Here is a 72,089-nt window from a genome sequence, read left to right as displayed (position 1 = left end):
AATATAATATACATTACTTACATCATACAAAGCAGACAGACTTAATACAAGATTTATATATTAGATCCAGTTAATTAGCTATGTTCCAGCAACTATGCATTTTTGATGCTGGACTTTCACGCATACCACCATGCTCAACAACGAGTCTACAGAACCGTAACTTTTGTTGGCAAATAGAAACAAATGTAAATAAGGAAACAAAGTAGTTTTTGTTGGAGAATCAGAATCAGTGATCAGCAAGTGGGTGCAGTATAGTGTCAGTCATTAATTAAGACGTACTATATGATAAGAATAGGTATATGTTCCTGTTTACAAGAATCCTGCATTGCATAGAAGCCTTGTGCATTTTCCAGACCCATGAAGGAATCTTCTTTGGATTATACAAAGTTTCTACTGTGCTAATATCAAGATACAAGAGTTACGTCCTGGTGAAATGGCTTGTCATGTTCCTCTGATTCTTCTGTTATAATCACATTCGATTTTATTGATTAAGCATAGACTCTGCAGATCAGTTGAACATTATTACGATCAGTTGAACATCATGAAGTTTCTTATGAAGGAAATACTGAGCTAGGCCTGCACAGTTAGTGTGGAAAGACTTCCGACAAATTTAAAAGTGCATCGAAGCTCAAAGGTTGGGCCATTAATCTATAGTGAGATTAGTGAATACCCTCTATTGGATGTAGGTATCAGTAATACTGAAGCATAGCTGCTGAAAGAACCCGCCGTTTGACATGAAACAAGAAAAAGAAATAAATGTGCTCTGTAGAGCTGGCAAGGTACTGTATCGTAATATATGTGAAGACACAATCTTTGCCGGATGAAATAGAAATCAGAAAGTAATATGCAGAAAGGCACTTCACAACTCTAAAGAAAAGACTGGAGATTACATCAATAAGATAACCTTATGATCACCTTAAATGATGCAGTCAGGTGTTCTCAACAGAAAGTAATTCCACAGCATCTTGCAGTATCATGGGGGGGGGGACCGCTGACGTACTTTATTAATAACTAGATGGCAGAGAGCACAAGATGAGATAAAGATCTAAATTGTACCCAGAGCAGCACCAGACGATACTAAATCTGAAATTTCTTGAAGATTCTTTAGTCTTAAACAATATAAATTAGAATCAATGAACAGAAAAGACAATGGACACCAGAGAAGTCATTTACTGAACCAGCCATCTGTGGGCACCCTTACAAGAAAGAAAAGAAAAGAAAAAAGATTAAATGTTCTAGCCACCTGCTTCCCTTCCGTGGAAGGTTAAAGAGGAGTAGGATGATCCTCTTATTCATTGTTACCTCTCAAAATTAGATAACAAACATCAGTGACATTCATGTTTGCGCAGGTATTGTTATTGTACATCTTCTAAAGTTAAGTGATGCTATTCACTCTTAAAAATAAGAAAAAGGAAGGTACTAATATTTGAGCCTAATGTTCCTTTAGGAGTTCTGAGTTACCTGAATCCCACGGACTTTGCCTTACTTTCCATAAGGATTAGGGCATCGCTGCCACCTGCTCTTCCTATTTTCATGTGTTCGTAAACCTCTTTACTTAGGATATTCCAAACTGTAAAATTAGGTGATTTTTCCAGTTTAGACTTGGTTGACTTGACAGTGGTGGATGGGGAAAGAAATGGTACAGCCCATTCATTTCTAAGCACAGGTTTGGATGAATTACACAAAATAATAATTTACATATCTATGTTAAAGGATCAATTAACAGACATATCAGGGATCCACAAAACACTTTGGACATAGGAAAAAAAACGGAAATTTTTTACTCACCGTAAATTCCTTTTTCCTTAATACAGTGGCAGTACGAGTGGGTAATGTCCTTTCCGTAGGGACAAGCTGAATCTAAAGAAATAAAAACAATTAAATGCCCCGGAGCCCCTCCTCCTTACCCATAAAGCCGGGGCCGACCGGAGGAAGCCAGTAAGTAACAAGACAGACACAAAATTGCTTGCCAAAAATAATTTATTCTATCATAAGAAGGGAGGGAAACCAGTACTGCCACTGTATTAAGGAAAAAGGAATTTACGGTGAGTAAAAAATTTCCGTTTTTCCTGGCATACAGTGGCAGTACGAGTGGGATGTAGCAAGATCCCAGAACTGGGGGGGCACATATCAGGAGACCACCGCCTGGAGCACCTTACGCCCAAAATCCGCCGCAGAGGAGGAGAAGATGTCTAGCCGATAATGGTGAATGAAGGTGGAGAATGAGGACCAGGTAGCAGCCTTACAAATGTCCTCAGGCGAAGCTGCAGCCTTTTCTGCCCAGGAGGCCGCCATGGCCCTTGTGGAATGGGCCCTAATGAGCCATTGTAGAGTGAGACCAGAGGAGTGGTAGGCCATACGGATGGCGTCCACCAGCCATCTGGAAATAGAAGATTTGGAGGCCGCTCTACCGGCAGACCGCCCAAAAAAATTGACAAAAAGATGGTCTGAGGAATGGATGGAGGAGGTCCGAGCAATATAAATCTCCAAAGCCCTTTTGACGTCTAACGTGTGCCAAACCAATTCCTCAGGAGAGGAAGGACACGGAAAAAAAGTAGGAAGAACCAAGGGCTGACTAATACTGGTCCTGGAAATGACTTTAGGGAGAAACGAAGGTTTAACATGTAGAACAACTTTATCATCATGAAAAACTGTGAACTCCGGAGAGGAAGACAGAGCCTGGATCTCCCCAACTCTCCTAGCCGAGGTAATAGCCACAAGAAAAACCGTTTTCAGCGAGAGAAGCTTCATGGATACTTCCTCCAGAGGTTCGAAGGGCGCTGAACATAAAGCCCGAAGCACAACGGAAAGATCCCATGATGGAAACAAAGACCTCCTAGGAGGACGTCGAATAGTGGCGGCCTTAAAGAAGCGCCGAATAAGAATGTGAGAGGCCAGATCAGAAAGAAAAAAATGACTAAGGGCCGAGATTTGCCCTTTAAGGGTCGAGACACTAAGGCCCAAAGACAGACCCTCCTGTAAAAAACGAATGACGGAGTTGATGGACGGAGGAAAAATCGTAAGGTGCCTGGTGGAGCACCACAGGAGGAACTTGGTCCACACCCGGAAATAAATCCTGGACGTTGAACTTCTGACCGATGTCAACAAAAAGTCTGAGATGTCGTCGTCCAAACCTTGGTTACTCAATATCAGCCTTGCAACAGCCAGGCTGGCAGACGGAACACCTGAAGAAGTTCCGGGCGAAGGTTGACGTTCTCCAGAAGCTGTGGTGAAATTGGCAGCTCCCAATAGGTGATGGTCAACTGCTTGAGGAGGACAAACCAACTCCTGTTGGGCCAGTACGGAAGGATGGCCAAGACCCTGGCCTTGTCGTAGCGAACTTTTAGAAGGACGCGAGGAATCAAAGCCACTGGCGGGAAGATGTAGGCCAACCGGAAATTCCAAACCATGGAAAGACCGTCCAGAAAATGAGGCAAATCCCATCTGTTGAGGGACGCGAACACCGGGACCTTGTGGTTTTTTCGAGTCGCCATCAAATCCACATCCGGGAGACCGAAGCGTGCCACCAAAGTGGAGAAGGTTTGTGGGGTCAAGGACCATTCTGTCTGTGACCATTTTGCCCTGCTTAAATCGTCCGCGATTAAATTGTAGCGGCCTCTGATATGGGTTGCTGAAATATCCGTCAAATGAAGTTGGGACCACTCCATAATTACTGCACACAGGATCTGAAGACTCCGTGTCCGCGTTCCACCTTGTTTGTTGAGATATGCGACGGCCGTTGCGTTGTCTGATTGGATTTTTACCGCCTGACCCTCTATGAAGGGCCTGAAGGCCAGGAGAGCCTGAAGAACTGCCTTTAGCTCTTGGAAATTTGACGAGCGGACAGCATCTACTGGAGCCCAATCTCCCCTTCGAAAAAGGGAACCCAAATGGGCTCCCCATCCTCGGCCGGAGGCATCTGTGGTGATAATTATCCAATTTCTGGGTCGGAAAGAAAGCCCTCTGCCGAGATGGGACGACTGTTTCCACCAATTCAATTGGGAGAGGACCTGGGCACTTATTGCGAAGGAAGTGTCTAGATCTTCTTCTTGCTTGGACCAGTTTGAGAGAATCTGCCACTGCAAGGGAGAAGCTGACACCTTGCCCAAGGTACCGCCGGGATGGCAGCGGTTAGCAGACCCAGGACGCTCATAGCCTTCCTGACAGAGCAAGTTGGACCTCTTTGCAGTGTTGAGATCTCTTGTTTTATCTTGAGCCGCTTGGAACGCGGGAGATAAACGCAAAGGGACATTGAGTCCACCAAAAACCCTAAGAAAAGAGTCCTGGAAGCAGGAATGAGGCAAGATTTTTGCTTGTTTATTAACCAGCCGTGTTGTTCCAGGAACTTCATAGTTGTGGAAAGGTCTAATAAAAGCTTCTCCAGGGAGGACGCCATGATCAGCCAATCGTCCAGGTAAGGAATGATCGAAATATTCTGTTCTCTGAGGTGAGCTGTCAAAGGACAAAGGATCTTTGTGAAAACCCTTGGGGCTGATGCCAGACCGAATGGAAGGGCCTTGAATTGAAAATGATGCACCCTCTGATTGACCCGCAAGGCAAACCTCAGAAACTTCCTGGACGCCTCGGCTATCGGGACATGAAGATATGCGTCTTTCAGGTCTAAGGTGACCATAAAATCTCCCTCCTTTAGCACCTGTGTGACTGAGGTGATACTCTCCATCCGAAAATGCTGGTAGGGGATACAGCGGTTTACAGACTTTAGGTCCAGAACCGGACGCAGGGAGCCATCCGGCTTCGGCACTAGAAACAACCGGGAATAGACTCCTTTGAATTTTTGGTGAACAGGAACCTTTTCTATAACTCCCTTTCCCAAAAGCTTCATGCTTTCTGAAAAAAAACATCAAATTCTTTTTTACCAAGGGGTAAGACGAAATCAGGAACTGGTGGACCGGGGGATGAAAAAACTCTATCCTGTAACCCTCCGAAACAATCCGACGAATCCACGGATTTTGGGTGGTCTGCTCCCAGGAGAGTCTGAAGTGCCGAAGGCGACCCCCTACTTTGTCAGAATTTTCTTTTGTCCTGCCTTTTCGGCCGGTCTTGGAATTTCTTATCTCCAAAGGGCCCACGAAAATTCTGAGATCTAGTGGATTGGAAAAAGGGCCTCGGGTTCCTATATGGATATCTGCGGTTCCACCTTGGTCTTCTATCCTGAGGTAAGGCTCTTTTCGTATCCGAAATCTGCTTAATAAGATCTTCCAAAGGAGCACCAAACAACTTCTTACTCTCTAAAGGTAAGTCACAGAGCGCAGATTTAGAAGCGGAATCAGCCGTCCAGGACCGTAACCACAGGGCTCTGCGAGATACCGAAGACAAAGCCATGTTCTTGGCTGATAGCTTAAGGGATTCCTGAGCCGAATCCACAAAAAAACTGTTAGAAAGCTTTAAGTTCTTAAACAGCCTATTAATCTCAGAATCAGAATCATCCGCAAGACGATCTTGCAACACTTGAAGCCAAATGTGCTGGGCCCTAGCCACTGCTGCACCGGACACCGCCACTTTACATTGGGCTCCTGCCGCCTGGAAAATACGCCTGCATGAAGTCTCTGCCCTCCTGTCCATAGGGTCTTTGAGCCCAGACACCTCACCAATAGGGAGAGTAGTCTTTTTGGAGAGTTGTGCCACTTGTACGTCCACTTTGGGGGGATCCTCCCAGGAATATTCCCCTTGAAGCCTTAACAGCTGCTTAAATTGCTTTGAAATAAAAGCTCGCTTTCCAGGGTGCTTCCATTCCCTGGCAATAAGGTCATCCACCTTAGGAAGTACAGGAAAACCTTTAACTCTTCCTACATCATCTTCTAGGAGCATACGAGTCACCTCTTTGGTGAACTTGCGGAGGTCATGGGAGAGAAAAACCATTTCATCCTCCGAACTATCACTTGATGATGAATTAGAGGACCTGGAAATCTCACCCGAGGAAAGGTCTGATTGAGAGAAAGATCTCGATCTTTTGCGCTTGTGTGTAGAACCAATCTTGACTTTCTCCTGAGTTTGAGCTGCCGAGAATTGAAATGCCTCAAATGTCTGAGCCAAATTTTCCTGAAACCACCCAAGGAAAGATTGCAGGTCTTTACGCTTCTCAGAAGCAAGCTGTTCAGCAGAGCAGGCGTTGCACAATTTTTTTCTGCAGCCATCAGGCAGTGGAGTAGAACACTCAGAACATGTTAAATGTTTAGCTTTGGAAGTGGCTTTTTTGGGAGCGGAAGCAGGTCTTTTATCCTTATCCGGATTCTCTGATGGGACCGGACTAGAGATCTGATAAAAAGAAAAAAAGCGTATTAAAAGAAAAAAAAATTTTTTTTTGTTTTTTTTTTAGGAGGGAAGAGGATAGGAAAAAGCCAAGATAAAGAAATATCTTACCTTAACCACCTCTGAACCGTGGGGGGGGCTGGTGACACGGCTGCACTGTACTGACGAAAGCTCCAGCAGTCAGACAGGCAAAGCGCTTATCTGCAATTTTTAAAATTGCCGCCCTCCGGAAGATCCGACTCGCGCATGCTCAGTAGCGCGATCGGATCTTCAGTGGAACGCAACGACACCCGGGCGTGCGTTCCACCAGACTGCGCATGCTCCCACTTCCTAGTACACAAAAGGAAGACAAAAATACATCCTCCGTAACGCGAACCGCTACGGAGGGAAGACCTCTCTCTGTTCACCACCCGGGGAGCAATCGGAGGCTCACGAAACCCCCAGGCAGCAACCCGTGCGCCTCACCAGCAACTGAAGATGCCGGACTCCTGTCTGGACCGACGATTCAACCTGTCCGTCCCTGAAAGGGACAAGAAAAGAACTGGCTTCCTCCGGTCGGCCCCGGCTTTATGGGTAAGGAGGAGGGGCTCCGGGGCATTTAATTGTTTTTATTTCTTTAGATTCAGCTTGTCCCTACGGAAAGGACATTACCCACTCGTACTGCCACTGTATGCCAGGAAAAAAACTTTCATAATACGGGGACATGAAGTTGGGGGTTATTAACTAAGAGCTTATTCACTAAACCTGCACTATGCGTTATGAAGGGCCAGTAGGCTACAAGCCAGCTTTGACTGACTCTGCATAACGAGTAGCTAATATGGGGAGATACTTTGAACTTTACATCTCATACTTAACTATACATTATATGGCCTGATCACTCCCTTTTGTGGCCCATTATAATGCATAGTGGTATCAGAGTGTGAGTGTGTGTGTGTGTGTGTATATATATTACACACACACACACACACACACACAATGTCTTGGTATGCCCCCTTCAGCATACCAAGACATTTTGGACAATGCTATGCTTCCAAATTTGTGAGAACAGTTTGGGGAAGACCCTTTTCTATTCCAGCATGACTGTGCCCCAGCGCACAAAGCAAACTCCATAAAGACATGGTTGGGTGATTTTAGTGTGGAAGAACTTGACCGGCCGCACAGAGCGCTGACCACAACCACATTAAACACCTTTGGGATGAACTGGAATGGAGTGCCTGAGTGCCTGATTTCACAAATGCGCTACTGTATGAATGGCCAAAAATTCCCAGAGACCCTCCACAATTATGTGGAAAGCCTTCCCAGAAGAGTGGAAGCTGTTATAGCAGCAAGGGGGGCTTCAGATTACTGCCTATGTATTTAGAATACAATGTCATCAAAGTCCCTGTTGGTTTAATGGTTTGGTGTCCCAATACTTTTGTCCATAAAGTGTATTTATAATGTATTGCTATGTTTTCTTCTCGAAGGTATGAATAGAAAAGGTCATGGTTCTAACATTAAAGGCGGAAATAAAATCTCTTTTCAAAAAAAAGACTTAAGTATTATTAGGGATCTTACATCAAAAGGCTGATGGGGCCTACTCTCGTAATAACTATCTGCTGCGTCTTAAATCTTCCTTTGTAGCTTATGACTTTGTTCTTAAGACTTAGCTCCTCTATAATACACTGATAATCCCTACTGACTCTTCTTTCACTTGAGGAGGATATACATTATTTTTCCGGTTGCCAAGGCAACTCTATTATCAGACAGTTATTACCTGTAGTTTTAAGCAACTTGTGTATCGACCCAGAAGCATTATTGAACCAATGTATTTTGTTTTTGATGGGGGGAAAAAAAGAAAGTTATTAAAATAATATTCCTTTCCTGTACGCACAGCTCACATAGGAAATATCTGTGTATCCATTCATTTCATAGTGAAAAATGTGCAGTTTTTTTTTAAGACCCTAACATTATTTCATTAAAGCCTGAAGGTCAGTGCTTTGTTTTCAAATTGAAGAAATGTCATATTTATGTATATTTACAGTAGATATTTTACGTATGACATTGCATTTACAGAGCAGCAAGTTTTCTGTAGCATTACTGCTATAGGAGAGAAGACAACATTAACATAGTTATTACCTAAACCTGACAAGAAGCAAAATAAAAAATAACGGAATCGCATTCGAAGATCTGATGTAACAGAAGAGGGCCCTGATTTTGCAAGCTTCCAGGGAGAGAAAATGAATTCAATAAAATAATTACACTTACCCATGTTGTAGAAAGTTACTGTTTTTTGCTCGAATATAAGACTAGGTTTTTTCAGAAAAAAAAATTATCTGAAAAACAACCTCGTCTTATAATCAAGGTCGCCTTTTTTCAGACCTCAGATCTGTCCTCTGATACAGAACGTCAGCCCATCTGCTGAATCAGCACTTCTGCAGCCTACTATAGCCCCCCGGACACATTATACGCATTCTAAGACTTGCAAGACCCTGAACTGCAAGCCAATACGTGCAGATGATCAGTTTGTTATTGTAATGTAAAGTTGTTGTAATGATTAAACAATGTTTTTACATAGTTCGTAAGGTTGAAAAAAGACCTAAGACCATCAAGTTCAACCCTTCTACCTAACCTTCCTATTCTTGATCCAAAAGAGGGCAAAAAAACCCTAATTAGGCTACTTTGAATTCTGCCATCAGGGGGAACAGATTCCTTCTTAACTCCAAGAGGCAATCGGATTTCTCCTTGGATTAAGAAGCTCTAAAATATTAATGTTATTCTATTTATATCCCTGTATGTCATGCCTTTCTAAGAAAATATCGAGGCCCCTTTTGAAGGTATCTAATGTATTGGATAACACCACCTCCCGTGGAAGTGAATTCCATACCTTTATTGTCCTCACTGTAGAGAATCCCTTCCTTTGTCATCTATGAAACCTGCGCTCTTCCAGTCTCAGAGGGTGACCTCTTGTTCTTTGTATATTTCTGTTACAGGTCACTGAAGGCCACTGAAGAGCTCTTTATATTGGCCCTATTTATGGCAAAAAGTTATTTTGATTCCCCCCCCCCCCCCGCCATAGAGTTGTCAGGCCTTTTTTTTTTCTTTCAATAAGAAGCAAAGTTTTGGGGTAGTCTAATAATCAATTTCGTCTTATAATTAAGCAAATAAGGAATTGTGCAAACAGGGAAAATAAAAAATGTCGGTGCGCTAAGCTAGTCACAGGCTCAAATAATACAAATGTATAACACGAGGCCTACTAAACAGGCGTAAGCATGCTGCAAAACCAGTGAATTGGCTGTACAATGTATACAAAAAACAAAAACTGTCTGCGCTTCTCACCCTAATAAAGTTGGCAACAAATATATAAACATAATATAAATGAGAGGTTTTGGTTATATGAATTGGCCAAAGCATAATTAAGCTCACCCGCCAGGTCAAGGCACACTCTCAATAGGGTGAGAACCTACGCTCACCTCCTACATAGTGGGCACACAAAGCAGTTTATACTGCTACCAAAACCTTATTAATGTGTTGGGGGGGTGCAATTAAACCTCCTCCCTATTAACCCCTGGACAGCAAGCTGCAACCAGACTGATGAGGAGCCAACAACCTCAAATATGTGCAAACAGGAAAAAGAAAAAATGTTGGTGCGCTAAGCTAGTCACAGGCTCAAATAATAGAAATGTATAATACGAGGCCTACTAAACAGCGTGAGCATGCAGCAAATACAGTGTGTTGGCTATACAATGTATACAAAAACCAAAAACTGTCTGCGCTTCTTACCCTAATAAAGTTGGCAACAAACATATAAACATAATATAAATTTATATTATGTTTATATATTTGTTGCCAACTTTATTAGGGTAAGAAGCGCAGACAGTTTTTGTTTTTTAAATAAGGAATTGTGCCTGTCTATGTCATACTGTGAAAGTATGGTCATAAGAAAGCATAGTCTATTAACCATAAACTCTCAGTGGCCATTTAAAAAGGTCCACTTTTATCCCCTGTATTAAACAAAATTGTTGTTAGCTAATGCAGGTTTAACCCCTTCGTGACAAAGGCTGATTCTATTTTTTGTACCCTTCGTGACAATGGCTGTTTTATCGTTTCTGCGGTGTTTGTGTTTAGCTGTAATTTTCTCTTAACCCATTTACTAAACCCACACAAGTTATATATTGTTTTTTTCAGGACAAGAAGGGCTTTCTTCAGACACCATAATTTTTTATATATGATGTAATTTTCTATAATAAAAAATGACGAAAAATTGAAAAAAAATCACTTTTATTTGAAAAATCTTTTATTCATCATAAAAATCTACTGAAAAAACCTGCTAAATAGATTCTACTATTTGTCCCGAGTTTAGAAATACCCAATGTTTTTATGTTTTTTTGCTTTCTTCTACACGTTATGGGGCAATAAGTACAAGTAGCGTTTTGCTATTTCAAAACCATTTTTCTCTGAATCTGGTAATACTGTCTCCATGTGGTATTTGGGGCATCTTTGAAGCCAGCAAATTAAATTTACCCCACCAAACCATATATTTTTGAAAACTAGACACCCCAGGGTATTTTAGATGCTGATAGTTTAACCCTTTCCATGCACTAATCCTACCACCAACCCTTGTCAAAGTTTGTGATAGTAATTGTTTTTGCTGTTTTTTAAACATACTTTGTATTTCAGGTGTAAAATTACAGCTCCTGGTATGTTGTTGCTGTCACACAACACCCCGATATGTGTTCAGCAACATCTCCTGAGTACATTGATACCCCACATGCATGGGTTTGTCAGATTGTTTGGGGGCAAAAGGGCCAAATTTGGAACATGCCTCCTCAGCCGTATACCGCTGCATGGCAACAATTGCAGCAAAAATAGTGGGGAAGGAAAGGGTTAATGGCTCTAATAAAAAAAATTAAAAAAACCCTAAAAAAAAGTAAAAAAAAAAAAAAAAATGTAAAAAATTTTTTTTTAAAAAAAGAACCCCAAAAACAATTGCCACTATGCAAGATCACTGTTTATGCAGTGATCAATGGCAATGAAGGGGTTAATATTAAATGGGTGGCTCTTATAAGAGCCTTTGGATCAATATATATATATATTATTGAGAATACCTGAAAACACACTGATCTGTCTCTCTCCCTCACTAGAAGCAAGTGAAGGAGGGAGGCAGATCCAATACTGATCAAAGGCAATGTTTAGAAAACATTGCCTTTGATTTAGCAAATCATGATCACTCTTATGAGTGATCTGACCACTAGGGGTGTTATTCACTGGATGTCCATGACATCCAGCAACACCCCCCCCCGATGATGACAGCAGGCTCCGCCCCCGGCTTGATGGGCGCCGCCATCTTGAAACACCGCGTGTGTTTTGAAGACGCCGGTACCGGGAAGGTAAGTTAAGCATTTAGGAAGCGATCGCGGGTCGCTTCCTTTGCTAAACAGGTGTTGCAAAGATGCCTCGATACTGAGGCATCTTAGCAACACCAGCTAAGCAAAGGAAGCGACTCGCGATCGCTTCCTAAACCCGTTTTTCGGCGGCGGGCGCCGCCATGTTTGAAAGACATGCAGTCTTTCAAACATGTTTTTTTATTCGCTCCTAGGAGCGATCGGGGGGGGCCTGGAATGTTTTTTTTGGTGTTGCTCATTGCCCCGATGTCGAGGCATTAGAGCAACACCGTTTGAGTGAAAAAAATCGATCACGGATCGATTTTTTCACCCGTTTAAAGACGTGCCGGTCCTGGCACGTCAATTGTCATAATCGTCACGATTTTCGGTGACGTGCCCGGACCGGCAATTGTCATCAAGGGGTTAAAAAGCTAATTCACGGTTAGAAAACCCTTTTGCAATTATGGTATAATAACTGAAATGATCACCACCGCAATGATAAAAATAATGATGATTACATATATTCTCCTAGCAGCAACCCGTAGAAGTAAACCTTCTGTATGAAGAAAATAAGCAAAAACCACTAGTGATGCCATACAGGGATCAGCAAACAACGAAGCAGCCAGAAGAAAGTCCTCTATGTGTTTCACTGGGTCCTGCCTAGCTTCTTCAGGAGGAAATAAGGTTTTATATTGCACTTGTTCAATGTCCTTGTCTTTCTCTCAATATAAAACCTTTTTCCACGATGCAGATGATGTATGTGAGAGCGAGTGAGAGACAAGAAAACGCAACAATAAATTAGTCTTCATAGTTTTTGGTCTATTTGTTTAAGTCGATTAAATACATATTGGATTATGCCTCACACAAATGGGAAAACTTCCTTCTAGACCCCAAATTGAGAATGTTAGTTCTTAAGCTGCACCTTAACATCTCACAGCAACACACACTAACACCATACATTCAGCCACCTGCATGCTAATACAAACACACTAACACTATATGCTGATATACACTTATGCTAATGCCTCACACTAAAACTCCATACATTCTCACACACACTGACTCTAACATGTTACATATGCACACACTACTCCCAACCCCTCCCCCATTACACATGCAGCTCAAGGAGACCTGACTTTATTCCAGCTCAGAGGACCCAAACAAGCTGCATTGTAACCGAGAACATAAATCTATTGTCTTATAAGAACTACATGCCATGTTTAGAATCATGTGACATTATTTATTCCTCTGTCACACTGTAGCTAAATATATTGATTTAAAGATCAGACTTGGTTTTAGATCTTTTCTTTATTTTTCGTCACAATATCACCAAACACAATTAGTTTTTTTTATTCCATAGTTCATTTTATATATTTGAATTGTATCTTTTTGTGTCTATATTTGGGTTCCCCCAGTGATATTCCTCCTTAAAGAAGCTCTCCATATATTTATATAAACATTCTTTTATGGTCTAAGCCCTAAGGACCATTATCTTTTTTTGAACATTTCATTTTTAAAGTTTAATTTGGCTACTAATCATTCACATTTATAAAGAGCCTAACTAGATAAACTTTACAAAGGAGGCATAGATTGGAGATATTATACGACAGCTGATTTGACCATGAAAATGTTGCAGAATCTTTTTTTGGAAAGTTGTTCTTGTTTTAGGGAAATTTCTAAACTATATATATATATATTCATTTGTTGGTTCATAATTAGATGTAATACTAAACATGAGTTGTTTTATGGCTGCTCCATTGGGTCACTGAAATGGTATAAAGGCACTACGGCTCTATCACCGAAAGCAGTTTTAGGACCCCTTCGTATTCCTGATAATTTTTTCCATAATGTCCCATTGTTCTTTTGTAACCTGGAAAAGAAGAAGTAACATGTACACCATTATAATTATGTATATATATATATATATATATATATATATATTTAATATATTAGCATTTAGACCCTTTTTTTAATTCTTTCCTTTCACCCTCCTCTCTTTCTAAACTTTGCCATCCCACCCTTTCACTCCTCTCCTCTTTTCCCCTCCATTTTCTCCCTTTCTTCCCTATCTCCTCTTTTCTCTCTCTCCTTTTCTTCCCCTCTTGCTTCTCTGTCCTCTTCTATTTCTCCTATTTCTTCTGTCCCTCATCATCTTGCTATTGCTCTTTGTGCCCATTCTCTTACCCCTCTTTGCCTTGTCTCTTTTTTCTCTGTCTATTTCCACCTCATTTCTCCTCTCTTTCCTCCCCTGCCCACTGCATTCAGCAGTCCCAACTCATCCACCCCTATGCACGGTGTCAATAAACCTCCTCCTGTACCCCAACACACCCGTTGTTCATAGTATGAATAAGAGGGTTGTAGAGCAGAAGGCTTACAAATAGGGTGTGCACAGGGTGGTTAAGGGGCAGGAGTACCCCTCTCCCACGCACACAATTGTGAATGAGATACCTCCTGCAAGTGAGTTGGAGTGAGAGAGGCTGCTCATTCACACCGTGTGCATGTGAGGGATGTTTAAGGCTGCACAATAATGGTGTGTGCTGTGTACCAATGTAGGTAGTAGACATACTCCCTGCCCCTCCAAACATATAGTATAGAGTAGCAGCCTCCTGCTCCTAAACCAAACCACCCCACACATCATAAATCGGCAGCCTCCGACACACCAATCTGCCTCCACTTGTCCTTCCAAAACACCAGCTCACTGCAACAATTGCAGATCATGCTGGGCTTAACATTAAGGTGCAATCAGACTGCAGTAACCAGCAAAAAAGTATAAAAAAAATTTTTTTTATTCAAGACAGCAAATCATCCAACATCAAAGTTCTCTGTAAACCAGACCTTTATCATTTATATATATATATATATATACACACACACACACACGTATAAAATCTCTCAAGAACAAAGGGCACTTCAAGTTTAATGCATGTTATACATTTCTGCAGATTGCCCCCAGATGCTTTTGTCCCTTTTCGCCGCTATTTCCTGTGCAGTAGTGTTTGTCAGTAGACATCTCCGTCTGCACCTGATATATTTACTACTGAAGCATCTACACCAGGCAACTACTTTATTTATTAATTTGTGAAAAATGTATAATATCCATGCTGAAACCACTTAGGCCTAATCACTGCCACAAGAGTGGCAAGTTACTCCCTCTTTTCCCCCATCCTTTTGTTACAATTACCCATACTATCCCTCTAGATTGTAAGCCGTCGAGTGGGGTCCTCAAAAGCCCACCATTCCTGACTGGAACTTTGTATAAAGTACCATAAGGCTAGATGGCAAGCATACGGGGAGTGTTCTCATCTCCTGATGTGCCTGTATGTATTAATGTGTTAATGGCCCCACTTACGTTGTACAACGCTGCGTAATTTGTTGGGGCTTGGGAAGAAATATTTTATTATCTTTTGCATGGATATATTATCAAATTCTTTGGTATTTTGTGTACGCATTTAACTAGGACGCCATCTTAAAATATGCATGTTATCGGTAAAAAAAGTTACACTAAAGTGGTGGGTTTTTTGGATGAAGTGATTTAGAAGCCCAGCCTCCTGAGCCAATGGAGAAGCCTTTTGTAGAATAATTTCTCTTTTCTTTGTAAAATAAGCTCTTACATTTAAAAGAAAAAGTCATTGGGCTTCCTGACTACCACACAACACAGCAAATCCAATAGTTCCCTTTGGAAATAATGCATAAAATGATATATATATATACACACACACACATATACTTTACAAATCCAGTGATACATTACCTTTTGCAAGCTATTAAACTCTCCTGCCATAAACACATATTCTCCACCATCCATTCTAATGATCTGTAAAACATTGGGCATTACTTCAGTCAAAGGATTAATCACATTTCAGTTGTACTATTTAGAAGGACATGCATATAAACCTCTAAACAACTGTAACATTTCATGAAAAGCATTTGTACAGTTTAAAAAATAAAAATGTGCCAACATGACAGGTTAGAAACATGAACCTTTCTTCCAAAGCATTCAGCAGATTTAAAAAAAATAAAATATATATATATATATATATATATATATATATATATATATATATATATATATATATATAATAATTCTTATGCATTCATTTATAAACTATTTTATGAACTATTTTGGGTAAACTAGGGATCTAAAAACATTAAATAAAATCAATTTTAATTTCATGTTTCACCTGGAAGAACGTGTAAAATTGTAGGAGGGACACTTATGTGAGGTACTGTACAGGTATTACCATAGGCACACAACATTCTAAATATTATTTTTTATGCTCTGTGTCATAATGCCAATGCTTCTTAAACAAAGTCCTAAACAAAAACATACTTAAGGGTAATTAACTTGTAGGAAACACTTACTGCCCCGGAGACCCAGCTTGCGTAGTCACTGCAGAGATAGGTCGCAAGATTTGCGATTTCCTCCGGTGTTCCAAAGCGTCCACACGGTAGCCTCTTCAAAATCAGTGACTCGAACGCTCCAGTTGGATCCAGCCGACTGAAAGCACCCTAGTTTTAAGAAGCGTTTCTGAAGTTGAATAAAACCAACAATTTCACTTTTCTGCTTTTCATAAGCATCCCTATTAAAAGGACGTACCTTAGTTTTTATTGGACCGGGCTGTATTACGTTAAATCTCATACCATATCTTCCCCACTCTGCAGCTAGGGACCTAAAACAATAGATTAATGCTTTACAGATCATAAAACCTTTATGTAAATTTAAAACTGCAAAATGTGGTAATTTACTACTGGGTAAAAACGTTTGCACCATTGATATACCGCATTTGCTCTGAGAAAAAAAACCTTGTCTTATAATTGAGCAAATACAGTAGTTTTTTTTTTATATTAAGCATGTGCAATGCATATTGTTTCTATTGTTTTACATGTTCCCTGACACTGGCTTTTTTACTGTTTGCCATCATGAAATCTGCAGACATTGGTGTTTGTTCCAGGGAAGAGAGCCTGGGAAACGCTCAGACTATATAACATATTCAGTGCACGTTTCTGACCCACACTGCAGCCGACAATAATGTTTCATTAATAGTATTGAATCTCATGAGTTTGATTTTCAATCTTTGCTCATGTGGTTCTTTTGATGAGCACTGGATAAACCGTGGACCCAACAACGCTGTGATTCTGAAGAGAACAAGTACAGGAAATCCATCGGAATTTTACTGAAAGGGTAATATTTTGGGAGACTAAATCATCTTTTTCTGGTCACTCTGGAAATCTTTAATGATTCTGGGCTTATTGTCAAGTGTTGTAGAGAGAATTAGTGAAGATAACCAATTTTAAAGCTTTAGTTTTATCCAATGACTATCACATTTTTACAAACTCACTTGCATAGAGCTTCTACTCCTGCCTTAGCAGAGGCACTGGGAACAACAAAGCCAGACCCGCTCTCCGCATAAATTGTTGTTATGGCCAGAAATGCTGCTCCTAGAATTAAATACACAACAACAAATGTAACGGAATGATTTGCACACTCGCAAACAATAGCCGATAATGACACGGAATGATCTCGAAAAATAGGATTTGTTAGAAACAAACTTTTAACCTCACATTGCAACGGTGCCAACATCTCTACTCGTCCATAGAAAAAAAAATAAAAAAAAAACTATAAAAAAAAAAAATATATCAAAAGGAAAACCCCAACGTTAACGAAATGAAATGTGAAGCTTCATTTAATTCTAGTTTTGGAACATTAGCTGATCGCCTTCGGGATCTGTTCACCAGAGCCGGGCAAACTATTAAAAATGCATCAACTGGAGTTACTGCAACAAAATCGCCCTTCGGCCTGCTTTTAACCCTTGAAATGTCTCGATTCACGTAATGTTTCCTGAATGTCACTGCGCTCGTGAAATATGTGTAAACAGAAACTCAGATGTGGATAAAAAGGTTTTCCCCAGGAAAAAAAAAAAAGTTTCCCTATTTTAGAGATGGGCAAGACTTTCCACTCAAATCTACTCTTCGCTTAACAGTAGTTTTATCATGAAGTTAAAAATCGACTTAATATAACAGCCTCAATATGCAAATAAAATCAGGCCTTCATAGACCTAATCAGTAAATCTGGGATCTAAAGATCACTTAAGAAAAACCAAAGTAACATAAATTACAATAAATTCTGTTTCATGTCCTTTTGGTCCAGACGAAGTTCTCCAATTCGGAAAAAAATGCCTCCCCACCTTCGCCGATCACTTCTTTGTCCTTGTCTTCTTTTCTGTAGCTCCGCTTCACCTCCTTCCTCTGTCTTCATCCGCTTCTCCCCGGTATCAGCTCCGGTATCCAGGTACTTCAGAAAAAGGGGAAGACACGGTGCGCACTAGAGGAACAGCCTCTCCTCTATTCTTTCAAACAAGGGAGAGGACACATGCGGACGCTCTGCCTTTTGCTGAAGTACCTGGATATCTCCGTTAACCAGGCCAAAAAAATGGAAATGCCTCCGTACACATCCTATTACACGACTACTCCAAGAGGCCTAGTTAACAAAGCTGATATCGGAGAGAAGCGAACAAAAGAACAAGAGGAGGGAAGAGAAAATATGGAACTGCTAAAAAGGAGACAGACGTGGAAGCGGTCGCAGAGAAGGTAAGGAGACACAGAGCGCGAGAGACTGAAAAAGCAACGTAACCTAAATATTTTGAACTCTCTGCCTCGTTTTTTTCGTGGAGAGTCCTTCCTCATTTTTGAATATTCGTACTAATCAACGAAGTTGGCAAAATTAAATTTTGTACAAATTCGAATGCACAAGTCAATATTTTACAGTATTCTAAACATACATTCACAGAGTACTTTAAATATGCATTCTTCTGCTGTCAGGGACATTAGACAGTCCACTAAATTAAAATCAGTATTGTACCAACTAGCTAGGATATGGTTAAAAAGTTGACATGTATTATAAAAACGTAACGTGTGGCCTGCTATACCTAGCCATTGGTCGCAGTTACGTCATTATGAGGCTGCCAGGGTTGCCTCTTTATCCCCTGTCCAGCAGTGATATATATATATATATATATATATATATATATATACATATATACTGTATTTGCTCGATTATAAGACGACCCCCCGAAATCTGAATATTAACTTAGGGGAAAAAAAAGAAAAAGCCTGAATATAAGACGACCCTAAAGGAAAAAAGTTTTACCAGTAAATGTTAATTCATGTAAACTATTTTTTTAAATAAAAGCTTATTTTTTTTTTAAATGATTGAGAAAAATATTTTTTTTGTTTTTATTTCCTTGTATTTTCCAACCTGTCCCCCACTTACGCACATCGGCCCCCAGGCTTGCCACACCAATATGGCACTGTGGCCCATGATATGCCTTTTGACCCCCTATGTGCCACTCTGCCTCCAGAAATGCCTTATACCCCTATATCCCATTCTGGCATTTAGGGGGTTAAAATATATATTATGGGGCAGAGTGGCATATAGGGAGGTATAAGGCATTCCAGGAGGCAGAGTGCTCTATTAAATGCCCCCTTAACGCCACTCTGCCTCCTGAAATGCCTTATACCTCCCTATATGCCACTCTGCCCCATAATATGCCTTTTAACCCCCTAAGTGCCAGAGTGGCATATAGGGGTATAAGGCATTCCAGAAATGCCCTATGCCCCCATTTAACACACACACACACTTACCGGTGCTTCCAATTTCCTGCTGTATTGCCGGGGCAGCGGGTTGACGTCTCCTTCCGCTGCAGCCGGAAGGAGGTGGAGTTGGCAGCGGGGGTTTGTCTGCGTCCGTCGTGCATACCTTCCCCGGCTGTCAGAGATCAGAGTTTCCCGCACCGGTGCGGGAAACTCTGATCTCTGACAGTCGGGGAAGGTATGCGCGACGGATGCAGACAACCCCCGCTGCTAGCCACACCTCCTTCCGGCTGCAGCGGACGTTGTCTACGCGGATTGCACCGGTAAGTGTGTGTGGGGGGGTGTTAAATGGGGGGGGCAGGAGGATCCAGGTCCCCTGCAGTGGTGCGGGGGATCTGGATCTTAGTCTCATAATCAGACCTCTATTTGAGGTCTGATTAGAAGACGACCCCGATTAGAAGACGAGGGGTATTTTTCAGAGCATTTGCTCTGAAAAAAACCTCGTCTTATAATCGAGCAAATACGGTATATATATATAGACATATATATATATATATATATATATATATATATATATATATGTGTGTTCTCACTATAGCTACTTTCCTGCTCTATTCACTGCCAAGTCACGTTTTTTGGGCGACAGATCTGCTTTAAGATACAAACTTTAATTTTACATGAAGTGCTTGGGCATCTTTTGCACCGGCTGTTTTGTATTCCAGAAATTACATTATTAATGATTCAATACTTAAACAAAAAAGTTACCAAAACATTTTTAATTAAACCATATTAGCCTAAAGGATAGCTAATGAAACTTTAATACTGTGAATTTAAAAACTATGAAAAGTGACTCAACTAATGAAAATTGTTGAGCAAGATTGATTCACGATCAACCCTTTCACACGATCTGGGGTTATCCAAAAACACTTGAGATTGACTTTATGTTATATATGATATAACAATATCATTTCATAAAGGGGGTTAAATAACCAAACTGCAAGTTTGTTTAAGCTCAGTAAGTTCGGTTTTCATTATGAGGTACTATACGCAGGAACACAGTCCAACCTGGCCCCGCATAATACTTAGTCAACACAGTGTGGTGACATTTATGAAATCTTACCAAGAGAAACCATGCCAAGGCCAACTTGACTTTCCTGGGGAAGAAAGCCTCAACATCAGTTCTTTATAATGCATTAAGTTGGTGAGATGAAAGGTTTCAACTTATGGGTTAGTGAATTGTATATAGTGAGTTCTGATTGTAGCCTTAAGTCTTATGTCACTAAATACAAATACTATTTTGAGCAGGGCTAGATATGCACGGCCACACATTACATAACATGTCCACCAGCAGCTCACTGGGCATTTGCCAGTCTGGGCCGGATTATGAGCTCGTGTTGGAATCAATAAGGACCTGGTAAGGTGATAGATGCCATCTAGACACATTGGCAACAGCAAATTGTTAATAAAAAAAACCCTAAGTCTGTCCACCAGGCAAGTGTACCAACAACATGCACAGGTCACAAGTTTAGCCCTGAGCTTAGCTTTTACAGTGAAATTCATTGCAACAAAGAGGGGGGGGGGAATATGTACTGTGATGCTACATCAATGATTAATTCCATTTAAAATGTATGCCAATTTCAAGCGATATATCAAAGAGAAACATTGATGCCACTATCCAAAAATAAGATACAATAAACAATAACTGTTTCAGCTTTTTGGTCTTTGACACTAGAAAAAGCTGAAAGTCAAGAGGGAATCGTAAGGAAATCAGCGGTGTTTGGTCTAGAAGTCTGTGCAGTTGAGCGTTACAGGATAGTTTCTCAGTACGGAAAGGTCAACTCAAAGTCGATATGTGCCTTACCTTTTCCAGCCTTAATTAGTTCCTTCCCGACCTCGAGTGTTACGTAAGCTGTGCCATTAAGAACAATGTCCGTTATGGTTCTCCAGGCATTTGCAGAGAGCCTTTCGGAAGGAGAAATAAAGTTCCCTGCTGCATTGTTTATCACAACCTGACCAAACAGCAAGAAAGGGAATAAATCAAATCTATAAAACAGTCTTGCAGTTAGTATACAGCGTGTCCTGTCAAACAAGAAAAGATATATTGAACGTGGCTATAAAACCACTACTTTCATTTTAAAAAATATGAAGTGTTAAAGGGGACTCCCACTGCTTTTCTTCCTGCATGTGTCATTTTGTATTGTCAGTAGGGTGCTTAGCAATGTGCGCGAAGAAGGTTTTTCTTGCGCGACGCAGAATATCTGGAAAACTTGCATTATGTTCCGAACCAATGTTTCCCGGCGTGATTTACCTGCACTAAATCCATTGTTCATTACAGTTGTATGTCACACTTCATAGTCGAACTACAGACACAAATGGGAAGCACTAGCCTGAACCGATGTCATTCCCGATGCAGCCGAAGCCACAGTATTGTCACAAAAAGAAGCATTTCACTATTTTTGCAGCCATATATCTTGCGTAAAGACGGTTGATGCCATGTGTGGCTTAGCTATTTGCACGATTACATTGCCCGCTTCACGACAGGTGCAAATCTGCAAGAGGCTTCCAGGTCACAAAAAAATTTGCAGGATCGGGGGAAGGCGAGCACTCATGTGAAATATAGAAATAGCAGCTTTATCATGTATTTCTGTGACAGCGTCTTGAAACCTTAATGTTCTCTTTGCAGAACCCATTCCTTTGGATATATAGTTTGTATGTAGTGGCTGGAGAGGCTGGGCTACACAGGTCATGCAAATTAAAGATTTGCAAGGAAAATCATCTGGCGTTCCCTTTCCTTTTGTTGAAATAACTTGGCACTGAAGTACCTTTGAGTTATTTTGTTCAAACACGCTCAATAACAACATGACTGAATTTGGAGCAATATTATCAAACAATACACCTGTTTCTGTAATCTTTAGCCTGAAAACCCAAGAACAAAATAGACATTAACAGCCTTCACACCGCAGTATTACAAAGGCTTTTCCTTTGAAACCATCACCATACCTCGCTTTAGAAGAAGATTTGGGGCAAACAAATTAACCATATTATAAGAATATAAAAAGGTCATATATAATATTATATATTCTTATTTTTTCAGAGGTTGGTTTAATTTCTGAATCCAGCAGCCAAAGGAGCCCTGGAGCTTGTTACTTGCTTTGGGTGAATGACTGTCCAGGCCACAGGACGGACGCCATGAGAGGCATTTATCTTGTCTTCTCCCAATGCCAGCACCCAGTCGGAGCATGGAAAGCAGAGTGATTCTCCCTCTTCACGCATGAACCCCCTTCCGTTCCCTTCCCAATTCTGTCACAATATGGGGTTAATGCATTGTAGCGTGGATACGTTTTGTTGTTTTTTTTCTGTCCGTTCTTTCCTTCAGTGTTGTCACAGCAGCAGATATTTTGCCTCACTGGCCTGGTTGGAAAGAGCTGTAATAAGAATGGAAAGCCCAGATTGGCCTGATGGGTTATCTGAGGCTTTGGTAATATTGGGGTTAATTATGCGCCCACAGCTGTGGCTGGCATGTTGTTAATATGTTTGTGGTATGTTATTGGTGCTGGCGAGATTGATGTTTAATTAAAGCTGTAGCCTCTTCACCCCCACATTGTTGTTGAGTCTTTGTTTGGGGAGGTGGTGGTTGTTGAGTAGAGGTTTTTTTTTTTTCTGTCACTTGGGTTTATGTCAGTTATGGCTTTTTTTGCCAGTAACATGGAAAAAAACATACTTTTTGGTTCATTTTCATGAGGCTTCTCTGCCACAGGTTGGATCATATTCATGCCCGGATAACTTACTTAAAAAAAGAACTGTCAGGGTTTCTTGGAAGTTTCCATATTGGATAAAAGCACAAAACCCATGACCTTGTTGGCTGTCACAAGAGTTGCCTTCTAGGAGGCTAGAAATAGGCCGGCTGGCCAGGATGAATTATAGCCTTTGGGGATTATCCGGTGTCCTTGTTTAATTAACAGACCGTTACTTTTATCCCACATAATGACAGCATAAGCCTAAATTGCAATACAGTCAATTATAGCCATTATGCCACTAGCCTGATAGTATGTTACCAGGTCTTTAAAGAATGCTTTATACATGGTCATAGTTCCATGCTGGATAAAAGGATGAGCCAATTAGTATTTGAAATGCATTTCATACATTGTCATGTTGTTAGCGTGTCTTGTAACGTACAGGGAATCCAGGATCAGATTTTTGATTAGCTCTTTATGCATGTAAATGGGAAGTGTCCATTTGCTTTCATCAGAAATACTAGACGTTAATAAGGAACTGTAAATGTGGCATTAAAGTCACATCTGAGGGTCTGAAGAGTAGGATAATGCATCTGAATTCAATGGCTGCATTTAACTCTTTGGGAGAGAGAAGCAGAACAAAATCTGAAACAACATAAAACAATGGGTACAGCAGTAAACAAATATAGTTCGCTGAGAAAATTATTTTAATTGGCATTTCTCTGCCAGTTATAAGAAAGGAAAGGCATTTCCCTCCCTGCAGAAAGAAGGAAATATTTCAGGAAGACACAAACATTGAGGCATCAGAACTAAAGATTTTGGTACAACAAGGAGTGTACTAGGGAGGCATGGAAAATTATAAAATACATCCACATTTTTATTTTCTGTGTGCATAATAACCGCCAATATCTTAATCCAGGTTATCGCTTTAAACATGAGTATCAACCAGTACCCATATACAGAAAGTCAATAATAGGCTTATGTTTAGACAAATGACCCATTTGCCTGTAATATGCTTTGCTGAGTACCTTTAGGTCCAAACAAACATTGTAACTGAATGGTAACAGTCAACACACCTTAGCAAATAATAAAGATGACTACTGTGGGATGCCATGCTTATTATGATTTTAGAAGGACCCCTACTGCACCTTTAGAGTCATAGATGCCAACAGCAATCTGACAATGTTTCAATGTTTGTAAATAAAAGGTGTGAGAGGATTCCTTCACATCTTCTGCCTGATTTGAGAGATAAGGCAAAGAGAGAGAGAGAGGAAAGAGAAGCTTAGAGGCAGAGGCGATCTTAGAGCTGAGGCTCTGATTGAAGATTGTTGAGCGGTCACCCAAGAAGACTTCACCCACACACCAAATTTACTAAGAATGTATCCTGGTTGATAAAATGGAACCACATGGTTCATTTATGGGTGCATGGTGTGCATGGGTGATTCTTATCCCTAGAGTACAAATTGTAATATTGATGACATTAAAATATTTTGGACGAGCATAATCAACTATAACTTTGCTGATACATTCTTTAATGAACTTAATGGACTCCAGTAAGTATTTAACAAAAGTAGTTAACAAAAGTTAACTGGTAAATGCAGTGTCCTTTAACATGCTAAGCGGAAATATGTAGTTTAATATGTGGAGATAATGTGTGACTGTTTTACTAAACATACTTACATCTGGGTGTCCTGCCACTTTAATTAATTCTGCCACTGCTTTCTTAACAGATTCAGGGTCCCTAACATCACACTGGAGAGGATGAACCTGTAAAAGATGGTATTTCACAAATTAGAGAATATAGCATAGTAATAAGAAATTATTTTCTAAATTCACAACAGGACAACAGAATTTTTTATTTTTTTTTGATGATGTGTATCTCTATTCAAAGCTGATACTTTGAAGTCAGCTTAGTGAATACTAACTTTCTATTTATCTATTCAACTTTACAATCCTTCCTTTCCAGAACACCTAACGTTAATGTGATACAGGACACATCTATATATAGTCCTTCATTAGCTGCCAAGAAAGTCAGTGTCAGGAACCGACCTGCGGGGCACAGAGAGGCTGGGTAGCTTTATTTTTAAAGTAATTAAATAAAATTAGTACCCACTTTTTCTACACTAAAAACACAGTGTTCCTGCTACTGGACTACTTAAAAATGGCCTTAGCAATGTAGTATCCAGAGGAATCGTCAGCAAAATCTGAGCATCATTATTCCCTTAAATGTTACGTCCTCTGTCTGGAAGCCAATGCAATCTCCTGTTATTGTTCACTTGACTTTGCGGTGTAAATGGGGTCTGCACTGCATGTGACACGCGCTACGCTGTACTTAGTACGTCTGATCTTGCAAATGGTTTGTACTGATAATGCTTCTGCTCTTCATCACAATACAATTTGTGTTATTATGCCACTGAAATAAATACAAAAAACAGACTGAAAAGAGCACACGATTATCAAAAATAGAAAAATTACCTTATTTCCTGTTAGAGATGTGATCTCCTCTGCTGTTTGCTTCAAAACATCTAGTTTTCTGAAAGTTCAAAAAGGAAAAGAAATGTTTATAAAGTAACTAAATTATTATTATTTTTTTTTTTTTTGTTTACAGTTTGTAGAGATCGCAGAGAGGGGACACAGCAATGTATGAGATGCGTTGTTGGCTACCGTGGTCCAGTTTGCCAAGTTCAGGCTGGCACTGAAAGGATTAAAACCAAACAATAATAAAAGTGTATTAAAACTGTATGAGAAAGGTTTGGTACATTTCTACTAATGTATATGAAGCCAAAGCAGTTCTTTGTTTAGGGGATACAATGTAGCAGCATGGGAGGTACGCGGACACATCAGAGGAGTCTATAAATCTAAAATGTTTACCTGCTAGATATCACACATTCAGCTCCCAGTCTAGATAAGGCGGTTGTCATCCCCTTTCCGAGACCCGTGCCACCACCTGTGATAAGCGCCACTTTTCCTTTGAACGCATCAGGAGGCAGCATTGCATTCATGAGAGGAGGGAAGAACTTGGCTTGGGCAGGCTCCTTGTTTTCATTTGATAGAACTAGGGTTCCATTGCTGAATACCTATTAAAACCAAACAAAACAACGAACGTAACGCACTACTTTGGGCATACTATAGTTCCCAAATGGAAATAAAACCTAAAACTCCTTAATCATAAGAGCATCTTCCTTGAATTTATTTAAGACAAAGCCCCAAGCAGATAGTGGGTTGTATCCTACAACAATTTTAAACCTCAGATGTTCATTTCAATCTGTATTGTCTAGTTGGCGTTGCGTATTTCAAAAGCGAACCAGCGCTTGGGTTTTAAAATTGCAATAAACTCATTAGAAAAACTAAATGATACAGGAAGACGCATCTTAACAATAGAAAAGGGAAATCAGAAAGTTTACCACCAAAATAATGAGCACATACATCATTTATATAATTTCAATCCGGTTTTGTTTTCTACTCTAAATTTAGGAATTCAGGTTCGTAACAAAGGAGATGAAAACAGCAATAAAATGTATTTCTGACGCACGAAACACAAAAACACATTGAAGCTTTGGGTGTTTAAAGAAAAAGTCACATCCGGTATAAATAACCAGAATTAATTCACTGAAAAAAACATGTATTTTTTGTGGCAGGTTATTTGAAAAAAAATGACCTTCAGTTCCCCATGATTGGTCAGTGAACATTGAAATCTAGCAATCAGTAAGTTGTAACGCTCTTCTTCTCTTTGTGAATTTATGTTATTATAGCACTAGTCTCCTAGATATACAGGACAGATCAGATTTAATAACGTAATGTGGCAGAAAGGTCTGTTCTCACTGACAAGGAAAGAAGAGAGGAGAGATGGGATAAGCCACTCAAAGTATTTCAATGCTTTTTACAAAGCACAAGAGGCAAGTTTATGTCAAAGGAGGAGAAACGTTAGAACACATATGTAACATGTTATGGTGTTTGTATATGTATAAGGTGTGAGAGAATGATGTTAAAGTTAGTGTGTGAGCGTTACTGTATGGCAGCAGAATACGCATTTGTCAGAAACCATGTGTATTCTAACTAGAAACCCCGCATACAGGATACGTTGCACTTATCAGGTGGCGATGGAGGTGACTGAACTCTCTGCATGTTCTGACACACCAGTGGCTCTTCAAGCAATCAAGGACCTTTATAAACCGTTAACGTTTCCGTCTTATGAGTTGGTATCCTGCTTGGACCCATATTCAGTCTCATGACCTCGGCTACCCTGACCTTGTTTGCTATTCTAGTTCTATGCCTAAAAAGAAATCCAAGGCTGCGGCAGATGTCTTGGACCCGAGTCTGAAACACTCCCTGCACAGAGACTTCCGCCTGACCCAGAACCCATAGTCAGGTCAATTAACTAAGTTCTATTATCATGTACTGCTATGGTGTTAGCACGAGTGTGTATGTCAGCAGTGTTAGCAAGTATAGTATTTGAAGTTGTCCTATATATCACTTCTTCATTGATGAAAACACAGAAGACCATTGTCATGATTAACTCAACGTAGTGGATGCATGGAAGGGTAACCCAGCAGAGGTGGTTAGTTTCTTTGTTTAAGCATTCAATGAGTTAATCTGAGGTTGATTTAATGTGTTTCTTTGTGAATGCCCTCTGTATCTGTTCTGGCTAGAGGTGTCATCTTCCCAAAGGACCCCTGTGGTGATTCATGGCCTAACAGATAAGGACCCTGAGTTATAGGAATTCCATTCCTATCTTAAGTGGAGGGGTTTCCATCACCTTTACCCCACCATAACTTATTGGCACATCAAAGATAGGACCCGATTCTTGGGGATGGTGTCATATAATCAGTCATGTGGTCAGAGGGGCGTTTGCTTGCAAAAGTCTGATTTAGGGACAAAGCAGCGACCTCAAAGCAGAACTCCATGATATACTCTGATCGGAACAACATCGTAAGAATCCATCTGGACTTAAGGAGTTCCCACAGGCCTACTTATTGGAGAAACTCGTGAGTGAGGGTCCTGTGTTTAAGTCCTATTGTTTTTAAGAACTGTTTGCTGTTTTACTTTTATTTTGTATGTCTTGTTTTTGTAATTCTGGCACTGTGTAATCTTTGTCTTTTTGTTATTAAAATATTCATAATCCAAGTCTGTCTTTGGGCTCTAGTATCGATATCCACAAACCCTAAGAGAGGATAACACGTTACCATATTGTTATTAAGTTTTACAGGAGATATATATATATATATATATATGTTAGTTGCCCGGGGTGGGTTGATATATATATAGAGATAAAGGTTCTAATTCGGATTTCTCACGAATCCGGTATCAAAATCGTGAGTGGTGGCAGACTACCTGGGGGGATACAGGCAGGATTTGGGGGTGAATTTGGTATAGCTTATGCCTTGTTAAGGGGTCAAGTTAGTAAATCCAGAGGCCTGGTGCTATTAACCCCTTCATGCCCACGCCCTCCACACAGTCACGGCTTGGCAAGTAGTCCTGACCGTGACAACCATGATAAAAATATTGTGTATAAAAGAACTGGGAACAATCTGGTATGTGGCAGCTACCTTTCAATGGAAATATGTAGTTTATGCACTTGCTTCCATATGATGGATAACCAGCTGCCACCATTGTCAGGGTTATTAATAGATTTTGTGACAAAGCAACTAAGCTTAAAGAGACAAATGTTAACCCCAGGACCATGGGAATTGCAAATATTTGCAGCCTACTGATGAGCGCACACATGTTAACAGATTGCTGCAAATACAAGTCAGTTGACAGGTGCTGGTTTGATAACATTTTCATCTCAATAATCTGAACTAGCTTTTTCTTTCATTATATGTAAACATTTTAGAATGAGAAGAATGTGGAAAGATATTAAATATTTGGTGACTTCCCACAAAGTGTAATTTAGTGGTAGCCACGCCCTTGCAGCAGTTCAACTGGTCATGGGCACACTCCCTTACTACAGCATTATGGGAATTGTAGTTCTGGTATGATGTCGGAGTGGTGCACTCACTTTTGAGCCTGCGCTAGCCTCCGGAAAATAAGCACAATTTGATATAAATGACAACATTCTCACTTGAGGAAGATAAAAAATGGATAACCTCTTATACATAAAACATGTATTCCTCAGAAATACACCCAAGGGGTACAAATCAGCATCATGAACGTGGAAAACTACCCAATAAAGCTTCGTTCCCGTGTATGAAAAAATAAAGACTGCCTTAATCTCTGACACGAGACACGGCGCCTCTTACTTATACCGGATTTTATGAGCACACCACGTTTGGGTATCTTGAATATCGACGACAAGGAATTACCGTATTTCCTCGATTATAAGACGAGGTTTTTTTCAGAGCAAATGCTCTGAAAAATACCCCTCGTCTTATAATCGGGGTCGTCTTATAATCAGACCTCAAATAGGTCTGACTCTGAGACGACTAAGATTCAGATCCCCCGCAGCTGCAGGGGACCTGGATCCTCCTGTCTCCCCGCACTTACGCAGCAGGAAGGAGGCGTGGCTAGCAGCGGGGGTTGTCTGCGTCCATTGCGCAGCCCTTCCCCGGCTGTCAGAGATCAGAGTTCCCCACACCGGTGCCGGTGCGGGGAACTCTGATCTCTGACAGTCGGGGAAGGTCTGCGCGATGGACGCAGACAACCCCCGCTGCTAGCCACACCTCCTTTCGGCTGCAGCGTAAGTGCGTGGGATCTACACGCTGCCCCAGCTACATGACAGGGAAGTCAGAAGCACCGGTAAGTTGGGGGGAGCCGGGGGAGTGTTAAATGGGGGGCATAAGGCATTTCTGGAGGCAGAGTGCTCTGTGAAATGCCTTTTAACCCCCTTAATGCCACTCTGCCTCCAGAAATGCCTTTTTAACCCTCTATACGCCACTTTGCCTCCTGAATGCCTTAAACCTCCCTATATGCCACTCTTCCCCATAATATGCCTTTTAACCCTCTAAATGCCAGAGTGGCATATAGGGGTATAAGGCATTTCTGGAGGCAGAGTGGCACATAGGGGGTCAAAAGGCATATCATGGGGCACAGTGGCATTTAGAGGGTTAAAAGGCTTATCATGGGGCACAGTGGCATATAGGGGGTATAAGGCATTTCTGGGGCAGATGTGCATACCTGGGGGTCAGGTTGGAAAATAGAAGGAAATAAAACCAAAATATTTTTCTCAATCATAGCTTTTATTAAAAAAAAAAATAGTTTAGATGAATTAACATTTACTGGTTAAACTTTTTTCCTATAGGGTAGTCTTATACTCAGGCTTTTTTTTCCCCCTTAATTAATATTTAGATTTGGGGGGTCGTCTTATAAATCGAGCAAATACGGTATATCTATATAAACACACTTTATGTTTTCTCAGAGAATGTCAGAAAGAGGCGATTATACTGAATATTATTATTATCATCTTATTTTTAGAAACTTTAACATAAACCCTGGGGTATTTATTACAATAAAAAAGTGCCCCTATTTAAAAAGTTGCAAAAATTCCAAGGTCAGGCACCCAAATTAAAATACAACGGCAATAAGGTCCAAAGTAGTTCCAATATGACGTTGTGCAAAAAAACAGGTTTACTGACAGCCATGCATAATTTATTTCTCATACGGCGAGGGGAAATGAATTCCGGAATAATCTCCTGCCCTGTCATGTGCAGGTACAGCTTGACAAATTGGGAGGTAAGAAGTGTATTACGTGCCGTTTTATAACCACGAGGAGGATAGCAAATGTCAAGTCCGAAAAAGAGGGAAGAAACATGGCATAATGTTAAAAAGAAAAAGCATACGTGTCACGTTAGGTTGAAATTATATATAATAAATATACACACACTGTATGTGTATGTATATATAGTAGCTGAATCATTTTCATCGAGATTCAAGATACCCAAACGTGGTGAGCTCATAAAATCCGGTATAAGTAAGAGGCGCCGTGTCTCGTGTCGGAGATTAAGCCAGTTAAAGTCTATCTAAACTAAAGAATTATTGGGCATGTTTTTATTTTTGATTTTTCTTTCTTCTTACAACACGTGGTGCAGACAAGTGTCATCATACAGTGTCTAAATGTTAGTTTTCAGGTTTATATAGCTGCAATTACGGTTCTCTACATATTTTCTTGCATTTATGAAAAGCAGGTGCAGTGTCTCCATTAAAAGTGAAAGTTGCTCATCTAACCCCAACATTTGAGGTGACAGCGGTGCTGGGGCAAGTGGCCCGAGTGGCACCCACGGGTGCAGAAATGGCAGAGCCGGAGTAGTGACCACCTGCCATCTTACTCAAAAAGACCCACCTCGCGAAATTAAGCTGCAACGGGGATCAGAGGAGCTCACCAAATGCCTCCAGATTCCCACTGCCCGTAAAAGCGGGATGGAGAAGCAGCTACACAGGACAGTGAGATAGTGCCTGAAAATCAGGACTGCCCACAAAAACTCAGGATGGGGACAGCGGAACAGAAGTTTGAAAGCAGGCCACATAGTCCTTGGCCTTACCTAATGCTCAGGATAACCTTATAGAACGGGTCTGCAGATTTCTGAATACTTTCTTTAGTCCTTGGCCGTAGCTTATATCAAGGAAAGCCTTATGCCTATCCCATACATGCTTAAACTACTTAACTGTTCTAACCTCTACCAACCTCTGTTGGAAGGCCATCCCATGTATCCACAACTTTACTATTTAATATTACTTTTAGACCCGCTAATTTAAGACTATGTCCTCTAGCTGCGGTAGTTTTTCTATTTTTTATTTTTTTTTTAAATATACTCTCCTCCTTTATCGTGTTGATTCCCTTGAAGTATTTGTTTTTTTGTCTTATCCCCCCATCACTAAGTGAGGTCTCAGCAGTGATCTTTACAACGGCATGAGCTCTTCCCTCTTTCTACTGCTAATACCTCCCTATATAACCAAGCATTCTTCTAGCATTACCTGCTGCTCTACTGCATTGTCTGCCTACCTTTAAATTCTCAGAATTAATTACCCCTAAATACCTTTCGTCACACGTTGAGGTTAGGACAGTATCAAATATTCTATACTCCTTATATGCCCTAGATGCATTACTTTGGATTTATCCACATTAAACATCAGTTCCCACAGCTCTGACCATTTTTCCACTTAACCGAAATCATTTGCCATTTGGCTTCTCCCTCCAGTAACATCAACCCTGTTGCAAGTCTTCAGCAAACTATATCATGCATACATTTTTCCACCAGATTAACTTTTAGCCTCTCTGTTGGATATACACTACCGTTCATGGAAAACAAGGAATTTTTTTTAGCCGTATCATAATTGAAAGAACGTTTCCCAACGATCAATTAGCCTTTTAAACTTAGATCAGCGAACACAACGTGCCATCGGAACACAGGGGTGATGGGAGTGATAAAGGGCCTCTGTACGCCTATGAAGATATTCCATTAGAAACGGAAAGTTTGTTTTTCCCTCTCATCACAGGGTAATGGGGACATTGATGAAGCTCCTGAAGTAGCCAAGGATGAGTCCCTGGAGTCAGCACCAGAGAAGCTGACCCTTTTACCTGTATTGTATGTTTTCTTAGGAATAGATTTACACTTGCTGTAGGTCATAATCCATTGTATCACACTTGACTTTATTAGCTTTTCTTTGCATTAAAATATTCTGCAACTTGGACACAGGTGTTTGAAATTTGAAGAGGGACCCCTCGAAGCCTTTAGATTGTGATTTCAGGATCCATCCCTTTAAATCACTCAGTTCAGAGTGAGTCGCTTTATACGCTTAACACTCAAGATGATATTCATTGCGAGCATGGAGAATAGTCTGTAAGGAGAAAAGTCCAATTGACTTACAAGTCCTTATTCTTATAACTAAAGTTAGGAAGTTTCATCATGCGCAGACTCTCCAACAAGGAGTTAACGGGAGATTACTTTTCTACATCTGCTCTGAAAAGTCTTTTTCTTTATATAAATCTGCATCAAATGAAATTCTGTTGTGTGGATGTTAAGGAATATGAAATATAATGCAATGAATCTGAGGGTTCCTTAAAATTGTGAGATGCTGTAGTTAATACAGAACACTAATAAATACTAATAAATGTTACAATACTGCGTCACTTTGCTTGCATATAACACAAAGGAAGATATTACCATTAGAGATTTGTAAATACAGAACACCTCTGGGGAACTGAACCAGCGAAGCAAAACACAATCTTTAAATAAATAACCAGGAAGCCACCTTGACTTTGAACTTCATCGGAAAGAAATCTGGAAACTCAAATATGTTTGGCTCCCAATTGCACAGCATTAGTCAGCCCTGATTATTATTATTTATTGTTGTTTTATATAGCACCATCATATTCCGTTGCGTTGTACAATGAGTATGGTATATAACCTTAAGTACCATGTTAAGTCAGCTAAATCCAACCCAATATGTTTATGCTTGGACATTAAGCAGGTTACCAAGAACCTTTTTTTCCCCGTTTAAGGGAAAATACCAGGCCTGTCAAAAAGCTTTTGATTAAATTGGAAGGTGAATTATAAAATAGAGTCAAGGCAATGAAGCGTTTAGTTAAAAGCTTTGTAGCGCAAGGAAAATATTTGTTAAGTTATTTCATGTCCCCAAAACGACCGCATACTCTCAGAAATACTGCGGAATCATGAACACTATGTTAGAGCAGAATTATTGAGTGAAAGGCTCATTAAACGTTGTTGAGCTGGATTGTCGCATCAGCTGAGCCGGAGTCCAAGACTCTGGGCTCAGCTCATCAAACTGTACAGAAACCCCGAAGAGTCAGACTCAGAAGTGTAGGTCTGTTCATTCACTCGTTACAGACGTGGCAGGTACCGGTCTGACCCCGGCACTCAGGGGAAGTGCAGTATATTCTGCGCATGCTGACCCATATGACCAGTTTCATTCACACAACCTGTGACAACACAAGGGCAGCAAACATTATTTAACTGCTGGTCTCCGAAATACATTTCAGGATGAATAATTGATTCTTATAAAACATTATTTGCGGCGTACATTTTTTATTTTAATATGTATGGGAACTTGCACATGGTTTATTACAGTGCTAATATAAATTAAAATATACTGGAAGAAAATTCAGATTTGTGTAACATGGTACAATTAAAACAACACTGCCCCCTAGCGGATATTACTTCTCTTCACATAAACAGAACATTACAAAAAGGGACTACGGGAACAAATCCCCCCCCCCTTTTTGGAGTCTATCCCCAAGGTCAAATCCTATACCTCAAAGGACATCTGATGTTTGAACCTCACGCCCAGTTCCTGGGAAATGTCTCAAATTATTTCCTCATGAGACTACTACCCAAAACTCTTTAGCCTTATCCACTACCGCCTTTCTCCACTCCAAACCATTCCGAACCCCCTTGTAAGACTGGTTTATAACACACTACAATAAAAAAAAAACTAGCTCCTAGTGGATCTTATGTCTCTGAGTAGTCAAATACCTGTACAGTTCAGTACATATGGACTGGTACATGGTAGCCAAAAGATGATGGATCTATTATTTTGTTACAAACGGCTTCCTTTTAAATATTACATTGAAGTTCCAGTTGTCCTTTTCCTGGAAACCCTTCACTCCTATGGTGTCTGTTACATGGCTCTCTCCTGGGTAAAAGCTGTACTACCTTAATCATCATCTCCTCTTTCTTTTCCATTACTAGTCTCAGAGCCCTCCGCATCACATCCTGTATGTCTCATCCCTTACATCAGGGGCGTCCAACATGCGGCCCGCAAGACCTCGAGGTGCGGCCCGCGGAAGATCGGCAGCCAGGGCAACCGATCTTACGCGGGCCGCACCTTGAGCCCTGCTACTTACCTGTGGGAGGGTCTTCTGTACTACATTGAGGAAGCGGAACCTAGCAGAGCTCACGTGACATCACATGACTCTGCTCCAGTCCTGCTTCCTCTGTGCAGTACCAGAGAACGCAGAGGGAGGCCGCGCCCTCTGCTGAAGTCTGTGAGCGGCATCGAGGAGCTGCAGTGCAGGTAAGGGGGTGGGGAGGGTGTTTGAATGAGTATGCGTGATTGAGGGAATGAATCTGTGAATGAATGAGTATATGAATGAATGAGTGTGTGTGTGATAGCATGGATGTGTAAGTGCTGGAACCTTGGCATGATGGGACTGTGATTGCTGTTAGCAATCACACTCCTATCATGCAAAGTCAGCCAGTACATGCTGAAACCTAGCTAGCTGCCCCCTTGTGTATTGATGCTGCCAGCAGTCTGCACATCACTGGCTGACTTGGCATGATAGGAGTGTGATTGCTAACAGCAATCACAGTCCCATCATGCCTAGGTACCAGCATTTACTGGTTGCCTGGGTATGATAGGAGTGTGATTGCTGTTAGCAATCACACTCCTATCATGCCAAGTCATATTGCTAATTTTTTTTGTCCAATTGTGGTGTGTTACCTACTTTTATTAAAAATGTGAGTTTTTATTATTATTTTTAAAGGTGGGGGGTCATTTTTGGTTTTGGCTAAGTGAACCGTGAATGTTTTGGTCCAGAATTTTCATTTTGGTGCATCCCTAGAATAAATAGAACTATTTCATTTTTAATTATCCTGAATTTGCAGTCACAAACCTTTCTAGGCCCAGGAATCAGTGAGAGGAAAAGTAAAGGTTTTGTGTCATTTACTTTATTTTAATCTGCATATTTTATTAAAGGCCATATTTTCTCACAGTAAAAAATGAGTGCGGCCCTCACACGTATACAATTCTGATGAAGTGGCCCACTGCAGAAAAAACTTGGACACCCCTGCCTTACATCATAAAATACTCTTAACCCCAATCTGTGTTCTCCCCGTGATTTTGCATCTTTCCTCAATCTCCAGCACCTCTTCTCTTGCATGCCTCTGGGAACGCTGCTGCACCTAATCTTTGGAAATTCCTACCTTGTTCTGTCATTTTCCTATTTATACCACCTTTCAATACTCACTAAAACCCACCTGCTCAAAGAGGTGCGCAATGTATGCTCTTAGTCTTAAAATAAACCATATGTTTACTACAACCAAATCATCATTACCCAAGAAGTGCCTTACCTCCTTGTCTCATCCCCCTTAACCTAATAGTCTGTTAATTTTGTGTTTATTCTGAATGTTAGAAAAACATCAGTAATAATGAGTCAGGAAAACTGTAACACTGCTACAAAGTCAATTCAGACAAAAAGTTTGGGAATTTGACAGAACTGGAATAAGATTTCAAATGTGGCATTTGGTTATGAAAGTTAAATTCAACAGAGAAGGTACAACAGAAGCTTTAACAAGGTAACTATTCAATTCCACAATGGCAGTAGAACAGAAGCTTTAACAAAACTTAACTGCCCATTTCTGCACAAAAGACCAAGTTTCATCGTGAATATACCAGCGCTGTACGGACCCAAAAGCCGCCATAACGCATTTATACTGAATCAGCAGATTCTTAATTAATAGAAAACAATCAGCAGATCACAGAGTCAAATTAAAAGGAGGTTTTAGAGACTAGCCAATTTGTTTTGATAACCCATCTAGATGTTACAATATTATATATAATACAAAAAGGCATCATCAGGGACTCAGTGTAAGAAGTTACAACTTTAAATACGTCTGTGGGTCAGTCAAGGAGGTTAAATGCACTAAACGTCTCGTGCTCCTATAAGATAAGTTATGAAGGCATTTTGGATAGGTTAAAGTGACAAGTCCTATCCGTCGGTGACCTTACATAACGTTTGCCCACATTAAACATGGCGGGTCGTACTTTAAATACGGCCAATAAGCAGTACCTAGCGTTTTACATAAATACACGGCAAAGATAAAGTGTGCACCGGTAAGTTAAATCTTACAGGGCCGTTTGGAAGGGGTGACCGTAAGCAGCCTTACCCTGACATCCTGACACGACCGTGCTGTCCGTAGCAGAGCTGGACGCACAAAAGCTGCTAAAGTTGCCGCCATAGCAAGATATCGCCGATTACAGAGACTTCAAAAGAATACAACTTTATTGTACAGCAGGTAGACGAACACTTATATTGTGAGGCGCGGTAAGAGAGCTGAGCCTTAGCTTGAGTGACCTTGCGTTCTGTATCTCTTTGTGGAAATGCAACGAAGTACAAATAACTATATTTACACGTTTTAAACACAGGTACTGCTCCAAACTGCACAGACACACACAATGGTTTTTTTTTAGTCATTTTTTAACTTGCATGTCACTTTTTTTTTGGCGCGTCAACTCCAAATATTTGGATCTGAAAAGGGATCTTGGGTAAGAAAGTAAGTGGATGCAGGGGGAGGTCTGCCACCTTCTGGCAAGTAAAGCCAATTGGGGCCTAGCCCCCCTCACATACGCACTGGCTCACATTTATACACATTCACATATGCAGAAACTCACATGTGCACGCTAACATGCATACATGCTAACACACACTTACACACTCATGTTAACACATACTCCCTCTCATACACACTTACAAATAAACATTCATGCTCACATGCATTTACACATTCATGATTACACACATACATGGGAGATACTAGTTATGAAGAGAGACTAAAAAAAGATAAAATTATATATGCTAGAAAAACGGCGTCTCAGAGGGGATATGATAACATATCAATATATGCAGGGCCAATATAAAGAGCTCTTCGTTGACCTGTTCATTACCATAAATGTACAAAGAACAAGAGGTCACCCTCTGAGACTGGAAGAGCGGGGATTTCATAGACGACAAAGGAAGGGATTCTTTACAGTGAGGGCAATCAGGGCCGGCCCAAGACATTGTGCTGCCTGGGGGGAAGTGTGAAGTGCTGCCCCCCCCCCTGTATGTGTGGTGTACAGCCCCCTCTATAATTAAATGAGCAATCGTGTTTCACAAACTCCGAAGAACCAATTTAAGTTGTCTCTGGATAAATAAAAATTACAAAGTTCTATTTTTCCCTACAGTAAGTAAAGTGCCAGGAAACAGATAACCAAACACACACCAGGACATGCTCCGCCACACCGACACCCAAACACACAAACCAGGACATGCTCTGCCACACTGACACCCAAACACACACCAAGACAGGCTCTGCCACCGACACCCAAACATACCAGGACAGACTCTTGCCATACTGACACCCACACACACACACCAGGACAGGCTCAGCCACATCAGGATGGGATAAGCTACTAAGACAGGGGCGTCCAAGTTTTTTCTACAGTGGGCCACTTCATCAGAATTGTATACGTGCGCGGGACGCACTAATTTTTCACTGTGAGAAAATATGGGCTTTAACCTTGGCTGCTAAGCCATTTCCCACCCTGGTGCTAAGCTGGTTTTCGGCATTTTGGTGCATCTCACGTTTAAACGCGTTTATAAGTAAATTTCTTGGGAATAAACTATACAAACTATATATTGTTTTTTTCAGCACACCCAGCAGATTCCAAATATACAATTTTTGTATGTCTCATCAGGTTTGCAAAATATAGCCAAAAATGGGGAAAAAATTGTAATTTTTCACTTCCGACTCAATAAAAACTAGTTTGTAATTTTATTTTTCTTAACTCTAATATTAAAAGCTGTGCTGCTAAATATTTGTAGTAGGTAACCGGTCTAAAATAAACAGAAATTGAGAACAGTAGACTGTGTTTTTCTAATATTTTATTGCTAAAAGTTAAATTTATTAGACTATCACAAAAGACATCTTTACATTTAATGCATGGCTGGCGTCAATTAAACAGCTCTAGCTGCCTGGGATGTTAAAATATGCCAACAAAACTATATATTTTTAGAAACTACACCCCCAGCCGCAGCAAATGAGGTCTTATTTGTATTTGTATCACAAATCTGACGTGCACAACAAATAAATGAATATCACACTTATAAAAATAAAAAAAAATTAAGTTAAAAGCGCCAAGTTCATTTATGTCTTGCGCACTCCAGTCTTGTGCTACGAATACATACAGCCCCTCATTTGATGCGCCAAGGGGTGTAGTTTCTGAAAATGTATACTTTATGTACCATTATTTCACTTTCCAGCTGTCTAGAGCTGTCTAATTGCAGGCATCACCCCTAAATGTTTTAAGACAATTTTTGACAAGATTCTCCAATCTGCCATATCTGAAGTTAAAGTGGTCTAGACATCTGGGAAGTTAAATTAGGGTACATAAAGTACACATTTCAAGAAACTACACCCCTTGGCGCTTCAAATGAGGGGCTACATGTATTTCTAGGACAAAAGTTGAGTGCACAAATAATGATGGAATATGTCGCTTTGGCTAGAAAATATGTTTTTTCTAACCATAGCGACATGTTCATTTGTGTCTTGCGCACTCCAGGTTTGTTCTAGAAACACATGCATCCCCTCATTTGATGCGCCAAGGGGTGTAGTTTTTGCAAATATGTACTTTTTGTGCCATAATTTAACTTCTTACGTGAGCAGTAATGCCACGTCAAGGCTTCAACCCTAATTACTGACCATTCACACGCCTTTCATATCTCCATTCACTCGCAGAAGCACACACCATACTTTCCATACATTCACTCACAGACGCACACACACCATTCTTTCCCCTTACAATCCCAAAGAAATGATGGTAAAGGGAGAAAAAAAAATCACTTTTACAAATGCAAGGAGCTCTAGGGATGAGATGGTTACTCACGTACCGCACAGGCTAAATGGCTGATTTTAATAATATTTGCAGTTCATCAGGATTTCAAAAATTGTCTCCCCCTACCATTGGCTAAATTTAACCCCATGGTCAAAGGGATCATGGGGTTAAAATTTAGTATCGGCCATTTTTAAAAAGGGAATGTGACTTTTTCATAGCTATATGATCACTGTGGTAACATTGCCTACCACAGTGATTATTTAGCTAGAATACTTAAACTTTTTTTTTTTTAAAGTTAGACTAGTTTATGTTTAGATAATTTAATTTGGGGGTCTCTAGGCAATTTTGATCTTTATTTATCTGCCTTTAGAGACCCCCAAATCATTTTTTTTACTTTTTTTGTACATTTTTATTTTTTTTACTTAATATTTTTTATTCTTTTTTCACAAGCATTATACCATTGGAAAGGTGAGGCGATTACCTTTCCAATGGTATATGTTGGGGGTCTGTAGCTGCAGGCATTTAAGCAGCATGCCCCCATACCGCTTTAACTGACAATTGTCAGTTATTAATAAAGTTGCGCGGTGACGTCATCGCGTCATTGCGCGTGCCGTCACCGGCCGGATCGGGTGGCCCCGGTGATGCCCTTCAGTGTGAGGGGCAGATCGCCGGGGTAGGTGGTGATGGGGGTCCACAGACCTCCATAAAGGTAGGAGAGTGCTAGCGACGGCATGGTGCCGTAGTTAGCACCTGACTGGGACTGCTAGCGACGTCACCATGCCGTCGTTAGCAGTCAAGGGGTTAATAAAAAATGCAGATTAAAATAAAGTAAATAACACAAAACCTTTACTTTTCCTCTCACTGATTTCTGGTCCTAGAAAGTTTTGTGACTACAAATTCAGGATTCAGGATAATTAAAAATGAAATAGTTCTATTTATGCTAGGGATGCACCAAAATGAAAATTCTGGACCAAAACATTCAGGGTTCACTTAGCCAAAACCGAAAATGACCCCCACCTTTAAAAATAATAATAAAAACTCAAATTTTTAATAAAAGTAGGTAATACACCGTAATTGGACAAAAAAATTAACAATATGACTTGGCATGATAGGACTGTGATTGCTGTTAGCAATCACACTCCTATCATGCCAAGTCAGCCAGTACATGCTGGTACAGGGTTGCTGTAAGTGATGTGCAGACCCCATACTGCTGGCAGCATCAATACACAAGGGGGGTAGCTAGCTAGGTTTCAGCATGTACTGGCTGACTTGGCATGATAGGAGTGTGATTGCTAACAGTAATCACAGTCCCATCATGCCTAGGTTCCAGCACTTACACATACATGCTATCACACACACGCACACTCATTCATTCATATGCTCATTAATTCACAGATTCATTCCCTCAATCACGCATACTCATTCAAACACCCTCCCCACCCCCTTACCTGCACTGCAGCTCCCTCGATGCCGCTCACAGACTTCAGCAGGGGGCGCAGCCTACCTCTGCGTTCTCTGGTACTGTACAGAGGAAGCAGGACTGGAGCAGAGTCATGTGATGTCCCATGAACTCTGCTGGGTTCTGCTTCCTCTGTGCACTACAAAAGACCCTCCCACAGGTAAGTAGCAGGGCTCTTTTTGTAGCAGGGCTTGAGGTGCGGCCCGCGTAAATCGGTTGCCCTGGCTGCCGATCTTACACAGGCTGCACCTCCAGGTCTCGCGGGCCGCATTTGACCCACGGGCCGCATGTTGGACGCCCCTGCTCTAGGGGCATGAATATGTCTCTCCATGACTCCATCCCATCACCTCAATTATTTATTTTTAAAAAAATACTTACTTTTTCTGCTGGCTATCTTCCTGTGACGTGCGCTTCTCCCTCCAGATCTTCTCCTTGTCACGCAGTGACAAGCAACTGTTCTGCGTGAGCCCCTGAGCGTCACGGTGCATCTTCAAGGGGGCGGGACGAAGAGCCGAACTGATCGGCATGCAGGCAAGCCGACTGCTTTCAAATGATTAAACGGAGGCGGTTTTACAGCTGTTTTAAAACCGATAGCCGCATCGGAATGCGGAAAAAAACGGCGCTTGGGCCGCCTAAGGCAATTGCCTCAGTCTGCTCCATGGTAGGGCCGGCCCTAAGGGCAATAAAGGTATGGAATTCACTGCCAAGGGAGTTGGTTCTATTAAATACATTAGATGCCTTCAAAAGGGGTCTGGATATTTTTTTAGAAAGTCATGATATACAGGGCTATAAATAGAAAAACATTAATATTTTAGAGCTTCTTGATCCAAGGAGAAATCCGATTGCCTCTTGGAGTCAGTAAGGTTTTTTTTTTGCCTTCTTTTGGATCAAGAGTAGGAAGGTTAGGTAGAAGGGTTGAACTTGATGGACCTAGGTCTTTTTTCAACCTTATTTATTATGTAACTTTGTAACATTAGTGTACACACTCATGCTCACACACACTTATGCATACACGTCTATGCTAACACACATACATGCACCCCATCTTTTGCCTCACCCGCAGAGCAGACTGCATTTACTACCTTCCTGGGCCAGTCCAAAATTGTTCACAAAGGGCTAAATTGGCCCTTTCAGCTTATTTTCCTCCTCACTCGACAAAATATAAATATAAATTGGTAATAACACAAAACTGTCATTTGATTTTTTTGTTTATAAAAATGGTACAATTGTTACATTTTATGGTAAAACCGATATAAAGTGTCAAAATAGATAAAAGTATATATTTTCTGGAAGCTCACATCAAGGGCAATAACATAAGCACAAGTTTATCTTCTTTTTTTATGAACCCTGTCACAAGCCACAAACTTTGAAAGATTGAAAGATTTTTTAGCACATTAAGTATTATATATACTGTAAATATATATATATATATATAATTTAATTGTGTTTGTTCAATTAAAAGTGAGAGGTGCTGCAAAATCTAAACTCGCCATATTAACCATGCATTACAAAGAGCCAACTCTGCAAGTTGGCCAGAGTTGGCCCTCCAATAAGCACCATGAACTCAGCGAATAAGCCCCAAAATGGCCAGGAACAGCTGACAAGCACCCTGCAAACATGTCTCCTCCCAATACAAATGGACCATATATATGTATTCTGCAGAAGAACATGTTTGAAGAGAAAACATCCATAATGTTCCAGCAGCCAGACACATTCCTCGGATGAAAACGCATAAACTTTACATTACCTACAGCGAATGCTGCTAATTCATAAATCAGGTGAGAGACAGCAATATAATGACCACTAATAAATTTAATCCATCAGTGACTTTCCAAAGCATTTGAATTTGTGGTTGGAAATGAGTAATTATTATATACAGAATATTATATTAAGTAACCATCACAGAGCCTCCTCGCTGTGATAAAGCATGTACGTGCAGTGTGTGAATGCAGACACTAGGTGGCGCTGTTCATAGAGAAGCCTATGAGGAAGGGCATGTTGCGGCAGTAGGTGTGGAGGGCTTGTGTTAGTGACGTCACGTTTGCGCGCCTTAACGAATGGAATAGCAACAACTAGCGCAATGTGGCAACTGGTAAAAGAGAGCGGAGGTAAACCTTGACGCGGTGGGTCGCTCGGGGGAATGCAGCTCTAGCAGTGATCTTCTGCTGTCATGCTCTGCATGGATTCACGTTTATTGGGCACGGGGTCTAACGTTCACTCTGTGTACAGTTTGGGCCTGATAAGCAAAGTGCGCGTCACTGGCATACAGCTGATCTCTTGTACAGCAGACGTTGTATTAAAGTTTATTTTCGGTTAGTCTGTTAGTTGATGATTCTTTGGCCTGGTTTCCCGGGCTTTTTGTGGAGGCAGCGGTGGTTTCCGTTTAAAGTTACCGTTATGTCAGATTTGCTGTGATCTTTGGAAAATGGATTTTGTAAGGAAAATTGCTATGTCTGTGTTGGTTAACGTGAGGATGGAGGCTTTAGTAGTAGATCATACCTTTTTTATTGGGCTAATATAGAAAGGCATGGCACATGCACTTTTGAGATCACAGAAGTCTTTTCCTCATTCATGAGTGTAAGCTTGTGAGGAGAGTCGTCTTTATTAGTTCTAATTTTGTCAGACCCTTTGGATGTTTGCACTGTAAGAAGCGCTGTGCTATATAAATAAAAGAAAATAATGATGTAAGAATATTCCAAGACACTTTAGAATGTGATGTTATGATCCGACTGTGCACATGTGGGCAGCCCTGTCTGTGCCACATCAACAGCCTACTTAAACAGAGCTGATGGTAGAACCTCCGACCGACTGGTACACCTAAGCACAAGTGTTGAGAATGTTTCAGTAAGTTTGGGACAGTTGCCATTAATTCCTCGGTCTGTTTAGCAGGTATGGCTCTGTATATGCACAGGAATGCCAGCGATGGCGTCTGAAATAATCTTTTCTCTTGGCTGTACATTTTATACATAACCCTTTTTTTTTTTTCTTCCTATGGCTGTATCGGAAACGGCATTTCGGCACGTTCCCCCTCCCCACTACTTTCCCTCCAACAATAGCTCATGTCCTGCTGACATCATACCCAGTACCCCACCCCACAAGAGGGGTCTCCGGGGAGCCAGAAAGTTCCCAGGTATCATAAAAGTATCCCATTGGTGTCCTGACTGATACGTTATTTATACTCAGCCAATCCTGAATGGCTTACGTTGGAAAGCGTAGACATTAACTGGAGTTGCCGCAAGACCCAATTTATGTTCAGCAACATCTGATTACAGTCACACCCCACATGCATATTTTTTATGTTCGAGAAGGCCACATCCATGCTTTAAATATCACCTTATATGATGTATTTTTTAATACTATTGGATTAAGGTCTTTTCTTGGCTCCACCACTATAAGGGACATTTACAAAAAAGTATATTTTATAGTTTCTGTTATTATTCCCTTATTAATGCCAGCTATGTGACCCTGCTGGGTGCCTTGCGTATACTGTAGTAGCAGTGTTAGTGTGTGTGCTATATATATATATATATATATTAGTTGCTAAAGTCCATGTGTTTGTGTAAGTGTATAGTGCCTGAGTCAGTGTGTCTACTGTATTGCAGCGCCAGATTCAGTGTGTAAGTGTCCATAGTGTTACTGTGTATTTGTATATATGTATAGTGTTACCCTGTGTGTATGTGTATAAGAGTGTGATGTTAGCTTGTATGGTGGAGGAAGGTTGGGGACACACATGGTGTTGTTTATGTTACAGTATGGCATTGGCATGAATGTGTACGCCAGCATATAGTGCTAGAGTGCATGTATTAGTTTATGGTGTTAGCATGTGTCAACAAAAGCGTGAAATGTTAGTGTTTCAAAGCGTAAGATGTTGGTATGTGTCATACTATGTGGTGTTAGAGTGTGTTAGTGTATGGCAACGCCAAGTTGGGCAATGTATGAAAATAAAAACCTGGTTGGGGAAGAAAAAAACAAGCTGGCTCCTAACCTTTTTGTCTGGCTCCTGGATCCACACCAGTCTGCCAACCCCTGGCTTATTTCACAGGTGATCATTTTGCTATTAGACAGTATGGATCTAGGCTAAAATCTAATTTGTAAGGATAAACCAACAGACCTTCTGTAAATAATGAGTCTACATACTGAGCTCCATGTTTGATGTAATGGTCCTTATCACGGCAAGCGCAATCCAATATGTTGCATGGCTTCGTTTTCTATTTTTATTTATGTGTTTCTTCTTATTTTCAGAAGAGACCTTTCATTTTCTGACCGATACGGAGTACGTTGTGGGAAGGAAGAACTGCGCAATATTAATCCAAGATGATCAATCCATTAGTCGATCTCATGCTGTTTTTTCAGTTAGCCACTCGGCCTCTAACCTGGTAAGATCTGATCATTTTTATTTTTTGTTTTGTTAAAACTTTTAGTAAAACCATGCCTGATGAATCCCAGGCAGCACATTGTCTTTCCCCTGATTCACTAGTATTGACTGATTTGCCGGTTGGACACAATCATTTTAGAGGAGGAGGGTCGTGATGGGCTTCACTCCATTCTGTTATATGAGCTAGAAAGTGTGAGCAGAGAAGAGGCGCAAAATATTTTTTACTGTAAAAGGAACAAGAAATAAAACAAGACAGGGCTTGAGCATGCATAACTATTCACCCCCCAAAGTGTAGAGCCACCTTTAGCAGTTACAGCCGCAAATGTCTCTTGGGCTATGTCTCTATGAACTTGGCACATCTAGCCACTGGGTTTTTCTCCCGTTCTTCATGGCATAACGTCTCCACTCTCCAGCTCCTTCAAGTTTGATGGGTTCTGCTGGTGTGCAGCAATCTTTAAGTCATACTACAGATTTGGATTGAGGTCTGGGCTTTGACTAGGCCATTTCAGGACAATGATTCCCCTTGAAAGACTTGTGCGTTGTTTTAGCAGTATGCTTAGGGTCGTTGCCACCATCTTGCTTCACTGTGGGGATGATGAGAGGTGTTGGGTTTGCGCCAGACAGTATTTTCCTTGATGGCCAAAAAGCTCAATATTAGTCTCATCTGACTAGCGTACCTTCTTCCATATGTTTGGGGAGTCTCCCACATGCCACTTGTTTGCTTATATTTTTTCTTTAAGCAATGGATTTTTTTTCTGGGCATTCTTCCATAAAGCCCAGCTCTGTGAAATGTACGGCATGAAGTGGTCCCATGGACAGATACTCCAATGTCCGCTGTGGAGCTTTGCTGCTCCTTCAGAGTTGTGTTTGGTCTCTTTGTTGCCTCTCTGATTAATGCCCTCCTTGCTTGGTACGTGAGTTTTGGTTGTGGTGCCGTGTTCTTTTCATTGTGTTTGACATAGCTGGATTGAAACTATTGTACCTTATCTGGGTGTCATGAGGCATTCATAGAATGACTTAAACTTTAGCTATGTTTCATAACTAAAAACGGCTACTGCATTGGCTCCTAGATCATATGCAAAGCGATCAAAATGTTCCCATTGAGTGTCGCTGGCCAGACACCTGTGTTTTAGAACAGCTAAACGGGGCTCGATGTATCATTGTTTTCTTTATTTTATTAAAGAAGTTACTTTTAATTATTATGAATAATATTATATAATACCTGAGAGAGGCTGGAGTAACGCCTAGTAGAGTTACTAAGGCTTACAAATCTTCACAACCCAAAAGGTAAGACTCAGTTGGATGTGGCTTAGTTTTATTGGATAATTGCTAAATATCCTGTGTTGTTGCTGGGACGAGTTAATATACTATATAATATATATATATATATATCAGATTATCTAAGTGCATGCATTAGGCTAGTGTGAAAGTTTAAATGAAGTCATACAGGTAGTTTGTGAATGTTTTAGATATATTGGATCTTGGTGTTCTCGTGTTTTTCCAGGGTGTGCAGAGCCAGGCTTAAGTTTGTATTCTAATGAATGTTCTATTCTAATGAAATATATATTTATTTATTTATTTTCTTCTCTTTAGGGCCGTTCTGACAAAATACCCACTTTGACAATTAAAGACTCTTCAAAATATGGCACTTTTATTAATGAAGAAAAGATGGAAAATCCGGTTCCCAGGAGCCTGAAACCTGGTGACAGGGTCACGTTTGGTGTTTTTAACAGCAAGTATAGGTGAGGGCTATATTATTATTTATTATTATTATTGTTTTATATAGCGCCATCATATTCCATAGCACTGTACAGTGGATAGATACCTTGTTTTCTCGAACTGCCGTTTTACACCCCAGTCTTGGTTCTTATTCAGTTCGAATCGTCGCATTACACTGTTATGCATTCTTGTTGTTTCTGTTCTTATGGCCTTGGGTCACCTGCCTTTTCTCACCTCTCCATCCGTAGCAGTTTAAGAATGGATTAGTATCCATTAAGAACAAACATTTAACAAGTTCACATTTTCCAGTGAAAGAACCGTGAAATAAAAATTCAGTGGCATTTTATACACTTTCAGTGTATATTATACGTATGGGATATATAATATATTTTGTATGTGCGTGTATTTATATAAAACCAATTTATTTTTATTGTGCGGTACCTCATGGAGTAGCAGTGTGGGACCAGCGATGTGACTTTTGTACTTTGATAAAAGTTTTAATATGTGTTTCACGCCTCTCTTTGCAGAGTGAAGTATGAGCCTCTGGTTGTGTCATCTTCCTGTCTCAGTGTCACGGAGAAGACAGCTCTGAATCAAGATCTCCTGCTTCTAGGAGGTCACATGCTCAGCAACTGGACGGAAAACTGCACCCACCTTGTAATGACATCCATTAAAGTTACCATCAAGGTAAGTGACTGGATATTCCGCGATGTATGCGACCAGTGAACAACCTAAAAAACTGACAGATATATGGCGTTTTCGACATTTACATCGTCTACACCGTTGGATGGCTTGATACACTCATATGGCGTCTGCTTACTAAAGATGATGATATATTTTAATGGACCGATGTTCATAGAGTAAAATGTACTGTCACATAAACCTCAAAGGTCCATTCTTCAGCAGGCTTAAATGCACCTGAAAAGAGAAGACAGTGTTTGTTCTGCTCATTTACACTTTATGAGTGGGCTGGTCACCATCTAACACCATCTAATTGTTTAGTTACACTTCAATTTATATTTCGTGTGATGTGTGTGTGTGTATATATATGTGTATGTATATATATATATATATATCTCTTTAACCCCTGATTTTACTTTTTCTACCCGACAATGGCCGTTTTTACATTTCTGCGCTGCTCTTGTTTAGCTGTAATTTTCTTCTTTCCCGTTTACTGAACCCACACAAGTTATATATTGTTTTTTTCAGGACAAGAAGGGCTTTCTTTAGATGACATTGTTTTGATTGTATCATATTATTTACTATAAAAAAAAAAAAGTATAAAATATGGTGACAAATTTAGAAAAAAAAAGACTTTTTCTAACTTTTTGTTGAAAAATCTTTTACTCATCTATAAAAGGTAATGAAAAAACCTGCTAAATAGATTCTACTATTTGCCCTGAGTTTAGAAATAATGTTTTTATGTTTTTTTGCTTTTTTCTACACGTTATGGGGCAATAAGTACAGGTAGCGTTTTGCTATTTCAAAGCCATTTTTTCCAAATCTGGTAATTCTTCCCCCCTCCAATGTGCCATTTCGGGTATCTTTGAAGCCGGCCAATGCAATTTACCCCATCAAATCATATATTTTTCAAAACTAGACACCCCAGGGTATTTCAAAAGCTAGTATTTTAACTCTTTCCATGCACCATATCTACCACCAGTCTTTGTCAAACTTTGTGGTAGTCATTTTTTTGCATTTGTTTTTTCACACACATTTTACTTCGGTATGAATTAAAAGGTTCTGGTATATGTCACTGTCCTAAAACACCCCAATATTTGTTCAGCAACATCTCCTGAGTACAGCGATACCTCACATGAATGATTTTGCCTGGCTGTTTGGGGGGGAAAGGGCCACATTTGGGGCATGCGCATTTTTCAATGTTGAACTTCGGCATTTGGGGATCCACTGCCCATGCCCTATTTGGTACATCTTTGAGCCGGGCCATTTCAGTGTGCCCAATAAAACCATGTATTTTTTAAAACTAGACACCCCAGGGTATTTTAAATGCTGGTATTTTAACTCTTTGCATGCACACATTTTACCACCAGCATTTTTTCAAAGTTTGCAGTAGTATTTTTTTTTTGTATTTTTCCCCCACACACCTACTTTATGTATGAATTTAGAGCTCCTGGTATATGCTGCTGTCACACGACACCCCAATATGTGTTCAGCAACATCTCCTGAGTACAGTGATACCCCACATGCATGGGTTTGTCATTTTTGGGGGGAACTAAAAGGCCACATTTGAGACGTGTGGATTTTTGTAATTGGAAATTAGATGTGTGGCCATCCTAAATCCCCCCCCCCCCGCCCCCCGTGTTAATTGGGACATTGTTGAACCCGGCCAATTCAATTTACCCCATCAAATCATACATTTTTTTAAAGTAGACACCCCATGGGCATTTAATATGTCAGTATTTTAACTCTCTCCATACGAGAATTGTTTTAAGCTAATTTAAGGACTTGCTCACAAAAATATATTTTTTATATATATATATATTTTGACTTTTTTACATTTTTTTTTTTACATTTTTTTTCAACTTGAAGGTTCCCCTGATAGTGACATCAGTGGTAAATTATTTTTACATTTTACTGTTTTTTAACTATTTTTTTCTAATTATTATTAACTTTATTTTATTTTTTTATTTATTTTTACTAATCACACTGTGATTAGAAAGCTGGGCTCCATTGACTTGCATGGTTGAATGCAGTACCTGTATTCAACCTGCAAGAGTTCTCTAGAGGGTCAGGAGACCGTCTAGCGAGCTTTTTCATCTTTATAATTTTTTTTACCGGGCGGCCGCAATCTTGCGGATGGCGAAGATCACTTGCAGTGGCGGCTGTGACCGCTCTCCGGAGCGGTCACAGTCCGTCCTGGGGTAAGTATTTGGTGTTGCTGAATGCCTCCTGATCGAGGCATTCCAGAGACACCATTTAAGTTTAGGAGGTGATCGCTTTAAAAACGGGCGTCCGCCGCCATACAATGTATGGCGGATGTTGATGCCCTGGGGAGGGGACAGACATGGCCCCTGGTGCCAATTGTGGCGTTGCTAAATGCCTTGAGGTCGAGGCATTACAGCAACGCCGTTTGGGTGCAGAAAGTGAACGTAGATCGCTTTCTGCACCCGTTTAAAGACATGACGGTCCTGGCACGTCAATTGTTGTTAACCCTTCGTTTTCGGGTGACGTGCCCGGACCGTCAATTGTCATTAAGGGGTTAAGCTTGCTAGCAGGGCTGTCTCCACCTAATGTATTGGTTTGTCTTAGTCTTATCATGCCCTTTGAATATATGTGTTGTAAGAAGTGCTGTGTAAATTGTTGGCTCTATATAAATAAAACATAATTATATGTATTTATAAAATTATGTACACTGAAATAGAAATGTTATATGCTTCAATCCATTTGCAAAGCTACGATAATAATATTAAGTCCTAAGTAAAGTGCTCCAAATGACCACTAGTCCTTTATGGTATCCAAAGTGTCCTGCACCAGCGGGGTTATTAACATACTTCTGGCACTTTGCGATAGATGAAAATTAATAATTCTTAGCAGGAAATCGGCTAGCTGACATTTCGAGTAGCAGATAGTGTTCCATTTGCGCCAGGAGCATTATGTTAATGAAACCCAAAGATTGCTATGCCACTAAAATACCTACTATATATATTATACTCTGATTTAAAATTATGCATTTTGCTAAACATTTATTTCTTCCGCAAACTTTTATGTATGATTTTCTAAATGACTGAAGTGAGATTTTTTTATCTTTTACAGACGATATGTGCCATGGTTTGTTGCAAACCGATTGTGAAACCTGAGTACTTTAGTGAATTGACCAAAGCCATTAAGCAGAAGCAAACGCTGCCTGCATTAACAAGGTATTATAACCTGCTTATTAAATGCACTGCTGCATCTTTCATTGGCTGTGTACCACAGTCCATGTGTGTTAGCTGTTGCTCTGAACAATTTATTATGTTTTACTGTAAAACATCCCAGTGCCCCCCACCCCAATCTACCCAATCTCAGGTATTTCACACAATTTAGCCCTTTTTTTTCCCCCAAGAGTCCAGAAAAGCGAGGTGAGTATTATGCCTGAATACATTTTTTTTTAAATGCTGCACAGTCTCACCCATGAGAGCGATTTGTGTGGTATTAACCCTACAATTACCTGACCTCCTCCTATTCGCATTTACCCTAACAATAAATGAGTGTCGTCAGAACAAAGTCACAATCAATGCTGTGCTTATGTGGACCACCAACACTGAAAGAAACAAACAAAAAAAAAAACACACTTGGAAGTCAAAGGTGCTTCCTGGTCATCTGCCATTAGTTACACCGCAGCAGGTAACTGCTGGTGATCAGGTCGCTCCTGTTGATCCGAAGCAGTCTAATCATTATAACAGCCTCTGGATGACATCTGTTACAAAAACACTCATGCATTATTATAAAAACAAATTTGCTTATTATTACATTTTAGGTCACTAATTATTGATGGGATTTACTGATTAATATCAGTGGCCTAAACGTGTCACTTACAAGATGTTTTTAAATTATTTTAACAAATGTAACCTAATAAATTGCTGTCTAATCAGTGATCAGATCAATCTCGCCGATCATCAGCCAGTGACCTAACCTGGTGGGTGCAAAATTGAGCATAAAGTTATACCTGCTTATTATTATACTCGGAATACCCACGAATTGTACATTATTTTAAAGCGGCTTTGGGCAGGTCTAGGTTGAACGCGCAGTAGAAAGGGTGAGGCTAGAACTGGCAATGCCCACTTCTCACCTCTTAAAATCGGTGCTCGTGGTGCTTTTTTTTTTTTTTTTTTTTTTTTTTTATTTTTTTTTTTTTTTTTTTGTGTCAGTCTGCCAGAAATGAGTTTTAATAGCGTTCTAACTTATTTCTATGGCTGAGATTCACTGATATACAATAGAAGCTATAGTACTTTATAATCATAGATTGTCTCTCAAGAGCCTATCCTTTAGAGTAAACATTGGTTGGTTATGTAGTATTTATTTCAGCCCCCTCTTGCTTGCTAATTTGTAAAACTATATCCTGCCCTTTATTTTAATTTTTCTGCAGCTTCATTCCTCTCATTGATGAACCTTCAATTAAATCTGACTCATTGGATCTCTCTGTAAATGCAAAAAGAAAAATTATCTTTAAGGGCAAAGTCTTCTTATTCCTAAGTGAAAAACAGGTACGTGGTGTTTACTGAAGGTGGACGCGTTCTGTACTTTACTACAGAACGTAATAAGAAAGTGAGGGAGATTAAACAATTTTTTTATTAGTTCAAATTACCTTAATATGTTTAGTTTTACCAGTGCATCGTCCTTACAAGATGGTTAAAGGAACCGTCATATGACTTATTTTTACTGGTCTGTTTTAGTAAAAATATAGTACTTACAAAGTACTTCATATGCATTGTTTGTTTATGGGACTACCTGGGGAACTGTCGCGTCACTTTAACAGTGATCTCTACCATTCTAGCTAAGGGTCAAGGATTTCAGTAAGTATAAAACACAGCGCTTTGATTGCTATTACACTTTAAAACACGCACTTTTTTTACTTTATTCCTTACTCGTTTCTGGACATGCTGTTTCATTTTCTAGTACAAAAAAATGGGCCCAGCTATTACTTTTGGTGGTGGAGAAGTAAAATTATTGAAGGGGGAACTGAAAGACTCGTCACTGCTGGATAGTCCGAAGACCTGTGTAATTGACGTGAGCATGAGCGATTCACAACTCTCAATATCAGAACCATCACAAACCTGGAGCAATTCTATTTTGGACATGCTGCAAAGGTTAGCCTATTATTTTCGCCATCAAATTTATTTGTACATGTTTTATTTGGCTTTTTTTGTCATCTTAAATTTGCAGTCAATTGTAGTGTTTGTTTGAATTTGAGCCAACATAGAAAAAGATCAAATGTTACACAAGCTTTTGCTCTCTTGTAAACAACCCCCCAGATCTAACACTGGTAGTTCTAAACAGACCATTTCCACGTGGACATTATCACATCACCCCGCATGTGTGCCTACACCATAAGATCAATGATTCCTGAAAAGTATTTGTCACCAAATAGCATTTTTCTTTATTATTACCGTTTATTATAGCACCAACAATTTCACGCAGCCTTTCTTACAGTACATTCATTCAAAGGGTATGACAAAACTAGAATTGACAGACTAAGAAAAACCGATGCATTAAGTAAAGAACGCCCTGCTTGTAAGCTTACAATCTAGAGGTTGATTTGTATGGCATGCTTTCTTAGTATTAATTGTACTAAGAGGTTATGAAAGGCTTGTCTGTCTCTGTTAGGAATAATCTAAAATATTTATCTTTTCTTGCAGAAAGGATCTAAGAGCAATCCCAGAAGCAGAAATTGGTTTAGCGGTTATCTATACGTCAACAGAAATTTACTGTAATCCTCGAAGACGCTCGTCTCCAGGAAACGAGAGCGGTATGGCAGCATTAAATCTGCTTTCAACAGCAAAATAATTTATGAGCATCACAAAAACGTTATCGCTCTAGCAGTGTTCATAGTAGATGTTGCTGTGTTAGTGTAAGGTGCTGGCATGGCTGTGTCTTCTGCCTTTGTTTGTCCTGTAATGATATGACCGGTTCACTGCTAACTCTGCCATCAATCTTCTTTGAGACTGCAGGGCTGCATGTTTGATTCTAAGTGACTTACACTTCCAAACAAAAAAAGTACCTTGGCACCTAACTAGCGTTTGCAGTGAATACAATGTGTGGTAAAAGCCAGATTTTGCTTTGTCAATTATTATATTTTATTTAGATAGCGCCAACAATTTGCGCAGCGTGTCTTACAGTACATATATCCAAAGGGTCTGACAAAACTAGAACTGACAGAGTAAGAGGAACCACTTAATTGCACATACATTTCACAACCTAAAATTACTGAAAGGTAAGTTAGTCAGGATATTTTGTATGTTTCTTTCTATGCTTTAGTTTTGTCCCCCCCCCCAATGGGTGGTATGTGTTGTTAAGTGCCACCTTATGGATCTACTCCCAAATGCTCTTGGTTTCATCCTGGGCAGTGACTTTGACACTTACCATACCCTGCCCGCCTTCTATTCAGCTGGTGTACAGTCTCTGGGTGTTGGACATGGAAACCTCCATACATTCTGATGAGCTTCTGGGTCTTCACATCAGCAGCCTCCACTATGCCTACAGGGTATCTGATCACTGGCAGGGGCCTTATCCTTTGGTGGTACTTGGATATTGCTGCCTTCCTTGCCTCTGCATCATGGCTCCCACGTGACTGTGGGATACCAAGGTACTTGTAGCTGGTCTGTATGTCTGCTATGTGCCCTGCTGGTAGTTCCACCCCTTCAGTCTTGAGTATCGTCCCTCTTTTTACTACAATCCAGCCACACTTCTCCTTTCCAAATGACATCTCGATGTCTACTCTTCCAGACTCCCATTCAGTTCTAGAGGAAGGCCTTAAGGGTCCTGTTGACTTGTATAGCTCCAGGCATTCACAGATCCATGTTAGTCTACCTGGATTTTGAGTATTGGGCAACTGCTCTGTCCTATGAGCAACTACACATATTTCTGTAGTTCTGCCAGCCGGCTAACTGCTCTCCGGCTTGCCTTGATCTTGGCCTCCAACCTCATTTTCCATGGAGGGTATATTCTCCTGTCCTTCCTGAATGTGTAGCCAAGCATTCCCAGGATTACAGCAGCTGTTCATCAGTTATGGTGGCAATATCTATTGTCCTCTTCTAGATTACTAGGCGGTGGTCATTTCACACTGATCCTTGGCGATTGCTCTTGAGGATTGGCTGTAGCTAGCTTATCCATGATCTTATGCTCTGAAATGGCAGGGGTGGCAGTGAAGCTCCAGCTCCTGGTGTCGGCTGCACGCTTTCTCTCCTTGCATCTGGATTATACTGTGCAGTTGGTCAATCTCAAATTGTGAGAGTAACTTCTTCTCTATGTTGTAGCGTTAGGTAACTGTTTTCTTGGCCTTGGCTTGCAGGTGATGTGTTCAGCTGAACTTCAGAGGGACTAAACACCTATCACAAAGAGCACATGATGTCTGGATTGTCCTTTTTAATGTGTATTCTTAGTTGATGGGGCTGTGTGAAACTTAAATATTTTGGAATCTGTCATCTGTTTTGCGGTAGTTTGTACCGTCCTCAGTATCTTACATGATTTCTGGGAATACAGTTCATAAAACCGGTCACCTTTTCCATGCTTTCTTTTCCATCAAGCTTTTTTGTCCAGCAGTTTATTTTGTTTTATTTTACTCCCAACTGCCTGTGTGATTTCCCTGGATTTTGTTTTTCATTTCTTTTATTGGCTCAGAGCTCCCTTTTTTTTCCCCCTTCCTTTTTTTTTTTTTTTTTTTTGAATCTTTTAGTATATTAAAATAAAAAAAATAAAATGTTAGGCCGCTACTATATTTAGATTTATATTAAAGCTTTACATTCCTAATGTTATTAATTTCTCTGCGGGGCAGAGACAGACAAACTTGTCAGGGTGCTGCAAAAAAGGTAGTTGGTAGATTATGTTCAGCATTGCAGTATGTGGTGGCGCTATATAAATAAAATATATTCATCAGGGTGTCGAGAATAAAATGTTTGCTGTAGACCACCTTTTTGTCACGATCTTTACGTTGGCAAATGAAGTAGAACATACATAGTTTAGTTATTTTTATTTATATGTATATATATCTTATTTTTTTTGCAGAAACTTCAAGGCCAAATATTATTTCACAAAGCATGGCGGTCGATGAGACAGTCTTGCCTGGGCCAACTCTTAACATCACTGCTTATGTTGTAAATACAGAACCTCAAGACGAGACAAATACCTGGTGCGTAGCAAGATTTTGAGCTGGGATCATTGTGTGACCTTTTTAACACACGGATTTATACAATTTATTGACACGGGTTATTTATATTTGTGAAGTTGCGCTAAGTAACAGTTGGTTGTCCAGTTGCTTACAGTTGGTTGTCCAGTTGCTTACAGTTTGTGTTCAGTAAGCAACTGGACAACAAACATTAGCACAGAAAGTTCACTCTCCTACTGATTATTTCCCCCCCTGTATTTCATCAATAGGATGGACATCAGTGGAATCCGTGAAGTTAAAGAAACACCAAGAAATAGCCGTATGAGCTCTAAGACATGTCCAGAACGTAATCAAGAAACAGGAGGCAAAGATTACATCAAGGGTGCTTTGTACGAAGAAAACACAACAGTAGCAGAAAAAACAAGTAGCCAACGATCAGCTGTAAATGAGTCTTTCAAAACCAAAAGCAGCATATCACAAAAAATGCCTTCCACTAATAAAATAAAGAATTACTTCCAGCCGTTGTCCAAGAAGAGGTATGCCCTGCAGGGAATTGTAACCCGCTTTAATTTGTTTAATCGTGTAAACTCAGGAAATGATTAGTAGTCATCCTGAAATAGTCAATTTCCATGGAAACTGAAAAAGCTTCTTAAAATTTGTGCTGTCTTTATTTGATTGAGCCCTCTTACTGTTCAAATAATGACACGCCAGAATTGCTTAACTGTATTGTTAAATATTAGTTTAAGTGGAGCAGTACCTTTTAAGATGTCGTCTTTATAGGAAAGTCATCGCACTGTTTTTAGTACTTGGATTTGGATGTATTGGGAACGCCTTTCATCAGGGTGTGTTGGGATCTATAAATTATGTTTGACTGTTATTAGATGATCCAAGTTACCCTTATCTACCTTGGGAAAATAGCTGAATTTAATTTCGAGGTATCAATTTAAAATAAATAAATAATAATAATAATAAAAAAAAATAAATATATATATATATATATATTATGAAACGTTGTACTTTTGCCTAAAGTGTTGCCTGAAATGGTAAACATTTAAGAAGTGGGAAAAACTGATCATGAGACCCTGTAGACTTACTATCTGGATCCAAAACGAAATTATGTGAAAAGATGTCTGGGGAGACTTTGATATGTGTTGAAATAATTTCATTGCCGATTTCCTTGAAAAACAAAACACCCTTCTTGGAGTGGCGTGGTGCTCCTGTTTAATATCCTATTTTTTATGTTTAAGAGAGAGAGAAGATGATGAAAAGGAATTCTCGTTCTCCAAGTCCGCAAGAATGGAAGACATCACCTCCTGCCCAGAGAAGATAAGGCTACAACTAGTGGTCAACAATGATGGTCCAAAATCTCAAGGTCATCAATCAGACCTAGATATGGAGCCAGTTAGTTTATTTGGTGACAACTTAGATGTATCAGCAAAACAGTCCAAAGATGATATGGTAACTGCTCAGATGGCATCTCAAAAAGATGAAATATTAAAGAAAAGAAAGGACATGGAAGAGGATTTGGTTGAAGAGTCAGATTTAGAAAGCGGAGGAGAGCTTGATGCCGAAGTGGAGCAGAACGGTTTGAAGTGTAATGATTCGCTTAAAGTAAAAAGACGAAGACTGGACGCGGAAAACAACCGAAACATCGGTAACAAATTTGGAGATCTAGACAAGGGCGCTCTAGTAAGTGGTTTAAAAGCTGCCTGTTTTGTTAACCATCAGTACTAGTGATCCTATAAAAGCTGCGTCACTGTGGGAATCTTTAGTCGTGATAGTCGGGGCTTAATGCAAATACTTGTAGACTTGCTGCCTGTGGTCCAGTCATTACTGGTATATTAAAGGGACAGTTTACTGTCTCTCACGGCCTCACCAAAGAAGAATGTGTATTAAAGTACTTTGTATGCATTATTTAAAACACTTTTTTTTCTCAACGTATTCTCACCTCTGATTGCTTGAATCTTTTCATGCTTGTGGCTGGCATGCGGTCATCAGATCACCTGCTGACTGGTGATAAGTATATCATGCGCAAAGCGACAAATACCTCTCCTGCACCACAAATGGCTTTGGGGGTTAGTTGTTAAAGGGGCAAATGTATATGGGGGATTCTGTGGCATCCCCCATGTATTGGGAAGGGCTTACAGAGTATATTTAAAGGGATCTTTCAGTTATCGTATGAATTAAAGTGCAACTGATAGCTAGTGTCCCTTTAATGTAATGTGGGTGACCTTGTCTGCCTGGATGAATGTCAAGTATAGCACTGGCTGCAGATGCTGATGATGTGGAGGACGAGGTCTAAAGGCCTCATTTAGTTTCTGTGTTTTTTGTAGGCCTGGGTTTAAACTTTGTATGGTAGAGGAGAAGAAGTTTGTAAATTGATGGGAGTATTTTGGAGAGGGATGTCGCGTGGAGAGAATTGTTTGCAGTTATTATTGGTATGCCAAGGATGCCCTGGGAGTCTGGAGGAAGAATGTTTTGGAAAGGGATATAGAGAAGTCGGAACATGGAGAGGTGGGAAGAGAGAACACTTTATTTCACTTATTTAACTAAAATGCCTACAATGTGAAATTGTTTTAATGCCAATGTAAAGAAAGCAGCTCTTTTCTGACTGCTCTTTAATGTTACATTTAGTTTAAGTTGCCTCTTGACTCACAGATGTCTGTCTGAAACCACCCCAACAGCAGCTCTGGAGCTTTAAGCAGGATCAGCATCTTATAGAATCAGTTAGCGTTTACATTCCTGCGATTCCTGTCCCGTTTTTGTGGCCTTGCTTCGGTTTAGTAATGTGTTCCTCAGAGCGACCTCCTACTGAATCCTTACTGAAAATTGTTGATAAAGGAAGAAACCTCTTAATTGAGTGATCAGTAAGGAGGGCGAATCCTACCCGAAGTTGTTGATGCTTTTCCATTGAGCTCTTTTAAAGCCAGCATTGTTCTCAGAACAATTGTTAGTCCTGATTTGAAATGCCGCGTTTAATGTATATTCCTCTCCCTGCTGACTCAGCTTTCAGTTCTTTTTTGGTTGTCACAACGTATCAGCTACACTTATATGCACAAAAATAAAATGATGATTTTCTAGAGGTCACATCATCAGTGCTAGGACACATCACCATTTTACTATGCGGCTGTGAAGCGATGTCTAGTTGACCAATCCGCGTTAGTTAGGATGCCAGGGACTTTTCATTTTCTAATACAGCTAGTGGGAACAGTTGAACGTTTCAAAATATCTCAGGTTCTCGCCGATAAGGTAATAGTGAACATGCAATGAAAAAGATGAATAAAATTGCATTTAATTTCTAAAACTCGGGTGTTACATTCGTTCCTTTGGTGCTTGTGTAACATAGAGACGGGCGATCGGAGGCAGTTGCTTCATTTTAATTGCTAGGTTTAGTTATGGCTGAGATTAGCTAGAGATGTGAAAAGAACCTTTTCAGGGGAAATTCTGCTGGGTGGCCGATGCCTGCAGAAGTCATCTGCTTGCTAAATGTGACAATGTATACATGGACTCTGTAAGTAAAGGAAATATATCAGCCCAGCACATCTCCTTTATAGGAAATAGCGGGGGGGGGGGGGCTTCCTTTACAATATTTTTAAAAGTATATCCATATGCATAATTTTTTTTTCTCTTCATCAGCAGCAGCCTCCTCCAGAGACCATTCAGAAAGTAAAGGTGCAGTGTAAAGAGGAACCAGAATCTCCTCAAAAAGGGGGTCAGGTAATACAAATTTGAATCACGTATACGTTACTTTAATTTGACCCAACAATCTAATCCTACAAATAAGTTGTTTAAGTTTTTCTTTTCCTGTTATTTCTCAGATTATTAAAGAACCCAAAGAAGAATATGACGAGGTCCATAGCAGACTCTTGCTGACCGAATTTCGATCGCTAGTTGTTGGTCGCCCAGCAAAAAACAATCATTTCAGCAATAACACAAACCATGGAAATGTACCAAACTTCAAGAAATTCAGAAAGGTAATCATTAGAGTGCAGCTGGCGTTTGTTTGTGATTGATTGTTAAATGCAAAGGACGGTACAAAGATACTCATTATACACATATACAAAGCAGTGACCTCTACGTAAAGAAAATCTACTTCTAAAGTTAAGAATCCATATTATAGTAGAGGTTCTACTATATATCTCAACAACTCCGACCTCATGCGCCTCATAATTTGTCCAGTGATATGCAAAGGCAGAAAATTATTACAAATGTAACACTTTTTATTAAATTATATATTATCAGATAATCGCTGAGTAGTTCACATGCATCTTTCAGATTTGCTGAACATAGTATTACCCATAGATCTTACAAAAAAATGACATTCTGTACTGCGACATTTGGCCAATTGTTATATAAATTGGTCATGGTGAATATGTTATCCTTTTTACTTATTCATGCTATGTGGTTATAACAGCAGGTAGACCTTTTTGTGCTGGTTGGTAAATCTTGGTATAATGTGCAATGTGTTTCCCACCCTAGGTAGCATACCCTGGAGCAGGCGGCTTCCCTCATATTATTGGAGGCTCTGACTTGATTGCTCACGATAGAAAGAAAAATTCAGAGCTTGAACAATGGTTACGTCAGGAAGTAGAGGTAAGGAACCGGAGCTACGGAAATGCAGGAAAATCCTTAAATAGCCGCTGCTTTGATTTACCAAGGGTTGCGGATGTTTGGTTTCCTTGTAGTGGCACGTCGCAAAGCCATTTTTCCGGGCCCGCCACTTGTGTTGTTGGCAAAGCGGACATGTTTTCCACAACAAACACACAGTTTAATCCCTGGCTTTAGACCGGGCAGGCTGCTTGCTGTCATGGCTTCTAGTATGAGAAAAAATAAGAATGGTAGAATGCTGCCAGCTGATCTTTTGTGAGCGGGCCGGCGGGCAGTTACCCTGACCCCTGCTAACATGCAAAAACACAAAATACATGTTAAAATAAATTAAACCACACTGACACACACTGCTTTTACAGAAACCTTTTTACATGGTTTTTGGGGACTGCACCTTGCACCACACTCACTTAGAATGATCGGGAAATGTAGCGCTCAAAACCAGATGTGTTAAAGGGGTGCCGGGAATGTGTATTTTCTACCTATAGTTCTTTTAGCATAAGCTTGGTAATCAAGCCTTTCTTGTCATCGCCTACCCTGCAGAATGTTCTGCACCGTTGCCTACATTGGCTTTGCTTGCAATCTACATGTAAGTGCATGTTTTTTGTCTTTACTATTTTGTTTAGAAGTATATGTAAATGTGTACCTTTTTATATTGTGATCAAATGCTTTATGTTTGCACTAAAGCAGGTATCCACGACTAGCTTGTGTTATAAAACAAAATATGCAGCATTCATCGGGGAAAACATAAGCCATTCGGAAGGTTGCCCCTTAAACGTAGCTGTGCCAAAATGTGCTTGGCCTCTCAGGGGAAAATGCGTACTGACCCCCAGCAATCAAAAAGGCCAGCGGAATTGTTTGGTTGTTGATCTAATAATCCCCTTTGCTTTAATTGAGGAAAACAAGGCGGCTTTGTTTTGTTGGCTTGGATGATGTCAGTTGGCACTTACTGCTTTTTGCCGGTCATTTCTAAACTGACGTATTTGTTTTTTTTGTACCTCCCTAAATGCTGCCTTCTAAGAGGTGATGTAGGATGTGTGCTATTCAAAACTAATCACTACATAATGCATAATAAATTCAAGTGGAGTTTATTCACAAAAAAAATAGTTGACAGGAGAGCTGGGGTTTTAGCTCTCTGTTTAGTAATGATTGTAAAAGTATTTATTGCACGTTTCTATATAATTCAGTGGTTGAGGAGCTTGGCTGGACTGGAGATGACATGGTGGCACTGGCAGACACATCGGGCACTTAACCGGTGTGTCGACGCTTAACTATACATAAACATACATAAACATTTTGCTAGTTTGGTGCTCAATAATTCAACTGCCGGAGCAAATATATATTATACATGTCACAGTGTTTTTTTTCGTGTGTAAAAGAAAATTAGGTTTTGGAGAGAAATTATATAATTTTCAAAGAATGTCTATTAAAATGAAATAAATTATTATCGTTATCTGGAAAGGCTTTCAATTTCAACAAATGAAGCCTTGTTCCAAGATGAGAGACATGGTAGGATCCTTTAAATACATAAAGGTTTAAGTAGAATTGGTGCAGGTTAATGCATTGAGGTAATGTGGGATGCATGGGATAGTTTGGTTATCCTGAACATAAAATAAGGGCTAGGCCCAAGTTTTTGGTTTTTTTTACATCTTAGGTCAGGTTTGCTTAACTGGATCAGATGACTCTCATATGCCATCATATGGTATTTTTGTGTGTTTCTAGACTTGCCTACCTTGCGAGCCATTTATTATCTTGCATGCGCTAAAGGAACCTGCTATGGAATGTTATGAATTCTAAGACACCGCATGTTCCCTCTAATTTTTCTTGGGTGATGTGCGCAGAAAATTTCTGTTGTGCAAAATTTTTCCCAGAGCCAAAATTTTGTGCGCACAATATGCTTCTACAGTCCATATAAAGTTGGTGGAGCTGAAAAAAATAAATCACATTGCAAGGGGGTGGAGCTATATATTTCCAACCCTTTTGACTCCATGGTCTATTCTAAAGGTGAAATTCTCACCGCAAAAATGAATTATGAGCGAATCATGAGCGGGGGCTCCGGGCTGCATAAAGGATCAATATATATATATATATATTATTTTTTTTATTGGGAAAAACTGCATACCATTGACGGGTAAAGCATAACACCTATCACTATATACTGAGGCACACATTGACTGGGGTACAGCATATCACTGTATACTGAGGCACACATTGACTGGGGTACAGCATAACACCTATCACTATATACTGAGGCACACATTGACGGTGGTACAGCATAACACCTATCACTATACATTGAGCCAGACATTGCCAATAATGTAGCATAACCCCTATCACCATATACTAAGCCAAACATTGATGTGGTGTAGGCCTACTGCTTCAGTGTCTGGCTAAGTATATAGGGATGCACCGAAATGAAAATTCTGGACCGAAAATTCAGCAATACATTATATATATATATATATATATATATATATATATATATATATATATATATATATATATATATGTATGTATTAGGGCTGCAACAACTAATCGATAAAATCGATAATAATCGATAATGAAAATCGTTGCCAACGAATTTCATTATCGATTAGTTGAATCGATTTTTATCGATTATAAAATGAGGGTTTTTTCAGAGCAAACGCTCTGAAAAATACCCCTCATTATATAAACCGTTTCAGTGACTCACAGCAGCAGCTCCTACTTACCAGTCCCTCCCTGTAATCACTGTGACAACTGGCCCCGCCCCCTTCCTTCTCCCAGAAGGCCAGAACCACATGGCTGTGACACTCATCTAACTGTAAGTATAAAATTAATATTTGGGCTGCTGAAAGTTAGGGGAGGTGGGGGTTAATTTAGGGGCAGTTATGGTTAATGGGGTGTTTAGGGTTAATTTAGGGGAAGTTATGGTTAATGGGGTGTTTAGGGGCAGCTATGGTTAATGGGGTGTTTAGGGGCAGCTATGGTTAATGGGGTGTTTAGGGTTAATTTAGGGGCAGTTATGGTTAATGGGGTGTTTAGGGTTAATTAAGGGGCTGTTGTGGTTGATGGGAGTCTTTAGGGTTAATTTAGGGGATGCTGTGGTTAATGGGGTGTTTAGGGTTAATTTAGGGTAGTTGTGTTTGATGGGGTATTTAGAGTTAATTTAGGGGTAGTTATGGTTAATGGGGTGTTTAGTGTTAATTTAATGATGAGGACTGAGGGTTAATTTAATAAAGTTAACTTAAGGTGCAGTTAGAGGTAAAGGGGGGCAGACTAAGGGGAATCTAAATCCTGGGGGCAGTGAAGATTAACCCAGTACTTATTTATAAAAGTATGGTCTGTGACTCTGAGGGGACTATGAGATATCTGGGGGGATAAGGCATATCTGGGGAGGATGGAGTGACATATCTGGGGGTATAAGGCATATACGGTATATAAGGCATATGTGGGGAGGGCAGCGTGGCATGTCTGGGAGGCAGTGTGGCGTGTCTGGGGAGGATGGAGTGGTGTATCGGGGTATAAGGCGTATCAGGCACAGTGGCATATGTGGGGGTAGAGTGGAGTGGAATATGTGAGAGGCAGCGTGGCATATGTGGGAGGCAGCATGGAGTGGTATATGTGGGAGGCAGCGTGGCATGTCTGGGAGGCAGCGTGGCAAGCCTGGGCTCAAATGTGCATGTGGGAGGCAGCGTGGAGTGGAATATGTGGGAGTCAGCGTGGCATATGTGGGACGCAGCGTGGAGTGGCAAATGTGGGAGGCAGCGTGGAGTGGCATGTCTGGGAGGCAGTGTGGGAAGCCTGGGCTCAAATGTGCATAAATTGGGGGGGCTGGTTGGGAAATAAAGACAAGAAATGCATTTTATCAGTTTTTTTTTTTATTCTGCGTTTGTATTTAACATCATTTGTTTATTAAATTATTTTAAATAAATTAAAAATGTACATTCATTTTTTATCCGATTAATCGATTAATCGAAAAAATAATCGGCCAACTAATCGATTATGAAAATAATCGTTAGTTGCAGCCCTAATATGTATATGTATATACCGTATTTGCTCGATTATAAGACGACCCCCCCCCCCCAAATCTGAATATTAACTTAGGAAAAAAGCCTGAATATAAGACGACCCTTAAGGAAAAAAGTTTTACCAGTAAATGTTAATTCATGTAAACTATTTTTTAATAAAAGCTATGATTGAGAAAAATATTTTTTTGTTTTTATTTCCTTGTATTTTCCAACCTGTCCCCCAGTTACGCACATCTGCCCCCAGGCTTGCCACACCAATATGGCACTGTGCCTTTTAACCTGCTATATGCCACTGTGCCCCATGGTATGCCTTTTGACCCCCTATGTGCCACTCTGCCTCCAGAAATGCCTTATACCCCTATATCCCATTCTGGCATTTAGTGGGTTAAAATGCATATTATGGGGCAGACTGGCATATAGGGAGGTATAAGGCATTTCAGGAGGCAGAGTGCTCTATTAAATGCCCCCTTAACGCCACTCTGCCTCCTGAAATGCCTTATACCTTCCTATATGCCACTCTGCCCCATAATATGCCTTTTAACCCCCTTGATTGATTTTAAGCCGGTTGGGGTGAGATTTTTGATCTCCCCAACCGAGCTTGCTCCTCCTGCGGCGGACATTAATGTCCAGCGCCCCCCCCCCCAGCTCCCCGTTAGGTACTGTGCGCACAATGTTAGAGCGTGTGCGCTCCCTCGAAAGGTTATGTGCGCGCGCACAGCTTAGAGGGAACACTGACCGCAGCACATAATACTCATTTCCAGGTTTGGCCCAGAGTCTGCAGTCAAGCACTTCTGCTGTAGCCTGCTCTCAAACCATGTCTTTATGGACCTTGCTTTGTGAACAGAGGCACAGTCATGTTGGAACAGGAAAGGGCCTTCCCTAAACTCTTCCAAAAAAGGTCCATAGCATACAATTGTCAAATATCTTGCAATGCTGTAGCATTAACACTACCCTTCACTGGAACTAAGGGGCAAAAACCCTGAGAACAGCCCCCAGACCATTATCCCTCCTGTGATTCCGGTAGGTTGTGTTTTCCTGGCATCCGCCAAACCCAGATTCATCCATCAGGCTTCCAGATAAAGAAGTGCGATTCATCACTCCAGAGAACACGTTTCCGCTGCAGTACAGCGCTCCAGCTGATGCAGTGATATTATTTCATGAACACCCAGTGCTTGTGCTGACTTCGCTTCCGGAGGCAGTTTGGAACTCGTTGGAGTGAGTGATGCTACAGAGGACAGGCAAACATTTCATGAGCTGGCTTGTGGCAAAGGTGGATCCTATGACACCCGCCATATACAAAGTCACTGAGCTCTTCAGTACGTCCTACTGCCAATGTTTGTCTATGGAGATGGCTGTCTATGTATTTGATTTAAACACTTTTTGGCAACTAGTGTGGCTGAATTACCTGAACTCATTAATAAGGAGATGCGTCTTCATGCTTCTGGATATCTTTACATCTACTACATTTACTTTTTCAAATGTTATTCATGTAATGTCACTGTACACTTGCAGGAACAAGCTCAGCAAGCAAAAGAAGACTCATTAGCCGAGGATCTTTTCAGGTAAGCGCCATCTCCTTGTTAAATGTCCGGTTCACGCAGGATTGAAATTGTCCCTGTTTGTTGTTTATCTCCAGTGGCCTATTACCTTTACAACTACTTGTACCGGTCTAGCATTTTGTGTGGAGATCTAATTATATAGACTGTAAGCTTGCAAGAGTGTCCCTCTTTACCCAATGTATTGGTTTGCCTTAATCCGTCTAACTTTTAGACCTTTTGAACATATGTATTGTAAGAAGCGCTGCATAAATTGTTGGCTCCATATAAATAAAAGAAAATATTGTGTATGTAAATATGTACACACACACTTTTTTTATTTATAATGCGTAATATATATATATATATAATATCATACATTTTTATCACCCATTCATGTTGAATGGGGTACGTGACTAGTGCTAGTGACTTTTCATGGCAAAAAGTGTCGGCATTAAGGATGTTGCTGGTTCGTAATGTTTAATACTGAAGGTTTCCAGTTACTGTGAGAATAAAGTCCTGTAGAGGATTTGCTTATGGCCGGGTACAATTTTACAGAAATTGATCAAGCATCTCTTGTGCTTAAAACACTATCTTAAAGAGCTGCTAAGCTTTAACAAATAACACTGATACAATCCAGTTATTTTCTGTTGAGCTAAATGAGATTTGCTCGTGGCTGAACAAACAAGCGTTAAGATCCCCTCTACAGCTCCATGCTCACTGTATCTGATCCGAGGGGAAGAATCTTGGGACTTAAAACAATACACATATAAATTAATACCAGGAATATCATGGTTGCATCAATGCACAGTGGGGGGCAAGTTCAACCTGTCATTCTGTACATGGCTCTAGCCTTCCGAGGAGGTGGACTTAAGTGTAGTGTAACCAAAGATTAAATATATTATCAAGAAAAATGTTTATTCACTATTTCTAAAAGGCTTCCTCTCCCAAGTCTTTGACTTGTTGGCTAGTGAACACACGAGACACCAGAAATAGGTTGGTGTTCCTGGCAGCCTGGGGCTGGCTTTGATGAAGTGTCTCATCGCTGTGCTTTTCCTTTCTGGCTTCTCTAAAAGATAATCAGGAGTTGCTTAGAAACAGCAGCAGTCGGCAATTATGTTCCCAGCTCAGTGATGATGTAATTTGGCTACAGATTTAAGCAAATATGGCTCAGCGAAATTAGATTTAAGGAGAAGGAATGCTTAATTAGTTTATTTGCAAATGAATGAAAAACTCATTCTTTAACATTTCTCCATACCTGTTTTGGATAATTCTAGTAAAAGGCACAGATTTATCGGTGTTCTGTATAAAACTGTATTAGGCTGTCTTAATAAGCTTGCGCTCAGCCTTTATAGAAGTAATATCTCAACGGGAATTGAGAAACAATTGATTCCTTTGTTTGCTCTATTGATAACTCCACATTTACTTCCTCATCCACAATCATCAAAAGCAGGGATTAACAGCTACATTTTTCTATGAGTTCACTTATTCCAGCTAAAGAAGAGATTTATGAGATTCCAAAAGCTTTTGTAGCTTTACAAACTTTCTTTAACCCCTTAATGACAATTGCCGGTCCTGGCACGGCACGGAAAAGCATGTGCTTTACGACAATTGACGTGCCAGGACCGGCACGTCTTTAAACGGGTGCAGAAAGCGATCTACTATCGCTTTCTGCACCCAAAAAGCGTTGCTGAATGCCTCGACCTCGAGGCATTCAGCAACGCCGCGATCGGCACGAAGGGGCCATCTCTGGCCCCTCCACGGGGCGTCAACATCCGCCATACTTTGTATGGCGGCGGACGCCCGTTTTAAAAGCGTTTAGGAGGCGATCGACGATCGCCTCCTAAACTTAAATGGTGTCGCTGGAATGCCTCGATCAGGAGGCATCCAGCGACACCAAACACTAACCTTTTGATGGGCTGTGACCGCTCCGGAGAGCGGTCACAGCCGCAGCTGCCGGCAATCTTCGCCATCAAGGAAGATGGCCGCCGTCCTGTAACAGGAACCACAAATTTTGAAAGTTCGCTAGATAGTCCAGACCATCTAGAGAACTTTGGCTCCACTTGCAGGTTGAATACAGGTACTGCATTCACCATGCAAGTCAATGGAGCCCAGCTTTCTAATCACAGTGTGATTAGTAAAAATAAATTAAAAAATAAAATAAAATTAATAATAATTAGAAAAAAATAGTAAAAAAACAGTAAAATGTAAAAATCATTTCCCACTGATGTCACTATCAGGGGAACCTCCAAGTTGAAAAAAAATGTTAAATTTTTTTTTTAAAAAAATTAAAAAAAAAATATATATATATATAAAAAATATATTTTTGTGAGAAAGTCCTAAAATTAGCATATTAGCTTAAAACAATTCTCGCATGGAAAGAGTTAAAATACTGGCATATTAAATGCCCGTGGGGTGTCTACTTTTAAAAAATGTATGATTTGATGGGGTAAATTGAATGGGCCAGGTTCAACAACGTCCCAATTAACACGGGGGGGAGGATGACCACACATCTAATTTCCAATTAGAAAAATGCACACGTACCAAATGTGGCCTTTTAGTTCCCCCCAAAAATGACACACCCATGCATGTGGGGTATCACTGCACTCAGGAGATGTTGCTGAACACATTATGGGGTGTCGTGTGACAGCGGCATATACCAGGAGCTGTAAATTCATACATAAAGTAGGTGTGTGTGGGAAAAATACACACACAAAAATATTACTGCAAACTTTGAAAAAATGCTGGTGGTAAAATATGTGCATGCAAAGAGTTAAAATACCAGCATTTAAAATACCCTGTGGTGTCTAGTTTTGAAAAATATATGGCTTTGTTGGGCACACTGAAATGGCCTGGCTCAAAGATGTACCAAATAGGGCATGGGCAGTGGATCCCAAATGCCAAAGTTCAACATTGAAAAAAGCGCATGCCCCAAATGTGGCCCTTTTGCCCCAAAACAGCCAGGCAAAATCATTCATGTGAGGTATCGCTGTACTCAGGAGATGTTGCTGAACACATATTGGGGTGTTTTGTGATAATGACATATACGAGAACATTTTAATTCATACCTGAATTAAAATGTGTGTGGAAAACCAAATGCAAAAAAATGACTACCACAAAGTTTGACAAAGACTGGTGGTAGATATGGTGCATGGAAAGAGTTAAAATACTAGCATTTGAAATACCCTGGGGTGTCTAGTTTTCAAAAATATATGGGTTTATTGGGCACACTGAAATGGCCCGGCTCAAAGATGTACCAAATAGGGCATGGGCAGTGGATCCCCAAATGCCAAAGTTCAACATTGAAAAATGCACATGCCCCAAATGTGGCCCTTTTGCCCCCAAACAGCCAGGCAAAATCATTCATGTGGGGTATCGCTGCGCTCAGGAGATGTTGCTGAACACATATTGGGGTGTTTTGTGATAGTGACATAAACTAGAACATTTTAATTCATACCTGAAGTAAAATGTGTATGACAAAACAAATGCAAAAAAATGACTACCATAAAGTTTGACAAAGACTGGTGGTAGATATGGTGCATGGAAAGAGTTAAAATACTAGCATTTGGAATACCCTGGGCTGTCTAGTTTTCAAAAATATATGACTTGATGGGGTAAATTGCATTGGCCGGGTTCAAAGATACCCGAAATGGCACATGAGGGGAAGAATTACCAGATTTGGAAAAAATGGCTTTGAAATAGCAAAACGCTACCTGTACTTATTGCCCCATAATGGGTAGAAAAAAGCAAAAAAACATAAAAACATTGGGTATTTCTAAACTCAGGACAAATAGTAGAATCTATTTAGCAGGTTTTTTCATTACCTTTTATAGATGAGTAAAAGATTTTTCAACTAAAAGTTAGAAACAGTCATTTTTTTCTAAATTTTTCACCATATTTTATAATTTTTTTAATAGTAAATAATATGATACAATCAAAACAATGTCATCTAAAGAAAGCCCTTCTTGTCCTGAAAAAAACAATATCTAATGTGTGTGGGTTCAGTAAACGGGAAAGAAGAAAATTACAGCTAAACACGAGCAGCGCAGAAATGTTAAAAAGGCCATTGTCACAAAGGGTACAAAAAGTAAAATCAGCCTTTGTCTCGAAGGGGTTAAGGAACTTCTGTTGTAGAAAATAATTCTTGCATGATAACCTTCTTAGTGACAAGAGTCAGACGATGTCCTAAATTTATACTGCCGAGGATGGTCGCTTTACGTAAACCATGCAGCAGAGGAAGTAGCCAGCTCATACGCTGTCACCTTTTAATAACCCGGAGGTTAGACGTTGGGACACTCTTTAAAACTCAATCTGAAGAGGAGACCTCTGAGGCCTCAAACGTTATATAACTATAGCATGTTTTATTGGCACAACCAAAAAAAACCTAGAGACTCTGGTCTCTATCAAGTAACTAAGATTTTCGCTGTGTGTTTGATAAGGGTCGTATTTAGTAAAAGCCATGTCTCTGTTCTTATACAATGTCTATTTGCATGGTGAATACTTTTGTTTAAACATAACATGTACATCGAAACAGGGCTTATATATTTTTTTTTTTACTTATGCTTTCCATCCTACAAACGTTAGGATTATTAAACCCACCTTTCCTTCTATGGAAAATCTACTTGGCAAGCATCTCATTTGACTTACAAAGTATAGCATATGGAAGAATATCCAAAAATATACATGCAAATATTTGACCGTGTATGACTTTTTTTCTTATATACAGGTACAATCCTAAAACTGTGAAAAGACGACGATAGAAGCTTCTCCTGAGTCAAGTCGTGTTATTTGTTCTTTAACAGAAGGGAAAGGTTCTGATGTGTACAGAAACTATATTGATCTGTGTTTATGTATATAATAAAAAAAATCTGCTGTTTTTTTTTTTGTTATTTATACGTGGCAAAATAACTATGAAAACACACCTTTGAGTCAGAGAGGAACTTGAATTGCTCTGTTTTTCAGTTCTGTATAAACAACCTGACATAATAGTATCTACAGAATAAAGTAGGATTTGTTCTGCAGATAATTTCCCCCATTTTTCATGTGATCTCCCACTGTTACGGGCAATATCGAAAGAGCTCTAGAAAATGACATTTAACACAGACAGTTTACCGACACCAACTCCCGATGTAAAGAAGAATACATATTACTAAATGAAATAGTACCTCCAGAACAATTACAGATAGAAAATGCAGCGCACACAAGATTCAGCTACAATTATAAAAGATTTATAGAGATTATAAATAGATTTACCCCCTTTAACTCCACTGTGCCAACATATTAAAGCCACGTGGCCTAATAAAGTGTAGCACAGCTTGTGACAATCTTTGTTTATTAGAAATAAAAAAACAAAATAAACATAACTAAAACCTTTCTTATTGCTGCGCTGTATTTGAGATACTATTTCTGTCACGCCACAATTTAAACTTGCCATGGGGAGGCAGCTTTAAAGTCAGCTCTGAAAAATACAGATCAACTATAAATGAACTTTCTAAACTTTGGCAGCATTTGCCTGGTGCCCTGACACATGGGACGGTTAAAAGCTTCCGTTTGTACATTATCATAGTAGAGTCGAGAACAGCAGCATCATACAACGTGGAATATAAACCATTACGCTTTATTCTTCATATGGATGTTTATTGCATAATATAAATTTGCATCTGAAACCTCTATTTGCGCAGCAAGTTGTCACAAACAGCATCTCAGATTTTTTTTCTTAAAATTCTACTTAAAGGGATTTACACAGCATTCCATTCCGCGGAGAAACAGTTATGGTATTTAACATACAGGGAATGAAGGAGTTACAAAAAGATGTTTAACACTAAAGTGCTATTTTTCATTCTTTATGCAAAAGTGTTCTACAAGTGCGAGTGTGCAGGACCCTGTCCGGTTGTGTTTAAGTGTCTGCTAAAGTGTACATAGCCACGACTGGTTTAGTTTTTGTCTCACATTAATCCAATGTGTAGTATATCTTTTCACAAGCGATACGTATTGATATAATACAGTACTGGCACTAACGGTTAAAATGCTGGAGTGGTGTTTGTCAGATGTAGTCCCCAGCTCAGG

The 72,089-nt window shown here is 40.1% G+C and overlaps 2 protein-coding genes across 2 annotated transcripts; one reads left to right on the top strand and one right to left on the bottom strand.

Moving 5' to 3' along the window:
* Positions 1 to 13,440: 13,440 nt before the first annotated feature.
* On the bottom strand, positions 13,441 to 41,485 carry LOC149305533 (2,4-dienoyl-CoA reductase [(3E)-enoyl-CoA-producing], mitochondrial-like). Its single transcript, XM_089477557.1, has 12 exons — positions 41,337 to 41,485; positions 36,793 to 36,889; positions 26,252 to 26,324; positions 25,826 to 26,021; positions 25,430 to 25,487; positions 24,635 to 24,721; positions 21,082 to 21,229; positions 16,970 to 17,069; positions 16,228 to 16,300; positions 15,993 to 16,139; positions 15,382 to 15,444; positions 13,441 to 13,500 (listed from the first exon to the last, which is right to left on the bottom strand). Exons 1-12 carry the CDS (start codon positions 41,483 to 41,485, stop codon positions 13,441 to 13,443), a joined length of 1,251 nt encoding a protein of 416 aa, XP_089333683.1.
* Positions 41,486 to 43,038: 1,553 nt separating this feature from the next.
* Positions 43,039 to 70,783, top strand: LOC149305532 (nibrin-like). The gene is made up of 17 exons (XM_089477556.1): positions 43,039 to 43,066; positions 45,204 to 45,334; positions 46,927 to 47,075; positions 47,580 to 47,739; positions 50,827 to 50,930; positions 52,139 to 52,256; positions 52,669 to 52,859; positions 53,409 to 53,523; positions 54,514 to 54,533; positions 55,784 to 55,897; positions 56,143 to 56,409; positions 57,121 to 57,562; positions 59,510 to 59,590; positions 59,692 to 59,847; positions 60,353 to 60,466; positions 66,001 to 66,050; positions 70,750 to 70,783. Exons 1-17 carry the CDS (start codon positions 43,039 to 43,041, stop codon positions 70,781 to 70,783), a joined length of 2,274 nt encoding a protein of 757 aa, XP_089333682.1.
* Positions 70,784 to 72,089: the final 1,306 nt, after the last annotated feature.

Source organism: Sceloporus occidentalis, unplaced genomic scaffold, assembly GCF_023333645.1.
Source record: "Sceloporus occidentalis isolate IW3139 unplaced genomic scaffold, rSceOcc1.0.p SCAF_11, whole genome shotgun sequence".
NCBI lineage: Eukaryota > Metazoa > Chordata > Lepidosauria > Squamata > Phrynosomatidae > Sceloporus > Sceloporus occidentalis.
This window is presented reverse-complemented; position numbering and strand designations above follow the sequence as displayed.

Excerpts from the sequence above, each read along its gene's own strand:
- LOC149305533 (XM_089477557.1), bottom strand. The coding sequence starts at position 41,485 with ATGCCGATCAGTTCGGCTCTTCGTCCCGCCCCCTTGAAGATGCACCGT. Across the intron at positions 36,890-41,336 it reads GAAGATAGCCAGCAGAAAAA|TCTCTGTAATCGGCGATATC; the intron begins GTAAGTATTTTT and ends ATTCTTTTGAAG. Across the intron at positions 26,022-26,251 it reads ACCCAAGCGCTGGTTCGCTT|ATGGAACCCTAGTTCTATCA; the intron begins TTGAAATACGCA and ends AGGTATTCAGCA.
- LOC149305532 (XM_089477556.1), top strand. The coding sequence starts at position 43,039 with ATGTGGCAACTGGTAAAAGAGAGCGGAG. Across the intron at positions 54,534-55,783 it reads AGGAAGGCCTTAAGGGTCCT|GCCAAATATTATTTCACAAA; the intron begins GTTGACTTGTAT and ends AGAAACTTCAAG. Across the intron at positions 59,848-60,352 it reads ACTTCAAGAAATTCAGAAAG|GTAGCATACCCTGGAGCAGG; the intron begins GTAATCATTAGA and ends TTCCCACCCTAG.